Below are 72089 nucleotides of genomic sequence, written 5' to 3' on the forward strand. Positions count from 1 at the left end.
GAATGGAAACTAAAAACAAAACTAATCCAAATAGTATTTATATAAAAATTCAAATAAAAATAAAAAAACATAAATCATATCATATACATGCTTATGTTGATACATGAGCAAGTATGTGTCTAGCAAGTAAACATATACTTCCAAGTCATTATTGGAAGAAATATGATAAAGGATTAAAAGTTCGAATAGGAGATGGATCAATTATTATGCTAGATACAGTAGCAAAAAAATTGAAAATAGAAATCGAAGAAACAAAATTTATAATACCAATTATATATCAAATAGAATCTGGAATGAATATTATAATAGGTAATAACTTTATAAGACAATATCTTCCATTTACTCAATTTGAAGATCACATAACTTTAAACAAAGAATCATCAATGATTTACATTCCCAAAATAAGAACGACATTTCGTGTAGGAAATGAAGGATTTACAAAGAATTTCCACAAACGAAATACAAATTCGATAGAATTAAAAATAGAAAATATTCTAACAATTAATCTTGAAAAAGAGATCATGAAGAAATTTCATGATATTTGTTCTGAAAATCCTCAAGACAAAATTAAGAAACGAAAACAATTTATTGCTTCAATAAAACTTAAAGATCCAAATATTACAATCCGCGAAGCTCCTAGGAGATGCAACATGGATGATGCAAAAATATTTGAGAAAGAAGTTCAAGAATTACTCAAACTCAAGATAATCATTCCAAGTAAGAGTCCTCACTCTTCACCAGCTTTTTATGTTAGCAAGAAAGACACTGACAAGAAAAGAATGGTAATTGATTATCGAAAAATGAATAGTGCAACAATTATGGACGGATATTACATCCCAAACAAAAATGATTTATTATCTTACATAGGAGGAATGCAATATTTCTCCAGTTTAGATTGTAAATCAGGATTCTGGCAAATTCAGCTAGATCTACAAACCCAATTACTTACAGCATTTAGTTGTCCAAAAGAACAATACCAATGGACAGTATTACCTTTCGGACTAAAACAAACACCATGTATTTTTCAAAGATACATGGATGAATCATTCAAACCTTATATAGATTTTTGTTGTGTCTATATAGATGATATATTAATTTACTCAAAAACATTAGATCAACATTATAAAGACCTCATGATAGTTTTAGATATTTGTCATAAAGATGGAATTATACTTTCTGAAAAGAAAGCACAATTTTTTAAAACCAAGATAAATTACTTAGGATTACAAATTGAAAATGGTAAACATTGTTTACAACAACATATACTTAAGAAAATTCATGATTTTTCTAGTAAAATTAAAGATAAAGATCAATTAAGAAGATTCCTATGATTACTTACATATTCTGGAAATTACATTAAGAAATTAGCAGAGATAAGAAAACCTTTACAGATAAAACTTAAGCAATGTTATAAATGAAACTGGTCAAAAGAAGATACTAATTACATAGATACAATTAAGAAGAAAATAATTAGTAATCTCCCTGAATTATATTTTCCATCAAATCATGATATAATAATAATTGAAACGGATGCATCAGATGAATACTGGGGAGCATGTTTAAAAGCATATACAGGAGAAAGAAATTTAGAAAAACTTGCTAAAACAGCTACCAGAAATAGTGAAGAATTATGTAATTATACATCAGGAACTTTTCAAGGTGCACAGTTAAATTATCACTCAAATGAAAAAAAAAATTATTAGCCTTAATTTTTACAATTAGGACTTATGAAATTTATATTATTTCTAAACTATTTTTAGTTAGAACAGATAATATGAATTTAATATATTTCAAAACAAGGAAAATATCAAGAAATGCAGGAAGAAATGCAGCACGATTAATTAGATGGCAGTTGGAATTGAATCATTATCAGTTTGAGATTCAGCATGTCAAAGGAACAGATAATTCATTACCCGGTGCATTAACCAGAGAACTTCACCCAAATTATACTATCCGTAGTAACAGAATAATAAAAGAGATCCTAAGAGATCCAGAAAATGACTTTGAGTCATCCGAACATGCCTTAAAAAGCAAGATGAATATAAATTAATGAAAAGAGATTTATATTCAGAAACATGCATTATTTTATGACTATAAAGTCATCCGAACATGCCTCAGAAAGCATGGGGAATATAAATTGATGAAATGAGATTTATATTCAGATACATAAATTACTCTATGAGTAAAGATTCGGTTCTTGTAAAAAAATCTATAAATGCAATAATACGCATAATAAAATTATCCGAATTACTCACGAAAAGAGTTATTTTACTAACCATTATATATATAAATATGTTTTCTTGTGGAGAATATAATCAAGATGGAGCAACTAAGTCAATTAAAAGAACAATTGATTGACTTACATGAAGAAATCCAAATTCTTCAACTAAAAAAAAAGAATTTGAGTAGAAAAATTTAAAGGATAGAAGAGAAGATGACAACTTCGTCATCATCATCTTCACCAAGAACACCAATCAAAATGGCAACTCCATTTGACAAAATAATGGAGATGAAAGAAAATCAATCAGTGGTCACAGTCAACACTGACAAAGAAAAAGAAAATGGAAAAGAATCGGGGGTCACAGCCAGCACCGAGGAAAAAGAAAAAGAAAAAAAAAGGACGTTCAAAAGCGCCCTCGAAAAAAGAGGAAGAAAGATGGTCAATCTAAGACCACAAAAACCAATTTTTGAAAAAACAAATTTTACAGAGAAATTCAAGAATGAGTTTTTTGAAACATTAAACTATTTAAGAACAGTTAAGACAAATGCAGGTCATTGGCTACAGAATTGTGACACACAACACATATCTAGAGCAAGAACATTGCAAGGCGCTCCAGCACATGAAGTTGCAAGATTCTTCTCAAACGGATTATTAAGTGGATTGGAAGTCAGTCCAAACAATCAAAAAATAGAACTATTTCCATATCAACTGAGAAATAGTATCGTTCAATTCAAGAAAGCAGTCTTTAAAGACGATCCAATATTAACACTAAACATTCATTCAACTCTTCCAGATTGGGATAATGATAAATTCTACCAACCAATGGTATACATCCAGTGTCGGAGGAATAAAGAGAAATTCTTATTCGAAGGATCAAATGAAGAGAAACCAGTCATGGATATCTCAACACTTCCTGAGATAAGAATAAAGACATTAATTGACATGATCTCAAAGACGGGAAAGATTGATGAAAATTCAAAGGTTAAAATAAATTTTGCAACTAGTAAAATTTTATTAACCATTGGACACAAGGAGACAATCCAAAAGAAAGATCAAGCCATGTTAGCTCAATTCGAAGCTCCGATCTATGAAGCAATAGTTGACATGACCAGAGAAACTCAACAAATGCTATGTCAAAGACTAGGAACAATGATTTCCACTCACAGATGTGGACATTGCCAACCAATTCAGACAGAAGAAGCAGCTGTCAAAGAAGACAAACCAATAAAAAAATGGTCCGAAGGTACCAATGATTCAGATAGTGACACAATGTAAAAACAAATGAAATTGTGGACCACACCACATGTGAAAGGCATCCACTCAGATGTAAAATGAGTTGTTTTCTATTATGTAGCGTCGTGTGGTCCCCCTCTTTTCCTTTATTTTAATTATGTACGCGTTTCTCCACGCCTATAAAAGGAGATGTTTGTGCTGTAAATAAGGAAGAAGCGAAGTTTGAGTATCTCTCTCTCTCTTCTTAAGTTTCTTACAATCTAGTTCATACAAGACGTATGAAAACTATCAGAGATTAAGAAACATAAAAATCAGAAACAAAACTAAGCTCTATGGCAAATAACTAAACAAGCAGGGCGTAAGGAGGATAAGGTTGGAAGTCAACCATTGAAGATTCGAGGTGAGAGTAAACCTGAAGATCCACACAGCAAGTACCATCTGATCAGGTGATCTTTAAGGAAAAGCAAGGATTTGGCCTCTGCTCAAAACCAAGATTCAATCAATCAAGGTAACCTTCCTGAACCTCCTGATACCCTTAAATTAAAATTTACGCAAAACTTTATCATGTCTGGAATGACTCTGAAGCAAGAATTACTAATGTTAAATAAAAAGTTTCGAGATTTGAGAAATAAAATTCAAAATCTAGAAAATACAGATCCACTCTACATTCAGATCTATAACGAAATGAATACAATAAATCAACGATTATTCATTGTAGAAACTTATATAATTGTTAGATTTGGTGAACATAATATAAAGGAAATATATGATGATTTATAATTAAAGAAATATTCAAAATATATTAATCATGTCATCATCCTTTATAAAAAATGGAAGGTTAATAATTAAAAACTGGTTTGAAACAGAGAATGATCATGAATATGATACATTTCATGAATATCATATAAATAATTTAATTTAACCATATTCGAATCAGTTTATCAACTAAAAATTGTAATAGTAATGAATGAATGGAACCAAGTTGGAATTAAATCATTTATCTGTTACAAATGAATCAGATCTGTTACAAATGAATCAGATCTATACAAATGAATCAGATTTATCAGATCTATAAACCGATGTGTAAACTAATGAATAAGAAGAATTCCGCAACCAATAAGAATAATTCCGCAACCTGGTATCAGAGCGGTTATTAAAGCAGATTATTAATGCCTGGATTAACTTTAGACATTGAGATTAAAAATTTATTTGACAAAATAATCTTACTAAAAGATTTACATCAAATAAATAAATTATGGAATAGAATAAAAGATCTTCAAACCTTTTATTTCAAAAACCATAAACAAGAACATTTTTCAAGCAACTGGAAAATGATAATTCAAATTTCTGAAAATGATGAAATTGAAGACATAACAATCTGTTATGTATAAAAATAAGCTTTGTTATCGAAACCCGATCAACAAAAACAAAATAGTAAAACTAACAATTTTTACTAAATGGAAAATATATGAAAATACAAAAACAAATATCTTTAATTTATATTCTCAAAATATAAATTTTGATATAAAAAATTGTGAAAATAATTTGAAACATCTCAAGAATTATCAATCTTCAATTGATAATTTTGAAGATTTCTAGAATCTATTAGAACAAATAGATTCAACAAAAAGGTTTTTAACAACTTTAAGAAAATTAAGAAGTTCTATTATCTGTTAAAATGACAGAAGTGACAATTTCAAATCAAAACATTCAGATTGATGAATCTGAAGAACATCAAGAGTATAATTTGAATATTTTATTCAATCAAAGTAAGTTTGCTGAAATACAGAAAACATGATTTTCTAGTTCAAAAACAAATTTAATAAATCAACCTAGAATGTTAAGTAAAATTTCAAATCTTCTTATTCCCAGAAAGAATTTAATTTATTATTCGATACGAACAAAAGAACGATCATGTAAAATAATAACGAACCGAGGTCTAATACACTGAAGTTATTAATAACTCAAGATATTGATACCATCATGGCAAAAGCCAGTGAAAAAGAAAGATCTGAACTAAAATATGTTCATATCGGAGGAATTGAAATAATTGTATCAGCTCACTACCGAGAAGGAATAAATACACTAATTGAAATCACAGTTCGTGACAAAAGAATACGTAATCTTGAGGATTCAATCCTTGGGAAAATTATAGGAAACTTATGTTACAAAAAGATGAAATTTTGTATTTATCCACAATACAATACATCTTTTTTTGATAAAAACATAAATGATGTTTTAACACTAGATTATTATTTTTATAGAAATAATCTTATGTTAACAGAAAACCATCCAATAAATATAAACTATGTTGTCGGTTTAGCAATGAGTAATAATTCTCAAGCAGGAATAATTTCAACAAAACCAACCATTTCTGTTGAAAGAATGTTTGAAAATATTACAAGAATTGAACATCCCCGAAAAGCATTTATTGAAGAAATAGATTCCTGTAAAAAATGGAGTTCAGATGACCTCCAAATGACAAAACATTCTTTTTCAAGCAGATCATTATCATTTGCTAGAAATGATGAAGATATCCTTGAAAAGATTGAAACCATGAATCAAAACATTCTTAAAATTAAACAAGCCATTGTTACTGAATCAACTTCATCGCAATGACATCATTAACAAAATTAGAAAAAGAACTAGGAGAATTAGAAAGTAAAATTGACGAGATCAATCTAACAATACAAGAATTAGAAAAAAATTTCAAAGAATATATTGATTTAGCTACGACTAGATTAATAATAAAACAAGAACGACATAGTAATAAAATATTAAGCTATCTCAAGGAAGTTCTTTCAATATATAAAGGGAAAAGAAAATTGGAAGAAGAACCACAATTCAAAATTGAATCATGGTATAAAAATCCTCTTATTTATGAAAAAACTAAGTATGTAGATGTTTAGTGAAACAGATCAATCTGATTATGAACAAATAAGAATAAATACAGAAGAACTGTATCATTCTCATCAAGAAACAGAACAATATAGAGATATGGATATCTCAGAACCATAATCAGAAGACGATTCTAGACCATGATTAACTCTATGAATGAATGTAGGTAGTGGCAGTGGCACCAAAAATGAAGAATTCGAGTATAATAAGGACCAATATTCTGGAACATATAAAAAAATTAGAGATATTCTCAGAAAATCAAAAACTTCAGGATTTGTAAAACAAAACATTATAGATTTCGGATGTTCTACTGCAAAAAAAGAAAATCAAGGATAGATCATTGAACAAATGAACTACCAGTACAAATTCAACTAACACCATTATTAGATAAAAGTGAGAACATACAAGTATTAACTCATGGAATGATAAAAATGACTTTGGTAGGAGCAGTAAGAACTTGGGCTGAAAACCTAGTAATAACTAACCTAACACAAGAGATGACAGGACATCGATATTTTGAACTATTTGTTGATGCCATGTATCAAGAATTTTTAGGAGTATCAAACAATGATGCTAATCTAGTAGCAAAAGCCATAGAACAAAATAGAGCAATTTTTATCTTGGATAATATAAAATTATGCAATTTATGTTATTTAGAAGAATTTATCTGTGATTACGAAACAAATTATTATCACTTAATAGATGCAGATAAAAAAGAACATTATAAATTAAGTATTTTTAATAAAATACCTAATATACCAATAAATAGTAAAGATGAATTTTTAACTAGCCCTTATGCCAAAACCTTGGGAGGAGCTATTAAATTTATCAAATATATAATAACACAGAAGTGTCATGAAGTAATAATAAATAAAAGAATATCAAAATCTTTCAAACAAAACAATAAACTTTGTTGTGACAAAATGGAATTCACAGTAAAAGAATATGGTTGTAAAACAAACATGTCACACAAACATTTAAAACGACAAAAACAAAATAAATCTAATAAACCTTATAAATCTTTTAATAAGAAATTTATTCCCTATAAAAAAAAGAAATTTAAAAGAAATTTCTTCAGAAAACTTTATAGAAGAAAATTTTATAAAAAGTTTGATAATAAAAAACCACCTTGCCCAAAAGGTAAAGGAAAAAATTGCACATGTTGGTTGTGCAATGAAGAAGGTCATTATGCAAATGAATGTCTAAAACGAAATGAAAATAAAAACAAAGTTAAACTTTTAGAAGAATTATACACTCTTGGATTTTATCCCGTTGAAACAATTGAATGTTAATCAGAAGATGAAAATATTTATTACCTTGATGAATCAAGTGGATCAGATTCTGAATCAGACTCCACACTTGATAATTACGAAATTAATAATGCTTAAAAATAAGACAAGGGCATTTTCGGAAAAAACATATTTAGGTACTAAACTCAAACTTTTGTTTGGCTTGAGTACCTATTTTCAAGTTGCCCTTATTTTAATTTCAAATATATATGTGAATCATTCACCTGATGAAAAGATTATATAATTTGTGTGATATAAAAGAAAGAAATAAAGATTATAATAAGAAAATCGCCCAATTATTTTTTATTTCTTTTTAAAAAAGGATTTTGGGTTGAAAACAGAATAAGATTTTCTTGATAATATATTATTCACTAGCAACCTCTCATTTCAGAGTCCCTCGAGTGGTTCGCCATCACTAATTTGCCACATCACTTCACAAAATCATCCAAAACTTCTATTTTGATCCTACGACCGGTGAGATAAATGTCTGCGCATGCACAAATCGTTCAAAATTTCAATGGCCTAAACGTGTGGCTCTACTCCTACTATTCCTATTTGCACTCTCCAATACATTTTCTTGATGAAATCCCATTATCTTTAACCCAAAAAGTTAATCTTTTGTAACAAATTTAGTGGGTTTTAAACGGTTTATATGCTTGACAGTTTGAAGTTTCGTTTTCTTGAATGTCAATATGTTGGATGCAGTGGCGTGTTGCTACAACCCCAAAGTAAGCTTCTGGTATACATTATGCATAATGACTGGCAAGTGAAAATTTGGGGAAAAGGGCAGAGCAATCACTTGTGATTATCTTGGATTCTAGTTTAATCGGTAGCTGAATCTTGATATGTTTTCGTGCTCTGTCTTCATATATTCATTTTTATTTTAGGTACTAAGGTTAATTTGAAGCATTAAATTGAGGTTTGAGGTCTGAGGATGTCATTCTTGCATAAGTTACTTGTAGATACCAGTGTTTCACTTTAGGCACTAGCTTAATTTAAAGGAATATACTGAGGTGCTACCCGGGCTATGGAATATTTGTGAAATACCATCCATAGTGCCGATGATTGGGCAGGTTTATTGTACTGTCTTCTGCGAAAAATATGGATTTTGATGGTTTTCTGTTAATGATAGTAGAATTTTCAGGTTGGTGGATCTTGCGGGGAATTTATCAAAATTATGTGGTTTGAGCAATATCAAGAAACTCATAATGTGGTTTGAGCTATCAAGAAACTTATGAGTTAATGTTTACTCTATTTTTAATATCAAGGAAATAAAAAAAAAATCTCAATTTTATGTAACACTACCGGGAAATGCTTTTTCTTGATATTTCCTTAATCATTTGGTGTAAAAGATACCATAAACGACAACTTTTGACAGCTCCGAACTGTTTGACATTTCAATTTATATCGATTTTTTTTCCTATGTATTTCTTATCATTGTTTTTGGATGAAGAAAGACAAGCTCAAACTGCTCTGCATCCTTTGTGTAATGCAGGGAAGTGACATCGTTTTCCAGGCCAGTTCAATTAAAAGTATATCTCTTGTCCCACGTCAACGCTCGCAAAATCTCGATGTCTCGTGTTCTTGTAGTCACTTAGCACACAAGCCATTATTTTCAATTCATCACAGGATAAATTATAACCTTCTGTATAAAAAACACAATGTTTTCAAGATTACTCCTGTATCACTTTTTTCTGTTGGATGCGGAGAAGGATTTTGCTTTCCTATATACAGACACATCAAAAAGGTCAAATTCCGGATACACTCATCACTTGATGTTGCCAATGCTGTTGATGTCATCAATGATTTGGGCCTGGACACTCTGACATTCCTAGCTGTGACTGTATTAGTGGTTCCTGCTTTCAAAAAAATCAAAGCTAGTCCTGTAAGTTGACTTTTCAGCTCGAAATCTTGAAATGGTGATTGAGTATCTTAAGACGTTCATGCGTTTCATAAAATATTTTGGTCAAAGTTGAAATGCATCAATTTCTATAGAAAGATACAAAATTTTCAAGGTTGAAATTGATCTAGAATCTATGAGCGACAAAAAACGCCTGTGACATTTTATGAACATGACATGTCTATAACCCTATTGGCTACACTTGGGTGCGTACTTGTGGATTCATACCTTTTATGGAAGCTATCCCATTCCATAATTTAAAGCACGGTCATGATGCTGAATAATAGTTGCCATTTTTTGGTAGTTAGTAGTTTCATAGAGGAAAATAAATTAACAGGGTGCTAATTGTTGTATTTTGTTTCAGATACTAGGTTTCTTCTTCGCAGGGGTTGTGCTCAATCAACTTGGCCTCATAAGAAATCTCACCGATGTTAAAATTCTATCTGAATGGGGGATTCTCTTCTTGGTAAGTTCAATAATATTTTTCCATTATTTTTCCTTATATTAGCGGCTGGTCTGAAAACTATCCCGGTGGCTCATTAAAATAAGAGAAATCATTTATTGTTCATTATTGGCACTGAAGCTCGGTACGGATGTTTGGATCTGTTTCTATAGTAATCCATCTTGTTGTCACGATGTTGCTTTATCGACGAAAACTAAAAATACCAGTGATGTTTCTACCAGATAAAAAATGGTACATCATTTCTACCTTGTCAGTGTAATTAGTCAATTAATGTTGAACAATTTTGTTGGCAGAGAAGCAGTTTAAGATGCTATTATAGTTGTACTTTAATGTGATGTGATTATTGAATTGAGAATGAATTAGGTTGAGCTGTCTGATTGTCCTTTAATCAAAGAGAAAGTTTTCATTCTTGCAGCTCGTTTAGTAGGCTGCCACAACAATCCACCCATTCTCACTTTTACAATTTGATGATTGTGTGTTAAGAAACTTATGAAATATGTCATGCAACTCTGAGAAGTTAGCTTGGGACCTAATGGGCTCAGACAAAAGTTACTTTGACTAGGTGCAAAATACCTGCACCGAAACTTGTAGCAGTTAGATGGTTAAGCTTGAACATTTGTTTCGAGCACAAGGAGGCAACAACAGAGGTTTCAAAGCTGAGAGACACATACAGCTTTTGTTACTTCTAGCTAACAGTGTACAGTTTGTTTGATAAATTTTGGAATTGTATATATAGACTGTTGGTAACATGATTGGAATGTGACAACTGGTTGATTACATTGGAAGGTCACAAATTTTGTTGTATTTGTTTATGAGTATTGAGTTGTGGAGTATTACTAGTAGTCTTATGACTGGTATATGAATTTTTCGTAAAGGTATCATAAAGTTTCATTGTTTTGTTATATTTTGAAGTCAGTTTTCTAAGCTGTTTAGGCTTTTTACTTTGCATTATCAAGTTTGTTATTCCTAGTGAAAAATGTTATCTGATGTTGTCAACTAACAGATGCTTCTTGCAGTTATTTGAGATGGGCTTGGAGCTCTCACTTGATCGCTTGAGAGCTCTTGCGAAGTTTGCGTTTGGCCTGGGGCTAACCCAGGTATGTTTTCACAGCTATTCTAGCTAATCGAGTAATCTAAAGTTAAAAGCAATAACTTGTGTCTTATACTATCATGTGAACTGTTTACTAATAAAAGTGTTGGATAGTGGACAAGAATAAAGTTTTAATATGCTAGATAAATCCATAACTGGCCTCTGTGATGTACAGGGTGTGGAAATATGGTTCTAAACATGCAAATAATTCAAATAATGGACTAGGCTGTAGTTCTTTATTCATTTAAGTAGTGTAACACTTGTTCATGCAAATATATCAGTGTATGTTTGGACTTTCTAGGGAACATCTGAACATGAAAAGGTTATGGACTTCTTGAACTTAAAAGTTCCGAGGCTTAATGTGAATCTTGTGAAAGAGGCTAGACTCCAACCTGCGTATCTGTTTTCCACCTGAATGTTTTAGCTGTGCATCAACTACTGCCCATTTAGGTGCAGGCATTTGATTACTTTCTTTTCAAATATATTAACATATTCATCGTGTCACTGACCTTTCACTTATTAAAGTCTTCCCTGGGGCATATCTGCTTGCACTGTATCATCAATCAGGAACATGTATGCTGCCCAAAGCCCTTTCTCAATCCACAGTTCTACCCACATTTCTGCCCCAGCATATTTTGCCATCATGATGCCCATCGTGTTTTCTTATGTTCTTCTCTTGCAATGGTTGTTATTTTCTTATCCTTGCTGAAGAGCGATAATTCATTTACTGGCCTGGGGTCTGGCTACAATTTGTTTTTGTATCCCCAGTTATGATTCTTCACGCGGATGTGGCTACCATGAAGAGTATACTCACAGACTCACTTAGCTACCAAATGTTCATCCCCAAAGCTCACTTTCTTCTGTGCGACAATGCTTTTCTTTTGACTAATGAAACCTCAATACCATATTTGGGAAATTTTTTTCACATGATCACATCTCACACATCCTAATCCTTTCAGCTGTAATATTGGACAAATGCTAGTAAATTTTTGTATAACTCAGTTTTTTAAATGTTTTTTTTTCTCTATTGAAGGTTTTACTATCAACTCTCGCTTTCACGGCTTTTGAGCTTCCCCCTAATGATGCTGTCGGAACAAGAATTTTGGAGTTTCTGTTTCACTCGAGACCTGACTTGGTAAGAAATTTATCAATCATACTAGCTTATATGAATATCTAATTGGCATTTGGCTCGATGACGTGTAGGAAAAGACGAGAGAAAAATAGAGAGACAAAAACTGAATATTTCCTTCAAGGACAGTGGTACGGATAAATGGGAAAATTAGAGGGCAATTCTAGGACTAATTTTAGGAGCTGTGAGCAATTCTAGAAATATTTTAGGACCATAAAATTAGAATAAATTAGAAAGTTTCTAATATTCCTGATTTATGCCTGTTTCCTAATCTATTAAAAAAAACGATAAAATGGCTAACAATCCTTTAATTGTCTCATGTAACAAATATTTCTTCTTTAGCATCCTCTAGACCTGCCATGTGCAAGGAAGCAGTTCTTTTATATATTTTTGCTTTTGATTCACAGTTTATGGTTTCATTCTTCATAATAGTTTTCAATATGATATATACTACCTAGAAGCCACCATCTATGTTTATGCTGTTCCTATTTTAATATTCCCAGGTGAATTCCTAACTACAGGTGCAACCTGTTACAGTTGTCGTGCAGATTGTGATTACTGATCTGTCAACAGTCGATTATTGTAACCTCATGCGTTGATGTCTTTTCTATGTATTAGACATACAATGGGAGTTGAGCACTGAGATTGCCCGACGTCTTGATTTATTATTATGTCATGTTTTTACTGGTACATTTGTTATTATTTTTTAAGTCACTGGTATTGTCTTCTGTTGGACCTGTAAGAGAGTTGTAAAAAATTGTAGGTCAATATTCGAAGTGTTGATGAAGCTGTGGTAATTGGTGCTGCACTTTCGTTGTCGTCTTCAGCCTTTGTTCTTCAGGTATTTCAGCTTAAATGATTAGAGGAAGGGATCATCTTGTATTCAGCCACTTATACAAGTGCACATTACTCTCTAAAAAAGATGCCAGATTTTTCTCTAATATTTCATGTCCTTTTTAATCTCCATTTTGTACCATCCAATCTAAGCTTTTTAACTTATAAGGTGGTAGGTGCGTGCATGGAACTTTTATTTGAGTATCTTTAGAACGTTTATCATATAAAAAATTATATGACATGCAAACTAATTCAGCATGCAATAATTTGATTCCTGTATAAAAAAGAAATGTTACGAATAGTATGATTATCAAGTCTCGAGGTATCAGTTAGAAATCATTAGTTCATAAAAAATCTGATGATTATAAACGGTTGTATTGGATGTTTAAAATTCTAGATATTCTTTTATAAAGAACAAATTACCTAAGGTATGATTAAAAATACACTAGTACTGGATTAAAATATTAAACCATTAGCACTCATATGTTTGTCAACAATTCCTTGGCTAAAACAATTATTTGTACGCATCACCGTTTTGTCTATCATGTAAACGCAGATACTTTTAATTTTTTATTTTTGATAGTGTGATCTTTAGTACACAATAATCACTAATCAGCTATTTTTAATGCCATTTTGAAACATTTTTCCGGGTTCTAAAGCCTAACACCAAGATGTAATACAATATGTAGAATTATGAAGAAGAAAATAATTTCTTGTATGTTATTACTGATCATAATACATCTTTAAATATACAATGGTGGAAAGTCAAATCCCAATAATTAAGGGATTATAAAAAATAAGAATATTATCCTACCAAAAATATGATATCTATCAAATCAAATCAAATATTACACAATATATATATTATACTAATCTACACTCCCCCTCAAGCTTGTCCATAGATGTTTACAAGACCAAGCTTGCCTACAAGAAACTCATGAGTTTGTTCTGAAAGCCCTTTTGTGAGGATGTCGGCGAGTTGAAGAGTGGTAGGAACATATACTATGCTGATAACTTTACTGTCTAGCTTCTCCTTGATAAAGTGTCGATCCACTTCAACATGTTTAGTTCGATCATGATGCACATGATTGTGGGCGATACTAATGGTGGACTTATTATCACAATAGAGTTGCATTGGGTCTTCACACTTGATTTTTAATTCCTGCATTGCAATCTTTATCCAAATAAGTTCACACACTCCCTGTGCCATAGCCCTGTATTATGCTTCAGCACTGCTTTTTGCCACCACAGATTGTTTTTTACTGCGCCATGTTACCAGATTTCCCCGAACCATAGTACAATAACCGGATGTTGACTTTCAATCAGTAATATAACCTGCCCAATCTGCATCAGTGAATCCTCCCACTCGTCGATCATCATTCTTTGCATATAAAAGACCTCTCCTGGGATTTCGTTTCAAGTACCTCAAAATTCTATATACTACATTCAAATGACCTTGACAAGAGCGTGCGTGCATTGACTTACAAGACTTACGGCGAAGGCAATGCCTGGACGAGTATGGGAGAGATAGATGAGTTTCCCAACAAGACACTGATATCTTCGAGTATCCACTGGTGCACCTTCTAACATTTTTTCTTTCTTCTTCCCTTGTTCAACTGGTGACCGACTCGGTTTGCACCCCAACATCCCTGTTTCTTCCAGCAGATCTAGAGTGTACTTTCTTTGGGAAACAGAGATACCTTTCTTGATTATAGCAATTTCCATCCCGAGAAAGTACTTGAGTGTTAAAAGATCTTTAACCTCAAACTCTTTTTCCATCAGGAGTTTAACATTCTCCATTTCTTGATATCATCTCCTGTAACAATTATGTCATCAACATAAACTACGAGGACAGTTATTTGATTTACCTCAAAATGTTTAACAAAGAGTGTGTGGTCTGCCTGCCCCTGTACATATCCAAACTTCTTTATAGCCTTGGAGAATCTGTCAAACCAAGCACGTGGAGATTGCTTTAGCCCATACAGAGATTTGTTGAGTTTACATACAGTTTTGCTTCCCACAGTTTCTTCAAAGCCCGGGGGTTGACTCATGTAAACTTCTTCCTCGAGTTCACCATTGAGAAAGGAATTCTTTATATCAAGTTGGTATAGAGGCCAATCAAGATTAGCTGCTAATGATAGAATAATACGAACTGTATTGAGCTTAGCTACTGAAGCAAATGTCTCGGTGTAATCAATCCCATATGTCTGAGTAAATCCTCTGGCCACCAACCGTGCTTTGTACCTTTCGATTGATCCATCTGCTTTGTATTTAATGGTGAATACCCACTTACACCCAACTGGATTCTTTTCTCGTGGAAGTTCCAACAACTTCCATGTATTATTTTCTTTTAAGGCTCTTATTTCCTCAAGAACAGTTGTGCGCCATTCAGGTGCAGCAAGGGCCTCATGAACAGTCTTGGGAATCATGACACTTGACAGCTTTGTGTCAGATTCTGTAGATAATATATGATTTGAATTAATTCTGTATTATGGTAGATAAATCCTGCAGATTATGTTATTTGTATGGTGAATATTCTATCCCAGATTTGTAGGGATTTCATTACTAGATTTAGAAGATTAGGCTCTTATTTATATGTTACAATGTAATCAGTTGGAAAAAATAAGAAATATATTATTTTCTACGCTTTGTTTTGGTATCAGAGCCACTTTTCATCCATCTCCAGTAAAATGTCCGATAGTACCGTAACTAGTCCTAAATCTGATGCTGCCACCGTCGAACATATTGCGGCAACAGGGGAGTTACAAAATCTTCATTCTGCTCATAGATTGAATGGAAAAAATTACTTGAAATGGTCCCAACTTGTCAAGACCTTTCTAAAAGGTCGAGGACGGCTGGATCATTTAACAGGTACTGGACCTTCGGAGAAGGATCCCAAATATGCATCTTGGGATGAACAAGATTCCATGGTAATGTCTTGGCTATGGAATTCGATGCTGCCTGAGATTAGTGATACATGCATGTTCCTTGGATCAGCCAAAGAAATTTGGGAGGCCATGCGACAGACTTACTCCAGGGCTAATGATGCAGCCCAGATTTATGAAGTTAAGTCAAAGATCGCAACAACAAAGCAAGGAAATCAGACCACAACAGAGTACGCTAATCTCTTACAAGGACTATGGCAAGAGCTGGATCAATACCAGTGCATTAAGATGACTTGTGCATCAGATGCTACAGTCTTAAAGCAGTTTATTGAAAGGGAACGAACCTATGAATTTTTGGTTGGCCTCAACATGGAGTTCGATGCAGTCAGAGTGCAAATTTTAGGGAAGGCCGATCTGCCTTCCTTAAATGAAACAATCTCGACCATTCGGGCAGAAGAGGGCCGCAGACGGGTGATGCTCGAGACCCGCGGAGAGGAAGGATCTGCACTTGTTGCTAAAACGGTTGGGATAAAGGAATACAAGTTCAACAATCAACACAAAAAATCAAGATTCAACAGTCGTGAATCTCTATATTGCACTTACTGCAAAAAGAATAGTCACACCAAAGATCAGTGTTGGAAGCTACATGGTAGGCCTGATCGAAACATTGATGAAGGAGGAAAGGTACATATGATAAGTGCACCATTAAACAATGAAGGAAGCACACAAAACCTTGCTGCAAGATTAAGTGAGCAGGAGATTAAGGCGTTGAAAAATTTCTTAGGGTCACTTGAGAAACCCTCCTCGTCAGGTACTAGCTCCTTGGCTTTTTCAGGTATCGGTCCTACTTCTTGCTTTGTTAATATCTCTGAAAAGATTTCTCCAAAGTTATGGATAATCGATTCCGGAGCCACTGATCACATGACCTATAATTCCAAATCCTTCTCTACCTATACACCATGCTCTAGCCATAAGAAAATCACCTTAGCTGATGGATCTTTCACTACCATTGCTGGTCAAGGTGATATTTATATAAGCCCATCCCTTGTTCTTAAAAATGTCCTCCATGTTCCAAAGTTGTTTGCAAACTTAATCTCCATTAAGAAACTAACCATGGATTCCAATTGTTGTGTAACCTTCTTCTCTTCCCACTGTGAGTTTCAGGAACTGAAAATGAAGAGGATGATTGGACGTGCTAATGAGAGGAATGGTCTTTTCTATCTAGAAAGTCAAAGTGGAGGAACTAGGGTGGAGAGATCCTTATCCGCATCATTCTTTTCTGAGTCTATTTTGTCAACTAAAAATAAAATTTGGCTTTTTCATCATCGTTTAGGTCATCCTTCCTTTAGGGTCCTTAAGCTAATGTTTCCTTTATGGTTTAAAGAAAATAAATTAGAGTCTTTTCATTGTAATGACTGTGAATTTGCAAAACACAAACGTGTTTCATTTCCAGCAAGCAATAAAAGAACTATTATTCCATTCTCTTTAATTCATAGCGATATATGGGGTCCCTCTAGTGTTCCCAATATCTCTGGTGCCAAGTGGTTTGTGTCTTTTATCGATGACTGCACTCACGTGACGTGGATTTATCTTTTGAAAAATAAATCTGAAGTTAGCACTATTTTTCCAAAATTCTATAATATGATTAAGACGCAATTTGATGAGGGAATTAAAAGATTTAGGTCTGACAATGCCAAAGATTACTTTAATATGTCCCTTTCTTCTTTCTTTCAAAAAGAAGACATTTTGCATGAATCCTCTTGTGTCAATACACCACAACAAAATGGCGTGGCTGAACGAAAGAACGGCCACCTCCTAAATATCACAAGAGCATTACTATTCCACAAAAATGTTCCTAAACAATATTGGGGAGAAGCTGTTCTTACCGCTGCACACCTTATTAATAGACTTCCCACTAGTATTCTTGATTTTAAAACCCCAATAGAAATTCTCACAAAAGTTTTTCCTCATTTTACTGCGTCTAATAATCTTGTTCCTAGAATTTTTGGAAGTGTTGTCTTCGTTCATATACATTCCCAAAATAGAGGAAAACTCGACCCTCGAGCTCTTCGATGTATCTTTATCGGGTACTCCTCTACTCAAAAGGGATATAAGTGCTTTCATCCTTCCACTCGAAAAACTTTTGTTTCCGCTGATGTAACCTTTGTGGAAAATGAGTCTTATTTTCCCTCAAAATTTCCAGAAAACAAAACAGATAGAGATGGAGGGGATATAAGTCTTTCACTTGATCTTCCCTTCGACTCTAGCACACTGCCACTACTACACAGCCCACCATCTATACTTCCTGATCAAACTGCCAAATCAGCTCCACATAGTGATATGATCGCGGATAAGGAACAAGAAACCCAAACACAGCCACTCAAAACCTATTCCAGGAAGAAATTTCCAGCCTCTACAGTAGCACCACCACCTCTGAACTTCGCACGAGTTCCTGCAATTTCCAAGCTACCAGCTGAAAAAAACCAAGCCATAGTCGAGAGTGAACCAATTGTTGAACCTGAACTCTTAATAGATTCTAAGACCTTAGATGATGTTGACCAGGACACGAACTTGCCAATCGCATTAAGAAAAGGAATCAGAACCTGTACTAAACATCCCTTACACCAGTTTATGACCTACCAAAACCTGTCCCAAAGCCATAAAGCCTTATTGACCAATCTTCACAACATATCCATTCCGAGAAATCTATCAGAGGCATTAAGAGACAAGAAGTGGGAGGATGCCATGAAAATAGAAATGGAAGCTCTTGACAGAAACAAAACATGGGAACTGGTTAGATTGCCACACAAGGTTAAACCAGTTGGTTGTCGATGGGTATTCACTGTCAAATATAAATCAGATGGGACAGTTGAACGTTATAAGGCGAGGCTAGTTGCGAAAGGATACACCCAAACATATGGACTCAACTATTGGGAAACCTTTGCACCTGTTGCAAAGATGAACACAGTGCGGATCCTTTTGTCATTAGCAGCAAATTTTGGATGGAATCTGTTACAATTTGATGTTAAGAATGCATTTCTTCATGGTGACCTAGCCGAAGAAGTTTATATGGAGATCCCACCGGGTTTTGAATCTAAAAAAGGGATGGTGTGTAGGCTGAAGAAGGCACTTTATGGCCTTAAACAATCACCAAGGGCTTGGTTTGGAAGACTCACTAAAGCCATGACTACCTTGGGATACAGACAAAGCCAAGGGGATCATTCTTTGTTTGTGAAGCACTCGGCTTCAGGGGGAGTGACTATTCTGCTGGTGTATGTTGATGATATGATAGTATCTGGGAATGATATAGAAGGAATACAGGAACTAAAGCAGCGCCTACTCAAAGAGTTTGATATCAAAGAACTTGGGAAGTTAAAATACTTTCTAGGAATTGAAGTGGCTAACTCACGACATGGAATATTCATTTCCCAACAAAAATACGTGCTGGATTTGTTGAAGGACTCAGGAAAGATAGGCTGCAAGCCGGTGGACACCCCTATTGAAGTCAATCATGGCTTATGTGATGCACCAAATGAGTGGTAGATAAAGGCTCTTATCAGAGGCTGGTTGGGAGGTTAATATATTTAACTCACTTTAGACCAGACATTTCGTATGCTGTAAGTGTAGTTAGCAGATATATGCAAAGTCCAAAAGAAAAACACCTCAAGGCAGTCCACAGGATCTTGCAATATCTTAAGGGCAGCCCAGGAAAAGGCATATTATTCAAAAAAGGGGATGCTATGACTCTTGAAGCCTATACAGACGCCGACTATGCAGGCTCCTTGGATGATCGAAGGTCCACTTCCGGCTATTGCACATTCTTGGGAGGAAACCTAGTGACGTGGAGAAGTAAAAAGCAAAATGTGGTTGCAAGATCAAGCGCAGAATCAGAATTTCGAGCTATGGCTTTAGGAATATGTGAATTGCTATGGTTGAAGATCATTCTTGATGATTTGAGAATTAAGTGGAACTCACCCATGAAGTTATATTGTGACAATAAATCAGCCATTAGTATAGCTCACAATCCAGTGGAACATGACCGTACGAAACACGTTGAAGTCGATAGACACTTCATCAAAGAGAAATTGGAAAGTGGATTAATATGTACTCCATTCGTCTCTTCCAAGGATCAGTTGGCAGATATATTCACAAAGGCACTATCTAGTGGATTGTTCACAGATACTGTTAGCAAGCTTGGAATGGGCGATATCCATTCACCAGCTTGAGGGGGAGTGTCAGATTCTGTAGATAATATATGATTTGAATTAATTCTGTATTATGGTAGATAAATCCTGCAGATTATGTTATTTGTATGGTGAATATTCTATCCCAGATTTGTAGGGATCTCATTACTAGATTTAGAAGATTAGGCTCTTATTTATATGTTACATTGTAATCAGTTGGAAAAAATAAGAAATATATTATTTTCTACGCTTTGTTTCTTTGTAGTAAAGGCACGAAATGAGGAAGATAAAAGTGAATATTTGACAAAATCAGATATGGGATGCTGAGTGCAGGATCTCACACCCTTTCTCATGGCTATAGCTACATCGAGGTCAAGAATGATACCTGTCTTTGGATCTGCCATCGGTTCAGATGCTTGGTTGTGCTTTGGATTTCCAATGTCTTTATTTTGAGATTTGTTTCGTCGGGAGTATACCTGTAATTTTGGTTCTGAAGTTTGGTCAACCCGTGGTGAAGTTTGTTCGACCCTTAGTTCTGTTATTGGGATAGTGTCGATGGGAGTGGTGGTTAGAGTTGCATCAGAAATAGAACTAGTTGTAGTGTCTAAATTTAAATTGTCACCAAGAAGGGGTACGGTGTTCCAAAAGGCTTTATCAGATGTCTCCTCCTGAAGCAAAGTTGGAGAAGAATATGGAGTGTCCTTGAAGAAGGTCACATCTCGAGAAACATAAGATTTTTTGGTTTGTGGACAGTAACAGCGGTACCCTTTCTGAGTTGGAGAGTAACCAACAAAAATGGTTTTTACGGCTCGAGGATCAAGTTTGCCACGATTTTCGGCATGAATATGGACAAAGTCTGTACACCCAAATGTTTTTAATGGAAGAGGAGAGTGGGAAACGTGCGGGAATTGAGACGCAAGGAGTGACAGTGGTGTGGCAAAGTTTAATGGTCGACTAGGTAATCGGTTTATGAGAAAAACAGCTGTGAGGACAGCATCCGCCCAAAGGTATGTAGGAGTATGCATAGCAAACATGAGAGCACGGGCGACTTCTAACAAATGACGATTTTTCCATTTAGAAATTCCATTTTGTTGTGGTGTATCAACACAAGAGCTTTGGTGTATAATCCCATGTTCCAACATATAATTGCCAAGAATGCTATTGAAGTATTCCTTGCCATTATTAGTACGAAACATGCGAATTTGGGTGTGAAACTAAGTTTGTACCATCTTATGGAATTCTTTGAAAATATGGGCAGTGTCTGATTTGTTTTGAAGGAGATAAACCCATGTAACTCGTGTGTGATCATCTATGAAAGTTATAAACCAACGTTTGCCATGAGGTGTACTGATTTTTGAGGGGCCCCATAAGTCGCTGTGGATGAGGGAAAAAGGACTAGATGGAGTGTATGGCTTGGGAGAGTAAGTGACCCGTGTATGTTTTGCTAATTGACACACTTCACAAGACAATGAATCAAGATATTTATTAATAAAAAGAGTTGGAAACAAGCGTTTCAAATAAGCAAAACTAGGGTGACCAAGTCTGAAATGCAACAACATAATGTTCTTAAGGCTAGAATCTGAATCAGAAACAACTGTAGACACTAGAGACTGACTGCAATTCGACGAAACATTCTCAAAGTAGTAAAGACCATTGTGAGTCCTAGCACTGCCAATCGTCTTCCCCAAGGTAGGTCTTGAAATTGACACGAAAGAGAGAAAAACTTAGCAATGTAGTTGCTGTCAAGGGTCAGTTTGCTAATTGAGATCAAGTTGCATGTCAATGCAGGTACGTGAAGAACAGATTTTAGCAGAATATTATTAGATAATCGAACATCACCCATTCCAGCAACACACGACAAGGAACCATCTGCAATTTTCACTGTTGTACGGCTATAACATGGAGTATAAGTGCAAAACAAACGAGAGTCTCCTGTCATATGGTCGGACGCTCCGGAGTCCACAATCCAACAACTTTTAACGCTACAATGAAAACTCGAGTGAGTATTACCAGATTGGGTTAGAGAGCACGACCCAACAGTAGGGCTAGGGGACGGATTAAGGGCAGTTTGGCGGAGAAGACGACAATATTCCTCAATCTGCTCAATTTGTACCTTAGTGAATGGTGTTGCATTTCCAGAAGTGGGCAGCTGCTCTTGGGTGGATTGAATTTGAAGTGCACGACTGTCATTCCTCTTTTTAGGCTGCCAATTCGGTGGTTTTCCATATATTTCCCAGCACTTATCCTTGGTGTGACCAGGACGATTACAGTGATCACACCAGGGACGTTACCCATGACGTTAATTCTGGTTTGAATATTTGTTGGAGACAAGAGCAGAGACTTCAGAAACTGCTGGAGAAAGGTTATGATCATCAGGTAGCATAACTTTGCGATGCATTTCCTCACGCCTTACTTCTGCAAACGCATCTTCAGGTGAGGGAAAGGGATCGCGCGCCACCACATGTCCTCAAACATCATCCAGATTGCTGTTAAGGCCTGCCAGGCTCTGATACACCATGTAGAATTATGAAGAAGAAAATAATTTCTCGTATATTATTTCTGATCATAATACATCTTTAAAATACAATGGTGGAAAGTCAAATCCCAATAATTAAGGGATTATAAAAAATCAGAATATTATCCTACCAAAAATATGCTATCTATCAAGTCAAAACAAATATTACACAATATATATATATTATACTAATCTACACAATCATTTCCTTGAAGTAGTTAGCTTTCTTCTCAAAGAGTCATTGAGCATGCTAATAGTTTTGCACCGTGTGCTAAACCTGATTTTAACTCTCCTCATTTTGAAGACTTTCCATTCATATTTATTTACTTATAATGACAGTGTGTTGGGGACTTTGGACTGTAATACGCTCAAGTTTAATTTTTATGCATTTTAACTCTCCTCATTTTGAATTCGATTGTGTTTCTTTACCAATAATGATGGTGGTGTGTTGGGGACTGTGGACTGTAATATGCTCAAGTTTAATCTGTACATATTTTAGGGGATATGGCTGTATCAGATTGCTTTTCTTCAATATAATTTTTGTCAGTGATTCTGTCTCAGCATCTGTAATATTAGGAAATGAAGATTGTATTCTGATTTTGATACGACAGGAGTACACTTAATTGGTTCATTGGTTGAGTCTTTTAGGATGGTTTAGTACCATCATATATGCCTCTTGGGTCTTAATGACGTTATTCTTACATGTAATATATAGCTTCTCGCAGAGAAGGGGGAACTTCCAACTAAATTTGGCTCAGCGACACTGGGCATACTTTTATTGCAGGTTCTCTATTTCATTTTCTTTATCCCTCTTTTCGTGTATTTTCTAAATATTTCTTATCATGCTCTTGCTTTCCCCTTTTTCCCCTGACCTGGCTGGGTTGGTCTTATACAATTTTTCATAACTTGTGAAGTCTGTCTCCCTTTTTTTGGTAATGCTACGCATGTTTGTAGGACATTGCAGTTGTCCCACTTCTCGTTGTATTACCGGTGTTGGAAAGCCAGGTAGTTTAAACACTTATTCTTTCAAGCATCCTGACGCTGCTACTCAACTTCTACTAGCACTTCAATCAATATGTATAATCTGCAGAATTTCGCGCAAGAAAGTATTTGGCCAATGCTAGCTGAAGCAAGTTTAAAAGCTTTAGGTGGACTCGGTCTGCTTTCTCTAGGAGGAAAGTATTTTCTGAGGCGGGTTTTTGAGGTCTGCATTTGTGTGTTTTGGGGAGAATAAAGTTTCAGATGCGTTTTTGCATATGCTGTGGTTGTTGAATCATGGTAGTTGATTGCAGGTTGTTGCGGAAACAAGAAGTTCAGAAGCTTTTATCGCTCTCTGCTTGCTGACTGTTTCTGGGACATCACTTATAACACAGAAGTTGGGCTTCAGTGACACGGTTTGATTTCGAACCTTTTGTAAACTGATGGATAAGATGATATAACATGGTTGTCAAGTTGAATATTTCAAATTTTGTTTCGGGTATATATGTTAACATTTTGATGGATTCTGAGACGAGGTAGATGTGAATACATTATTTTATTTTGCACCATATTTTTATAAACACTTCTGAACCTTAGTATAGATAGATGTGATTATGATCTTTTGGTCGAGATGTTTGTGTAATTTGGCCCCTAAGCATGAAAAATAGATATAATGTTCATATATTTCATTTGCAGCTAGGAGCTTTTCTTGCTGGGGCCCTTCTAGCAGAAACAAACTTCCGTACACAGATCGAAGCTGACATTAGGCCATTTAGAGGATTGCTTCTTGGGTTATTTTTTGTGACGACTGGGACTTCTATCGACACACAGGTATTTATTTGTCTTGTCAGTTGTCACTAGCTTAACTTTATCATCTCTTACCTGAATTCATCTGTTATGTTCTTGAGCAAAGGATCGTGTAATGGGTTGATTGACAGGGAAATCGGAAGATTCCAGATTCCCCACTCCTTATTTGATTTTCTACCCTTGCAACCAATTGTATAAAATGTGATGAGGCGCGATTTGAGAGAACCTCACAATCTCTTAACACTTTTGTTTGGAAAATATTTGTTAACTTTTAATCAACGCAAGATGAACATAAATACAAAAGAGTCCTAGACCACCAAACCCTAAAGAAGATGTACTTCATATCTGAAAAACAAAACCAATCCTAGATACCAAGTCCTATCACAATTCAAAATAAACTGACAAGTGAAAATCCTAATCCTTGAGCTTGAAACGGCCATCATGGGTGTTGCCTCTGGTAAACTTGGATTCCTGGACTTCCTTGCTTTCCTGGCCCGTTGTGGTGCTCATGACATCACCCACCCTTAGAGTACTATGGTTGACCGCAAACACAAAGGACAAGAAACGCTGCGCGAATAATGAAGCATCTTCCCAAGAAGTTTCATCTGGTGATAAACCGTGCTAATGGATCAACAATTCTGTCATGCCTTTGTGAACACGCTGGTCGAGGATCACCTAAGGAGTATGAAGGGTCTCGCCTGGATGGAGAGAAGGAAGCGTGGGCTCACTGGACTCAGTCCCAAGGAAAGGTCTGAGGAACGAAATATGGAAGTCTGGATGCATTCTGGTGAACTCCAGAAGTTCCCACTTTTAAGCGAATGAACCAACACCTTAAAAAGCCCATAGAACCTGGGAGATAACTTCCGATTAGCTTGGTTGGACAAACTCAGATGGTGGTAACGCTGAAGTTTCAATAAAACCAAATCATCTACATCAAAGTGCAACTCCCGGTGGTAGCTGTCATATTGCACTTTTATATGGTTTTGCGCATGCAACGACCTATCCATTACATCCTGCGGCACCTTATCCTGAAAGAGCAACACATGATCCATAGCCGCGAGGCGAACGATGCCTGTGCAATATGATAACAGTTGAGGTGGCTGTCGGCCGTAGACTAGTTAAGATAGACCCACGCACATGAGGCGATCTCAAAAGGTGAAGCCCGCAGAAGAGTGAAAGCTTGTATTGTAGTAATATTCAGCCCAAGCGAGCCACACCACCTACTTCTTGGGGTAATCACATGTAAAGCACAAACACCATAGAGACATTAACTCTATTAACAGCCTCTGTTTGCCAATCCGATTGTGGCTGGTAGGAAGAACTGAAACAAAGCTGGTACCTTGCAAGTGAAACGACTCCTTCCAAAAAGAACTCATAAAAGTAACATCCCTCTCGCTGACTATGGATTTGGGCAGCCCCTGCAGCTTAAAGGCATTGTCAAAGAACATTCTGGCCCCCGAAACAGCCGTGTAAGGGTGTGAAAGGGCAATAATATGTGCATATTTGGAGAATTGATCAACGAAGACGAAGAGCACATTTTTCCATGAGAAGAGAGAAGACCTTCCACAAAATCCATCGAAATATCCATCAAACCTGATGTGGGACGTGTAGGGGGCAAACAAGGCAAGTGACGATGAAGTCCATCACATGCTGCCGCGTACCTGCCCCGTTGAAATCATGAGTCACCCTCTGTAAAGTCTTTTGACACCCCTCCTGGCATGAATTGTGGATAAAAGCGATAATACGAGGTATCAAAGGTGAAAGCTTTTGCAGAAAATTCAGATTTTTATACAGCATAAGTCCCTCTGTACAAGAGACTGAAAATTTATGTGGTTCAGCCATAAAGGTCTATATCCACGACACAATGTCTAGAGGGTTAACTATATTAATCCTCTCTTAATTTTAAATACATTTGTCACTTAATATCAAATCTGATGCCAAAATATGTTCTTTAATAACTACCTTTACCTTCACCTAATGTTCTTCGCTAATGTTATTTTCACCACGCCTTTGTCCTTTAGAAAGTTGGTAACATGTTTTACAATTGTCCTTGTTTTGTGCAGCTTCTTATCCGAGAATGGCCAAATGTATTTTCTCTCTTGGCGGGGTTGATAACTATCAAGACGTTGATTATAACAGCAATAGGTCCACGAGTTGGACTCACTCTCCAAGAGAGTGTAAGGATAGGTTTGCTTCTTTCCCAGGGAGGTGAATTTGGATTTGTTGTTTTCTCTTTAGCAAACAGGTTTGTGACTTTTCTTGCTTGAGTGCAATGTTCTTTATTTGGGTTTCTTATTACAGGCTGACTTTTATACACTTTCGTAGGCTTGGTGTGCTGCCACTAGAACTGAATAAACTTCTCATAATTGTTGTTGTTCTGTCTATGGCACTGACCCCTCTACTCAATGAAGTAGGAAGAAAGGCAGCTGATTTTATTGGTGAAAAGTTTGAAAATGATAGTGTAAGTCTCTGAAAAGCATTGAATTTATTTTAAAATGTACACCACAATAATTAACATGGTTTAATTAGCTATGGAAGTTAATTTGTACCTAAAATATCTATCTTGTGGTGTAAACATCCACACTGGCACAAAATCTTGATGGACAACACTTGGTGGAATGATTAGCTAAAGGACAGGTCACTTCTTGTGTGTTTCAATAGTGCAATTTTAATAGTGCAATTTTAGGCAATCTACAGGGTGTGACATCCTGATATATCATATATGGATGCTAAAACGGCTTTCTTTTTCTCTTGTTACTTCAATTTCTTAGAAAAGCAAATCTATCCGAAATTTTTAAATATAGTTTTGAGCTATTGACTGAAACGTTATGACAATGCAGAAAACCGATGACTCAGTAAATTTTGATGCCAGCGAACCTATTGTTATAGTTGGATTTGGACAAAAAGCTCAGGTACAGCAGCTTATAAACAATGTGTTTAGCTGAACCGCGTTAGTCGACTTTGATAAACAATTTCTCATGTTCAAGGTTCTTGCCAATTTCTTGTCCACTCCATTGGCTTCTGGGATAGATGGTGATGCAGGATGGCCGTATGTTGCTTTTGATCTTGACCCTACTGTTGTGAAGGTAATTATAGCAAAAATCATATGAGAATGATAAACATCATTTTTTGAAGGAAGCAAAAATGTTATGAGGCTTTAGGTGTAGTGCTTGCTTGTCTAGTTGTGTGTAGCTCACTATTAATCGTGCTGGTAATATGGTCCTGTGGTTATAAAATCTTACAGCCCCCATATCTTCGAGAGAAAAAGATGACCTAGTACATGGTCTTAGTGTCACAACCACCAAAATCAACAAGAATGGAGAGTAGAATATTCAAGGCAGAAGCTGAAATGTAATTGCATGTATAGATAATATTTCTCAGATTTGCCTCTCTACAAGGATTAAACCCCCCCCCCCCCCCCCCCTCCCCTCCCCTAGCAAAAGCTAGTACAACCCCTCAAATATAGAATAGTTGATGCCCTATCTCTAGCCGACTCCCTTTTTTATATAACTAGGAAAAAAACACTTGCTATGCACGTGATATCAGGTTTTTTTTTGTCAATTCAATCAAATATAATGTTAATGTTGGAATATTTGCATTTCACAATTAATATGCAATGAAATTTACTTATACTCCAGTTAAATATGAATAGAAAGATATATTAGTTAATATTGAGTTCTCTGCAATACAATACGATGAAAAAATATTTTGTTATAGAGAAAATTATAAACTACATATAATTTATAATTAAATCATTATGTTTTTAATCAAACTTTATTAAATTAATGCAGTATATTTGTAAATAAATGAACACTAAATAATAAATAATAAATTAAACCAAGTGAAATATTTAGAAGTAAAACAATTATGTCTTATATATTTAATCCAGTTAACTTTTCAATACTATTTATACTACGCCAATGCTTTTGTTATATATAATATAATGTATGAGTGAATAAATCATAAAATCAAAAGACAAATGTTCTCTAAAAGTCAGTTTATATGTTCGTAATATGGTGAGGATATATGGAAAATCATTTATACATTAAATTTTTTTTATCCAACTTAAATCCTAATAACAATTTCAATTAATGGATCCCAGTAATTATATACATAACATGGTAAGAAGATATGTGGAAAATTATTTTTATTAACTTTTCCGTCCAATTTAAATACTAATGATAATTTCAAGTTATGAACTTAATGAATTATAACTATAGAGAGATATGAGTAATAATGGATCCCTATAACTTAAAATGATTATTAGTTATAAGTATTACATTTCATACATTAATTTTTAATTGGTGAAAAAATGAAAGACAACGAACCACTTTTTTAAAATGATAAATTTTAGAATGAGGATATAATAAGAATTTAATATGTTAATTAACATAATTAAAGTTAACAGTTACTAATAATTTAGAATTAAATCTCATTTTGTAATAAAACTTTATTAAACAAATGTAGTATATTTGTAAACAAATGAATACTAAAAAAATAAACAGTAAATTAAACCAAGTGAAATATTTATAAGTAGAACATGCAATTATATATTTAACCCTATTAGCTTTTCAATACCACTTTAATCTACGCCGTTGGTTTTATTATACATAATATAACATATGAGTGAATAAATCATAAAATCAAAAAGACTAACTCTCTCTAAAAGTTAATTTATGCGTAACGTGGTGAGGAGATATAAAGAATTAAATCTTTTATACAATTAAACTTTTTATTCTACTTAAATCCTAATAATAATTTCAACCGATGACCAATTAATTATATACGTAACATGACAAGGAGGTTTGAGGAAAATTAAATCATTTTTACGTAATTCTTTTCTATCTAATTTAAATACTAACAATAATTTTAAGTTATAGACTTATAATCATAGAGATGTATGAGTGAAATCATTATTACTTAAAAGTGATTATAAATTATCAGTATTATTCTTGATACATTTATTTTTTTTATTGGTAGAAAAACGAAAGAGAACGAAAAAATTATTTTAAATGATAAATTTAGAATGAAGATTAAAATAATAATTAAACTTATTAATTAGCATGAAATAATACTTAATTTTTTTATATTTATTTATAATTTTACTTGCGTTAATTAATTTATTTTATTTGTACTTAATACTTAAATCTTTAAAATAAATTATAAGTTAAAAAAGAAGCATTAATTAATTAATTTTATTTGTACTTAACTCTTTAAAATAAATTATAAGTAAAAAAAGAAGTAAGATTTGTATCCACTCAAATTAACATGTCATTAGGTACCAAAAATATGGAGAAAAATGTAAAATGTTATAATATAAAAAAAATATTAAAAAGTAAATTTATTAATATAAATAAAGCAATGATAATTATTGATTGAAGAGAACATAACCTTTAGCTCTGAATAATTATTATTGATTTTCTAATCTTTGTTAAGGGTCTTATGTTTGAATTTTAAATTTATTCAGGTAATGTGGATTACGATTTGACATTTGTTTTTCAATAATTATCTTTGTATTTATATTGATGAATTTAATTTCTATTTCTATTATAAATGTATAATAATGGGCGATATATTCTTAAAAACTATGAATGATTTTTATTAATTGCATGGGCATTGAGTAGAAACAATAATGTAAAATTTAGGGGATATTGAATTTGTGATAATCAATATTGAGAAAAAATATTAAAAATAAATTTATTAATATAAATAAGTCATTGATAATTATTGATTGAAGAGAGAATAACCTTTAGCCACTATTAGAAATATAATACATATGAAAATTATTGTGTATAAAATTATTGGTCACTGATTAGTAAACTAATTAGGTCAAATTTTCTGTTATTTTTACTTAAAAAAATTTGTGCCATTAGTAGTCAATGACCCTTCATTTTTTTTCACCCATCACAAAGTAAAATATTTTACAATATAAAAATATTGTGACTAAATATTGTGTGTGAAATTTTATATTATATATTATACATAATCTATCAATAATTAATTTTGAGATGATAATTGAATATAAATGAAAAATTAAATACACCTTCATTACTCATGATGCAATAAATAACTCTTTAAGGTTTGACTAAAATCTTAATCCCTTTTTTGTCCATGTTTTTTATCTCATTTTCTCATAATTGCCCATACATATTTTTTGATCCATACACAATTTGAGGGACAATTAAAAAATTTTGCCCCATCATTCATACTTTTATAGTAGAAATTTTTCATAATTGCCCATACATATTTTTGGATCCATACACAATTTGAGGCAAAGCTATAAATCACAATGAAAAAACTTTGTCCATCATTCATGCTTTTATAGTAGAGTAGATGTTTTTACCTCATTTTTCCATAATTTGACCATACATATTTTTTTGATCCATACACAATTTGAGGGCAAAGTTATAAATTCACAATGAAAAAACTTTGTCCATCATTCATACTTTTATAGTAGAGATAGATGTTTTTACCTCAATTTTCCATAATTTGCCCATATATTTTTTGATCTATACAAAATTTGAGGGCAAAGTTATAAATTCACAATGAAATTTTTTTGCCATCATTCATACTTTAATAGTAGAGATAAATTGATCCATACACAATTGAAGACAAAATTATAAATTCACAATGAAAAAACTTTGCACATCATCCATACTTTTACAATAGAGAGATAGATAATTCCCCTTTTCTCTTCCCCAAGTCACTGTTTCTAGAACTCTCTACATTAGGCTCAATTTATTTAGGCTCATGACAAACTTGATTCTTGACTAATTAGATCCACTAAACTTAGGTTCCCAACACCTAGCAATAATTTTAACGGAATCATATCTTAGTTGTTATTCTTTTCTTGGGAATTGTTTCAAATTAATACTTGAAAAGTTGATTATGTTAGAATTTTGCAGCATGTTCCCCTGAATCTTAAACATATTTGCTCTTTGTTCAAGACATATCTTATCTTATGATCTGATTAAAAGTTTCTTTTTTGTTTTTACCATAACAGGCATCTAGAAAACTTGGTTTTCCAGTCCTTTATGGTGATGGCTCCCGTCCAGCAGTTTTGCAGTCTGCTGGTATCAGTTGCCCCAAAGCTGTGATGGTCACGTATACAGGGAAGAAGAAAACAACCGAGGCTGTTCAGAGGATTCGTCTCGCCTTCCCTGGGGTAAATCAGTCTGTATTTCAAATCATCCATTTTTATTCTTACTAAAAAAAGGCAACAAATGGGAGTAGGTAGTCCAGATCCGAAATATGTTATATATAAACAAAAGTATTTTACGAAGTGGGAGGGAGATGGGATGATCTTTAATAAGTATTTGGAACTACCAAAGCAACAGAATAGCCAATTTACTTGGTCGTGTGTGGAAGTTGAAAAATCATCCATGTTCTTAATTCCCTGTGGCTTGCTTATTAGTATCTATTGATCGTGAAGATAGGCATGTCAACAGAAATTTACTCGAAGGCTTTACCCAAGCTTATAGGTTTCGTTTAGTATGTTTTTATTCTTTTTACATTGGGCATCACAGGTTCCTATATATGCTTGGGCTCGGGACATGATGCACCTTTTAGATTTGAAGAAAGCGGGTGCAACTGATGCAATTCTTGAAAATGCAGAGGTACCCTTATCTCAATTTTTAACAAGGAAGGTTTTAGAATGATGAAGTGTTCAGACTCTGGTTTTATTGATTTTTGCAGTCAAGCTTACAGCTGGGCTCCAAGCTTTTGAAGGGACTCGGTGTTATGTCTGATGATGTTAGCTTTCTGAGCCAGCTTGTGCGAGATTCGATGGAGTTACAAGCTCAAGACGCATTAGAAAGGACTGATGATCCAAAGGTCATGAAGCCAATGCAGGTACTTAATCACTGGAACACACATCACACCTATCTCGCAGATGCTCAAACTTCTAGAAGAAGTGGTTGTAGCATGATATCAGAACTAGTGTGCAAATCCCTTTTATATTCGGTTGAATTGGTTTTTGGATGATTTTTCTGGGTTTTTTTCGCACAACACTTGCTTGACATCGACGCATATGCCGTAAATATTAAGTTTAGACATGCATTCCCTGGTGGTTTTCAACTAAGGAGCATTTTAAGTGGAAAAGTTTACGGATCATCTCTCATAGCTTGAGCTTTAGGGAAACCTGTTTCTAGAAACACTCCCTAGAATTTTTGAATATTTTCCGCTTGAAAATTTGCAAGGATGGCAGCTTCTGATGTACTAATTACTATTGTGCTATTACTTTTGTATACAAGCTTAATGCACTAATTTTTAACGAGACTTGATTGTTTTTGAAAGATGAGAGTGGTGGACTCAATGGGATCACCTCCCTATTCTAATGAAGATGGACCACGGAGGATTAAACGAGCAAATGAAGACATCACATTGGACTCACCCACGACTACAAATCAATCCTACGACAGCGAGCTTGACTTGAATGATGAAGCTGCTAAAGGCGTCTTGTACTGTGAAATTGATGCAGAAAACAATACACAATCTCACGTCGAAGGAGTCTACATGAAGAATCCAGTAGGTGTCACCAGTGAGGATACTTAGTGGTTTCTGAGGCGTGTCTAAACCTGAAATCATCGATGTTCCCGTTCGAGGTGTGTAATCACTAATCAGTAATGAGGAGGAGGCTGGAAAATACCAAATTTTGCTGATTTCAGTAATTTTTGTAACCAAAATACATCGATAATCCAAGAAAGTATTTTGGTTCTGCTCACCTCTGTATATTACAACTTTTCTGATATCAATTCTTTTGTTTTCGTTGATATACTCGTATATGGGAATCATCCACATGTCAAATATTATTTATCCTGTGGCAGTAGGTCATCCCATCGAGGAAAAAAATTCCAATAAAAGTTATATTTCTTTTTCGTAGTGCCAGTGGAGTAAACCGACATAATCGGTCTATCCACACGACAAATTCAAGAAAATATGTTGCATAACATCTACAATAGAAACTACAAAAACAATCGTATCAGAAAACTTAAGCTTGTATGCAAAGAATTTGACATCGATAGAGAGAAATAATCATATTCATCAGCTAAACAATCAATCACCAGAAACAGTCTTTTGCTTCTTCCATTTGTATGCTGCTTCCAAAATCTTGACGGTCTTTGATTGTTATGTTTCTTCAGGGAAAAGGTATTCGACATACTCCTCGTATGCTGCGGCCGGCTCATCCTTGGTTTTTACATACCTCCACTTCTTGAGTTTCTTTGGGAGCTTGACACGCACCAAATCCACATTCCCAAGCTCACCAAAGCTGCTTTCCATGTCCAACCACTCCTCCAAAAGAACCACTCTTTCCTCTGTCAATTCAGGCGCAGAAGTTCTAAAATAGCTAAGGGCTCTTTTGAAAATAGCTCGTGCAAGCCGAGCACATTCTCTCTTTTGTTCATTCTTGCTTTCATGTGCATTTGAGTCCCGCGAGTCCTTCTCCACAGCAGATGCCTCAAACTTTGCATAACTAATCCACACATTCAAGCGTTTGGTGCGTTTCAAAAGCCTCTCATAAAGGGCTCTAGCTCTTTCATATTCAGACTCTGATATTTCAAAGTCAATGTAAGCCTTCCACAACACTTGTGGCATATCTAGTGCAGGTTGGTTGATCGCTCGCTCGAAAAGTGCTCTGGCTCGCTCTGTTTCGGCCAAGGACCTCTCCAACTCAGCAAATTTGCTCCAGACACAAGAGTTCTCAGGTGACCACTCCAAATACTTGTCATACAGCTTCCGACAACGTTCTATGTTCCCAAGCCGCAGCTCCATCTCAATGTAATTCTTAAATATCTTATCTTTGGGAGCCCTGCCAATCGCTGACCCCAAGATCCGCCGTGCCCGATCAATATCTAACTGACGTATTTCAAACCGCGCGGCCATCAACCAAATCTTCCCAAACGAAAATTTGTCATGAGGAATCGTCTCGAGGCACGATTTATACAACTCTCTGGTGCGATCCACGTTCCGTGCATCAAGCTCTTGGTACAAAACATAACTGATCCACAAGTAGATGTATGGCCGCCAATATCGCTTCTTTTGGACTCGAGGAATGTTTGCTATGGCCCTCTCGTATACATCCTCGATCCTGTTTTGATCTCCTACACTCTCCTCCAACCTAATGTAATCAAACCAAGCGTCGTAATGGCGCGGGTTTTCCCGAACCTCGTCCTCATACTGCAACCTCCTCTGGGAAGAAACAAAGTTTTTGTAGAGGTCCACCGTGGGGCAGAGCTGTTGAGCAGGCATCCACTCCATCCACCGCTCAAAGACCCGCCTCGCGGCAGCCGCATTTCCCAGCATCTCCTCCATGTGGATATAGTCGCGCCACAATCGATTCACTTGTGGCAACAAGAGAGTGGCGCGATCGAAAACATTCCTGGCGTGATTCACAAACTGACCCCTCATCTCGAAATTGGCGTACTCCAACCATAGTTTAGAATCTCGATAATCCACTCCCAAAGCTCGTTCCCAGACGGACCTAGCGCGAGTGAAGTCCTTCTGGGACTCCTCCCACTTGGCATATGTCACCCACACCCCCCGAAATCTTTGGACACGGTCTTCGAATTCCTCGCGTTTGCGGAGGCGGTAATCGCTTAGCTCGGTGTTGTTCTTGATTCGGGTATGTCTGCTGGGTAAGTTTCGGTCCTCTTCCGCCATGGTTTGAAGAAGAAAAATCTGTCCAAGAATGAATTATTTTTTGTAGTAATGCTAAATGGTGAGAAAGTAGAGTGAATCTCAATCTTTAATCCAAATCCAAATCAAAATCAAAATCAAAAGAAAGAATCATAGACCAAATCGAAATCTAAACGAAAAAGGATAAAGATGAATATGTGAATCTGGAGGTGGATCTTTTGCTACCTTCCATGCAAAGTTTCCGTTGTAAATTGGTTCATGGTTTTAATAAGTGGGTCTAGAAAAACTCGTGTGATGGTCAAGTTTTGCAGTGTCTACATAAGACTAGTGTGTTATTGAGTTTCAATATAAGTCTTTTGGATTATAAAGAAATATATATTTATCTTTATTTTATCATCTTCAAAAAAGAAAAAAAGTTTTCTATCACCAAATTCCCAATATTGTGGACACTGGCGGACCTATATGATCCCGAAAAGATGCGACTGCCTCCTCCTAAAATTTTTTTAAAAAATAATAATACATATATAATATCATTTTTAAATACTAATTTAATTGTACAACTTTCCTCTTTAAATGGTGTTTGGGAAAGCTTAAAAGCTCTTTGAAACAATTTATAAGCTGTTTTCAAGCTTTTAAGCTCTCAAATTTTGTTTGACAAATTTTTTTTAAAACAGCTTATAAGCTGTTAAAATAAGTTGTTTGACAGCTTATAAGCAGTTTTTAAAAAAGTAAGAGGGTGTTTGGCAGAGCTTAAAAGCTCTTTCAAACAGCTTATAAGCTGTTTCAAACAGCTTATAAGCTGTTTTAGAGCTTTTAAGCTCTCAAATTTTGTTTGGCAAAATTTTTTAACAACAGCGTATAACTGTTTTTAAAAAAGTAAGGGGGATGTACTTTTTTCAAAAAGATCTTATTTTAATATTCTATCTCTCTAAAATATCCTTGAATATATTCATAAATCTCCATCATATCCTCCACCCATTAAATATTAAATATTATTTTAAAAAAATTTACAAATCACATAAATTTTTCTAAAGTAAAATATTAAAACAATTTTATATTTTAATACTAAAACTATTTTCGTATATGTATAACTCGAAATATTATTTTCATATAATTATACTCTTTTTGGTAATTTTGACAATAAAAAGATCTTATAATACCAAACATATTAAAATCTTTAAGTTGTTTAAAATAAGTTTAGCCAAACACTTTAACAGCTTATTTTTAAAATAAGTTCTAACAGCTTATAAGCTCGTAAAATAGCTTTTAAGCTATAGGAGCTTATAAGCTCTTTTTAATAAGCTTAGAATGTACTTTTTTCAAAAAGATCTTATTTTAATATTTTATCTCTCTAAAATATCATTGACTATTTTCATAAATCTCCATCATATCCTCCACTCATTAAATATTAAATATTATTTTTAAAAAAAAATTACAAATCACATAAATTTTTCTAAAATAAAATATTAAAATAATTTTATATTTTAATATAGGTTTATTCTAAAAATATTTTTTTATATGTATAACTTGAAACATTATTTTCATATAATTATACTTTTTTTGGTAATTTTGACAATAAAAAAATCTTATAATACCAAGCATATCAACAACTTTAAGTTGATTAAAATAAGTTTACCAAAACACTTTAACAGCTTATTTTTAAAATAAGTTCCAACAGCTTATAAGATCTTAAAATAGCTTTTAAGTTCTAGGAGCTTATAAGCTATTTTTAATAAGCTTAGCCAAACACTAATAATAAAGAATCACCTCCATTTTCACTACCATGATCAACTTTGAATAAATAACAATAAATACAGATTTAGAGATCACGACGAGTTACTGAAAGAAGGACCAATCTTCACTATTATCGCGTTGAAAAGTTTTATGAAGTGACAGATTTACAACTTCGAGAGTTAAACAATCGTTTTAACGAGGTGAACACAAATTTGTTGTTATGTTTGATATGTTTTGATCCATAAAATTGTTTTTTACTTATGATGAAGAAAATTTTTTTTTGATTTGCTCAATTTTATCATCTGATTTCTCTATAATAACGTTAGTTCATCTTGAACACCAACTTCACAATTCTATTTTTGACATAAGTAGAAATCAATTCTCGGAGGCTATATAAATTAACGAGATTGCTAATTATTTAATCAAAAAAACATCAATGATATAATTTGATATATTTACTTTTGAAGTTAACATTGTTATTATTAATTGTAACTGCAACTGTAGTGAGCATTTTTTGAATATTCAAAATCATCAAAACATCACTTCATAATCGATTGAGAGATGATATGTAAATAATATTTTGGTATTATATATTGAGTGAGATATATTTGATACAATTGATAATGAATATATTATTTAGTATTTTCATAGAGTGAAATATGAGAGATTGTAAAATATATAAAGTTAATATATGACATTTATTGTACATTTTTCTTTAAGCTATTGAATTCGCCCCATATGATAAAAAATTCTGGGTACACCACTGATTGTGATATCACAAACGGGACTATAGATCCGACAAAGTAGAGCTGTCGAATAATCCTCTGCTGTTATTAGAGAACAAGTTGTTTTGGAACTTACTTGGTTTTGGTGTTGACAAAACTATACAAGATACATATTGAAGTAAACTGCTCTGTCCAATAGCTAAACCGAGTACACAAACTGGACAAGGTAACTAAACTGAGCTAATCAAGCTAAAGTGGATTCAGTTTAGGGAGCTAAACTAATCAGTGTCCCATAGCTAAAACTGTTCCAGCAAGCCAGACTGAAATCACCAAAACTGAACAGTTACTCAACTATCCAAGATCGCATGATCAAGATTGAACTCTTTACACCAGTCTACTTTTATGGATAGAGTTTTCTGTACATAGATGACATCACAAAGCTACAGAGCGCCACAGTGTACCTTCGTGTTAAAAGTACGAGACAACAAATATGAAGAGATAACGACTACTATTTGAATTCAAATTAGAGCTGTTGTAAGAGAACATATAAATAGAGATAAAAGGACGCATAAAGACTGACCTGGCTCCAAGAAGAACTTACAAACATATTCAAGTCATCAAGAGGTAAACATTAAACTGAACACTTTCAGTCTACCAACAGATATTCATTCGAGGGGTGAAAATCTTACATTAAAGAATAAGTCAAAGAGCCAAATAACACAAGCACACACATCAAGCATAATCAGATCAGTGAGGATCATTGTTGTGCTGAGTGTTGAACTTGTAACGAGAGAAATAAGTTGAGGTACTGCAAACCTCATTAAGTAAAGAAACAGTCGCGGACTCTGTTCTTGTAACTAGGAGTTCTGGGATAGGCAGTGGGTAAGTCCTAGTCTTGGATCGGACTCTTGAAAATTACTTGTAATAGTAAAATTCTTCTAGTGGATCCTTTCAAGGTGGAAGAATGGGTGACGTAGGAGTATTCAAATCTCCGAACATCCAAAAACAAACTCTTGTGCATCTTAATTTCACTCAATCACTTTCACCCACTCACCAAGTAATTTGATCATTAGTTCAGAATATATTATTCGGCATCATTTCGCACAATATCTTGTTTGCCGATTAATATCGACACCGAGAAAGAAAAAGCTCAGTTGACCAACCTCAACTAAACATAACGCAGCAGTTTAAGAGGTAATCAAACTAATTCCCTGTCAATCAACATCAAAACATTTTATCTACTCAGTTAATCGATCATAACAATCTGTTATTAGAGAACAACACCTCACACAAAACGCCCTTGCTTTGCGTGCTACCAATTTATTTTTAAAAAAACTTTTTTTGTTTGTTTGTTTTGTTTTTGGTTGTTTGTTGTACAGATGGAACGTACTTTCCTTTTGGCAATAACACTACTTTCTTCTTTTGTTTATCTTAGGTTCGTTTTGTTTTGTTTTTTATTTTTCAAAGGTTTCTTTTTTAAACGTATTCTCAAGATATTAACAAAGTAAAATTCATTTTAATATACGAATTATTTATAATCGACAAATTCATACATTCATATAAAATATTTAAATGATTAAGTTGGTACATCATCAAGCTAAAAAAATAAACTTAAACTTATAATAAAATTGCATATCAATTATTTTTAATAAACCAACCATTTTATTTTTCAAAATTATTTTATCTTATTAATAAAAAAATAAATTTAAATTTATTTAAATTTTATATTATAATAAATAATTTTCTTATTATTTGTATGTTTATAAATAATTAAATATATAATAAAATTACTTTTTTTACTCTATTTGTATTAGAGTATTAAAATTATAAAATCACATTCTTAAATAAATCATATGTACATATAATATATTTTAAAAAACTTATAAAAATATAATAAAATATATATTTATTTATTTTTTAATAGTTTATATACCAAAATTATTTTAATTACATTAACATTAAAAAAATTGTAATACATTTAAAACGCCACTTTATTAGTCTATACATCAAAAATGAAGGAAACAAAAAATTTAAAAACAAAATTCACAGCTAGCTAAACGGTGGCGTTTTGCATGAACAATACCAAGTGCTGTTCTTAGAGAACAGTAGAGGGTCCAGATCCGTTGAATAATAGTTTTGTTAGTCAAACTAATCACGTGAACTTTTCATCAAACCAGAGAATACTGTTAACATATAACAGAACCGAGGCCTGTACTAAGTACAGTTTCCTTAAAACAGATTCATCCCATCCGGTGTGTGCTACGAGGATGACAACGGACGACTGTTTTCCAAAATACAACGGCAGAACCTTGGAGTCACTTAGCACGAAGTTACTACACAGGCGAACTGATTTATCTGAATGGTATCACCCAGAAGCTTTGGAAAGAACAGAAGAGTACGAGTTTCAGTAGTCGAATATGATGTACTTAATGACTTGTACACGACCAGAAATAGCCTATGTAGTAAGCAAATTGAGCAGATTCACGAGTAAACCAGGAGTGCTAAGGTATTTAAGATACACTTGTGATCATGGGATGCATTATACTAGATATCCCACTGTTATTGAAGGATACAATGATGCAAATTGGATATTTCATATGAAAGATTCAAAATCTACAAGTGGATTTGAATTCACTTTAGAAGGTGCAGCAATTGCATGGAAATATTATAAACAAAATGTAATAGCCAGATCCACAATGGATTCTGAGTTTATCGCACTTGATAAGTGTGCTGAAGAGGCTGAATGGTTACGTTTATTCTTAGAAGATGTTCCAGGATGGGTAAACCTATACCGGCTATATGCATTCATTGTGATAGTCAATATGCAATTGGAAGGGCGCAAAAAAATATGTATAATGGTAAGTCTAGATATATATGTCATAGACACAATACCATATCATTCGACAACTACTCTCAACTGGAGTTATCTCTATTGATTATGTCAAGTCAAAGGATAATATAGCAGATCCGTTAACCAAATGGTTAAACAGAGAGTTAGTTGCAATATCTTCATAAGGAATGAGACTGAAGCCAATAGTATAAATTGGTGCGAAGGAAAATCCAACCTACACTAACTGGAGATCCCAAGAACTAAGTTCAATGTGACAACCTAATCGCACTAATTCGGTAGATCACTGTGGGGGTTATCCCCAATTTATTCCCATTGCAGACAGTGAGTGTTGAGGATAAGCATATGAATTTTAATTATTCTGATGGAATCAACATAGAATCACCTTTGTGAAAGAGAAGTGAGACCGCTTTGAAGGAATTGCAAGGATCAATTCTAGACCCTCTCACAGAACCAGACAAGTGTTCATGGCCAAAACGAACACGATCATGAGAAATAAATTGTATCAGGGAGATTCTTGTGTGAAGTATATTCTAATTTACACAAACGGATGTACAGTTCAAATACATCGTGTCTACTGTCAACCAGTGAATTACTATGCTTTCACAAGGAAAGGTTCAAAGGGTAACTCCTACCTATCCTATGCATGATTCAACTGTTGAAATTTATCACGTATATCTTCGTTTATCTTTCAATTTCCATTCATGTGGGGGATTGTTGGACTAATTTATATTGGACTATGGGTTTTTTCATTCATGTGAATGGAAATTGGGTAAATGTATAAATGGGCTTGTTAAAGTGGATGGTTAATTGTGGAATAAATGAGTATCTCACATTGAAAAATAAGCAAGGCATGGATGAGCTTATATAGTGTTATATTTTATTAAGATGTCAGAATTATTGGTCAATAGGCTCTCTCTCGCGCGCGCCTGCGCAGATGGGGGTACAAATCAACGATTTGTACTAAAAAAGGCGTGACTTGTGTGCAAGCGTACGAGCGTGACCTGGGTGCGTCGAATGTCGGAACGATCAAGGCAAAAGTGTCGGCCTAGAGTTGGATACGTTTTGCTAATTTTTTATATCAATTTTCACCCTCCATGTGCTCGGATGTCCCTATACATTTATTTTTCCCAGTTGCTCTGATGACACATTTATTTTTGCCAGTTGCTTTTATGGCTTCCACCCCACATGTTTGGCATTTTATGGGAACTATCGGTAGCAACTATTATAGAAGACTCATGGTCTTCTATAAAAAACGACAATCTCTCCAAATCCTTTCTTCAAGCTCAAAAAGTTTCAACTTCTGTAAATGCGGTTTTCTCTGCCCCTCCCTTCTACGCACGCTCTCTTCGCCTTCTCGACAGTGCCCTTCTTTTTCCACTACTCCCGCGGCTGATATCTATACGCTCCTGTACGTTTCTAAGTTCCTGCCGCACCTGCTCATTCCAGAGCTTCTGTGTGATCCTACTTCCAATGACTCAAGATTATTATAATTGGGAGATACTCTCACCCCGATTCTTTGATAGATGTTGACTTGTATCTATTGGGGTTCAAGATAATGTAGAGTCATCCTTATTGAATTTCTCAAGTATTTTTTTCTACATAATGTGACTGAATTAGAACCATCCCTTCTGATGTTCTATGGATTTTAATTCCAAGGATGACATCGGCTAAGCCTAAATCTTTAATGTCGAATTTTGAATTCAACAATTTCTTAGTGGATTTAATCATCTCATCATTGCTTATGATAAGCATGTCATCTACGTAAAGAAATAGAATTACATAGCCACTTTCAGTGTTCTTAACGTATACACATTTGTCACACTCATTGATTTTGAATCCATTTTCAAGTATGACTTTGTCAAATTTTTTGTGCCATTGTTTTGGTGCTTGTTTTAACACATACATAGACTTCACTAATTTACAAACTTTATTTTCTTGCCCAGGTGCTGAAAATCCTCAGGTTGTTCCATGTAAATTTCTTCTTTTAAATCTCCATTTAGAAAGACAGTCTTTACATCATTTGCTCTACTTCAATATTCCGCAAGGCGGTAATTGCAAGTAACACTCAGAGTGAAGTTATTCTCGTTACTAGAGAATAAGTGTCAAAGTAATCAAGCCCTTCACGTTGACGGTAACCCTTGATTACCAATCTGGCTTTATACTTTTCTATCGTTCCATTTGATTTAATATTTCGTTTAAAAATCCATTTATAACCTTATGGTTTTCTTCCGGGTGGAAGATCCACTAGTTCCCATGTATGATTTTGCAAAATTGGTTTTTTTTTCGGAATTTATAGCCTCCTTGCATTGAGGTCCTTCAGATTAATTCACAGCTTCTTTGAAGCTTTGAGGTTCACTTTCCAACATGAAAGTGATGAAATTTGGACCAAATGATTTCTTAGTTCTAGCTCTCTTGCTACGTCTAGTTTCAACCTCGTTGTTAACCTTTTGTTCCATTGTCTCGTGATATCTTTTAGATGAACTTGGTTCTTCCTTAGATTTGCAAGGGAACATATGTTCAAAAAACGAGGCATTCCTCGATTCCATTATCGTATTATTATGAATATCAGGTAATTGAGATTCATATACAAGAAAACGATAAGCGCTACTATTGTGTGCATATCCAATGAAAACGCAATCAACAGTTTTAGGTCCAATCTTTACCTTTGTCGGAGTAGGTACAACTACTTTAGCAAGACACCCCCACACTCGCAAATATTTATAGAAAGGTGTTCTTCCTTTCCATAATTCATATGAGCTTTTATCTTGCTTCTTTCAGGTTACCTTATTTAAAAGGTAATTAGCTGTTAGAACAACTTCCCCCACATATCTATGGTAAAACATAACTCAATAACAGTGCATTCATAATTTTTTTCAAAGTGCGATTTTTCCTCTCTGCAACGCCATTTTGCTGAGGAGATTAAGGTGCAGTTCTTTCGTGTCTTATGCCATGTTGAGTACAAAACTCAGCAAATGGTGATTCATATTCACCTCCACAATCACTTCTTAACACCTTAATTTTCTTGCTAAGTTGGTTTTCAACTTCACTTTTATAGTGGACAAATTTTTCAATGGCTTCATCTTTACTTTTAAGAAGATACACATAACAATATTTCGTGATATCATCAACAAAAGTAATGAAATATTTATTTCTACCACATGTTGGAACTGCTTTTAAATCACATATATCAGTGTGAATTAAATCAAGGAGTTCATTAATTTCTTTCAACTGTTTGAAAAGATGATCTTGTTAGCTTTGCCTCAACACAATTTTTGCATTTTAGTTGTGTATTGATTTAGAATGTTGGAATAATCTTTAAGTTAATTAATCTATGAATCATATCATAATTAACATGTCCTAGTCTACCATACCACAAATTGAAAGACTCAAGAAAGTAAGCAGAAGATTTCATTTTATTAATAACGGGCTTAATAGTCATTACATTAAGCTTGAACAAACCATTGCTTGCATAACCTTTTCCAACAAACATTCCATTCTTATACAACAACCTTATCTAACTCGAAGACAATGCGAAAACCATGATTGCTTAAAAGCGATTTGGAGACCAAATTCTTTCGAACCTCCGGTACATAAAACACATTGTTGAGAGTCGGCTCTTTTCCAGAAGTCATCTTCATGATCACTTTCTTTTGTCCCTTGATATCTGAGGTAGCAGAGTTCCCCATGAATAGTTTTTCACCATTCTCTGATTCATCAAGAGTATCAAATTTTTTTTTGTCATAGAAAACATGACGGGTGGCACCAGTGTCAATCCACCACTCCTTTAGATTTGATCCAAACAGATTCACTTCAAAAATTAAAGCGAAGAGGTCTATGTTTGAAACCTCCTTAGATATATCCTCCATGAGATTTACTTCACGGTTTCTTTTAGGCTTTTTGCATTCCGAAGACTTGTGGCCTGGACCGCCACAATTTTAGCACTTTCCAAGAAACTTTTTTTTGAACACATCTTTCTTTGGGCTCAACTTGGAGCCTCCACCAGCAAATCTCTTTACCTTTGAGCATTTCTTTTGCTAAAAAATATCAGCTTTAGCAGCATTTCGAGAATACAATCGTCTTTCAGAACTCTTATTTTCTTCCTCGATACGAAGTCGAACAATGAGCTCTTCAACATTCATCTCCTTTTGTTTGTGCTTCAAATATTTCTTGAAATCATTCAAAGCCGGAGGCAAAATTTTCAATAATAGCTGCACTTGGAAGGTTTCACTTAGTACCATGCCCTCCACGTGTATATCATGTAATATCACTTGGAGTTACTGAACCTGGCTGATAGCTGATTTAGAGTTGGTCATCTTGTAGTCCAAGAATCTACCAACAATGAACTTCTTAGCTCGACATCTTCAGTTTTTTATTTTCGATCCAAAGACTCCCACAATTCCCGAACCGTATTTTTCCCACTATACACATTGTACAGTGAATCAGACAAACCATTCATTATATAATTTCTACACAAGAAATCTGAATGGTGCCATTGTGAATACCCCAATATTCAACAGCCTTAAATGATCGATTATATCAATAATCAAATGCACAATAATTTGGATATGAAAAGGTCACATGTAATAGACATTTTAATGGGTTTTATGGCCATAAAATGCTGATTATGTCCATTGATGTGTGGCCTTTCAGCTCACCTTGAAGAATATAAGTAGCCCTCTCAATTGTGAAGGAAATCACATCCAAAAAAGAATTTCTAAGTCCATTGACCAGATATTTTTCGCCACACAAAAAAACTTCTGAATCCAATCCCCACAATTCACAATATATATTTTTATGTTTTTCATATTCTTCCAAAATTTCAACCCAATCCAACGGTTAGATTTGTGTAAAACGCCTTCTCAAGAATACTGCACAGATTTATGCGAGAGGAGAGCAGATTCTGGTTTTTGCCCAGAAACCAACCTATATCACAACCAAATTCAATCCCCACTGTTCGGAACTTGTTTCTCCCCTATGTAAACATGTTGTACAAATTTCATCATGGTCCAACGGTTCAACGTGTCGCAAATTCTTCTGCAAGGTGACTGATTTTCAAGCATATGCAAATCCGAAAAATCATTTTTGCTATCCTATTCTCGAGCAAGAAGTCCATCAGATTTATTTCCCTTTTCTGATCAATTTCGAAGCACATCAGTAGCTGAATTTATGTCCAAGAATCGATCAAAGATCCGTTGGCCAAGGCCGAGTAGATACTACAACTTTTGAGCATCGAATTCTGCACAAGATCGAGAATTTTAAAGTCTTTACGTTCGATCATTCCAGAAAGTTTCAGTCACATTTGATTCAAGAAAAACAAGTAAGTGAGCTTTTATACTTCTTTTGTGTGATATAAGTCTCCACACTTATATTCATTCTTGAGTGAGTTAATTTATCAAATAAATTACATATACTTTTGAAAATTCAATCGGCATAATACGTATATTCATTTCACTTTGATATGCTATTTTTTGTCTATTACGTATTTTATTTGAAAGATTTAAGAGTTATTTGGAAGTATTTGAGATGCACTGTTAAGAATCGATTTAGAAATGGTTAAAGAATTTCCGATGATTTCATTTGATATGGCCCTGATGCGGTGCGTTATAATAACCGTTCTTTTGGACTCGTCCCTTAGAGGAGTAAAATATAGGGAACTGATCAGTAAACCATGGAAAATGAGATAATTATCAGTGAAAAGTTTGGTTCGTATTTGTGTCGGATTCAACATGTTTAATTTGTTTCTAGATTATGATATGTACATAAGTATATTTTGGTGTTAATCATGTCCGATCGGCCCCCACTTGCTGAGTGTTTTCCAAAACATTCACCCCTTACTTCCATCCTCAGATAATGAAGAAGACCGGCTAGAAGAGGATCATGAACAACAACTATTTTGGGATTGGTGATTAACTTGAGACACAAAGATTCAAGAATTTATTTCAGTTTTATTTCTTACGTTATCGCTTCCGCACTTATGTTTTCTCTGTAAAAATAGTTATGGTTTATGAAATAGACTGGTTTTTGGCAAGATTTGTACTACGAGACTTTTTGTTTCAATGTTAAATTGTTAAACAACGCCGATGTAAAATATGCCCGATTTTGGGGCATGACAGCCATGCATCAATAGCACTAGTAGTCTGCGCATCTCCCTCAATAGGTTTGGGAGCATCCTCAAAGAGGAACTTTGCTAGATTCAAGGTGGTAAGATAGAATATTATCTTTTGTTGCCACTTTTTGAAATTCAAGCCATCGAATATCTCCGGCATGTCAGCATGGCTTAGAGTCATCGTAGCAGCAGGAGCTGCGGCACCAGGAAGAGTTACCTTTGGAACATTCGAGTGAGTTATAAGAATCCATATATGAACTTGATTCACGTAACCGAATGACGAAGAAGATCTGTTTTAAGTTTATTATTCAAACTAATCACGTGAACTTTTCATCAAACCAGAGAACACTGTTAACATATAACAGAAACGAGGCCTGTACTAAGTACAGTTTCCTTAAAACAAATTTGTCCCCTCCGGTGTGTGCTACGAGGATGACAACGGACGAATATTTTCCAGGATACAACGGCAGAATTTTGGAGTCACTTAGCACGAAGTTACTACACAGGCGAACTGATTTATCTGAATGGTATCACACAGAAGCTTTGGAAAGAACAGAAGAGTACGAGTTTCAGTAGCCTAAAGGATCACGCGAAGCTCCGGAATGAGCAGGTGCGGCAGGAACTTAGAAACGTACAGGAGCGTACAGAGCTCAGCCGCGAGAGTAGTGGCAAAAGAAGCGCACTGTCGAGAAGGTGAAGAGAGTGAGCACATAAGGGAGGGGCAGAGAAAACCGCATTTACAGAAGTTGAAACTTTTTGAGCTTGAAGAAAGGATTTGGAGAGATTGTCGTTTTTTATAGAAGACCATGAGTCTTCTATAATAGCTGCTACCAAAAGTTTCCATAAGATGCCAAACATGTGGGATGGAAGACATAAAAGCAGCTGGGCAAAATAAATGTGCCATCAGAGCAACTGGGCGTAATAAATGTAGAGGGACATCCGAGCACATGGAGGGTTGAAATTGATAGAAAAAATTAGCAAATTGTGGACAACTCCAGGCCGACACTTTTGCCTTGATCAGTCAGATATTTTACGCACTCAGGTTGCGCTCTTACGCTTGCACACAAGTAAAGTATTTTCCAGTGCAAATCGGGCTCTTGTTTGTACCCCTTCTGCGCAGGCGCACACGACAAAGAGCCTTTTGACCAATCGTTCTTACACCTTCATAAAATGTAATACTATATACATTAACCCATGCCTTGCTTATTTTTAAATGCAGGATACTTATTTATTCCAAAATTAAACTTAACAATCCCATTTATACATTTACCCAATTTCCATTAACATGAATGAAAAAACCCATAGTCCAATTTAAATTAGTCCAACAAGTTTTCTCGTTCCTCCGCTCACTAATGAAAACTATAGTACTTGGTGTCTTCCCGTTCCAAGAATGAATTTTACTTGGTAATGCTAAAATTTAAATATATAAATTTGAAATATTAATTTCTATAAATCTAATTTTGGGTGAATGAGAAATTAATTTTTGTTTGATGGTTAATTAAATGTCTAATAAAAAAAATATAGAGATGTGTTATGAAGAGTCATAACTCTTCAAATTAAAATTTATGGATAAAAAGAATTGTCTTTTTATTGTGTCCAATCATCCCAATGTTATAACCATTCATGAAAGGACATACAACTTTTCGATATATAAAACCTCCATGTTATGCAGAATGATTTTTTAAGAGATCTCTAAATAAATGCATATTACATAAAAACACTACCAAATCCATATTATTAAGTCAATTTTAGTTTAGCTCTCAAATGAGGTAAAAAAAACATCTTGAATTTCGATGTAGTTTGTAATTTGGAGTGTTTCTGTTATAAAACGAGTCGTGTTTTAAGATACGATTGTCATATTACATAAACACCAAGTGTATGAAAAATTCATTGTAAAGTGATATATTTTAACTCTAACCTCGACTTTACATTGTAATCTTTCGTCTAACATTTGTCAATTTTTTTCTTAGACAGTGATTTTTTGCTAGACGTTAAATCTTACTACCTTTAAGGAATTCCAAAATTTTTCTTCCCATTCACCAACAACAATGGTCAATGCCCATTTCAATATTTTATTTTTAAAACTTTACAGTAAAATATTTTTTATTTAAAAAAATAAAATACTCATTAATGTGTTAATAATTACTTAGTTTTTTATTCAACATATAATTTCCATCAAAGATAGCATTTTTTAAAAAAAGAGTTACGTAACATAATCATCATAAATTTTTATATTTTTAAAATATAAATTTTGATAAAATAGTATCATGAATATATATATATATATATATATATATATATATATTAAAACTATTATAAATATTTAAATCTAGACTATTTTTACATTATTATTAAATATAAAATATAATTTGAACTTAATAATAACCCACAGTATATAAAATTAAATGATTTTTTAAGAAATCGATAATTGATAAGGTTTCAGTATTATATTTCAATAATATTAGAATAAAATATTTAATATATATAATTTTATCGTATTAGAACTAAAATTTTGAAATATTTCGTAAAAACTAAATTTGATGAGAAGGTGATGTCAAAACCAAGTAACATACTCATTATGATAGAACAAATTTATGAGTTTAGATCAAATAACATCCAGTTGATCTTGTCAAGTCGAACAAAGAAATTATAATCTATCTTTTGTAAGCTTGGTAATGACTTTCATCTGGATTATGATATAACCCTTTGTATCCTCTGCTTCGGTCTTGACCACTAGAAGGTCCTCTGCCATCTGGATTTCATGGTCTTTTGGGTGGAGGAGAAGACTTTCCGGATGAGGAAGCTTCTTTTTCCCTCTTTTTGGCATCACCAGAATGTTGGAGAAACTCCATAATCTCTGCGATCGAGTTGTGTGCCAAAGGTAGACCGCATTTCTTGAAATTGATCTTGCATAGTATTCTGGACTCGATTGATGTGACAAATGGTTTCTGCATTTCTTCTGACTTGAAGATTATGCAAGTGTTGATGGAGGATGTTTAACCTGCAATCTTTTCCAATACATTTTGCTTGAATTCATCAAAATCATCTGGAGTAAGAGCTTTATCCATTGTGAAAAACAGAGATAGCAGCAGTCAGTTTTTCAAGAGCAGAAGTGATCAAATCTAGTTGTTGAGGAATCAATGATGTTTTATGAACTGTAGAAGTATCTTCAAAAGTTGGTAACTCCAGATCAATTGTATGTACACTGATGTCTTGTATAGCATCTTGAGATGGAACATAAACATCTTCAACAATTTCAACTTGATCTTGATGAGATGATGAAGGTGATAGAGCACCTTCCTCAATTGGAGTATCTTCTTGAGGGATTGTAAGAGGATTTGGCACAACTACCAATGCAAGATCATTCACGGCAACTTCTTCAAATGGATAATGTGCATTTTGTGGCACAAGAGATGGTATGACTTGAATAATTACATGCGTTGGATCTGACGTAGGAAAAGCAATGTTATCAATGGACTTCAACATCTCATTTGTAAACGTAAGTGGCAGTTCAGGCAATTGATCTGAATGATGATCAGATTGATCTTGCTGAGAGTTCATCATCCCTGACTGTTCTTCAAAAGGAGTATTGTCTTGATTGAAAATATCATGTTGTTCTGAGAATGCATTAGTTTGATCTGGAACAGGATCAACCAAAATTTTCTATGTGCGCCCAAGATCATACATGCAATGTCACAAAATCATCAGGAATCCAAAGACACTATCATGATCAACAAACACCTATTGCCGTGAAATGATCAAGCAAACAGGAACTTCATCAATTACTTTTCTATGCTACACCAGTCTAACATGCGTGCTTAAAATGATTCACGATTCAACCAACAACTTTATATGTACAATCAAAAGCAAAATTTTCAGAAAAAACAATTTTAACAACTCTATCATCATAGGCCAACAATCACCATTCTACTTATTAACACAACACAAACACAAAACATAATGATATCCATGATTATGAACTATATGCAATGAACGAAACCAAATGAATGCAAAAAACAATGATGAACGAAACAAAAAATAATAAAACAACACCTTGACCGCTTAAATCGATGTGATAAAAATCTACTGGCAAGCGTACCAGGTCAAGTAATAGTAAAGTGGACAAAGGTCCAGATGCCGAACCCACAGGGACTATATGTATGAGTACCAAAATATGATTATTCTTACTTAATCTAAACTGACCAATAAAAGTGACAAAATTTCAGATTTATAACTAAAAGTAATTAAATTGCAACTAAAGTTCAATTAAAAACGCAGCAGGATTTTTGGATTAAATTCAAATAGGAGAAAAACTCGATCAAGGACACACGTAGGTACTAGACAGAACATGTAATATGTAGTCGATTCAGGACTCAGATTTAATCTTAGATTACGGAAATTCTCCTACTTAGTTCAAAGGTCTATTTCTAGAACAATTAAACATGTTCAAATATTGACGGATTAATTTTTCGTAATTCTAATCAAATTCAAACGCATGAAGAACTATGAGAATTTAGTTTTCACCTAAACCGCACACTGAAACCGAATTTTATTTCTAGTCGATTTTACCATGTGTTGATGATTAAAGTGATAAAAATCAATCCCCCCTCTGTCGACTTAGGACCGATTAACATGCAAGCAAACAGTTGATCTGCTATTCACAAGACAAATATAAATCTAACAATCAATAAAATAAAATCAAGTCTGAAAAATCCCAAATAAACATCCACATTTTCTACATAAATTTGTCCGGCCCAATCACGTGGATTTGATCAAAAAGAAAGAACTACGCCATAAAAGAAATCATGATCCAAACAAAGTTTTTAATCATGAACTAAAAATAATAAGAAGAAAAAAAGAAAGAAAAGAGAAATCTTCTCTCCTAAGCCTGTAGCCGCCTCTCTTCTATGATATAACATTTCTGGAACTCTTATTTTGACGATAGAAAGCTTACTTAAACGTGCAAAGATATGCAAAAGATAATATCCTTCCCGAACAAGATTTTCTAATTTTAAAAAGTCTTCCCGTGCGTCTCGCTCGAGCGACGACAAAGTGTGCTCGAGCGAGAAACTCTCTGCTTCGAAGATTTATTGGCCCGTCTTTCTCGCTCGAGCGAGCACAAAGTGCGCTCGAGCGAGCGATGATCTGCTTGTAAATTCAACACAACAAAACTGATGCGCAGCTGCACCTCTTGTAGCGCTATCGCGCAGCTCCAACAAATCATGCGCTGCTCCATTGCGCGATAGCGCTAACTCTAGCGACCTTCCCATGTGCAATCACACTTGTCCAATCTCCCAACAACACATCATCATTCTCTCTTCAGCATCGCAATCACGCTTCCTTTTGTTTCTTCAGGTTCTGCGCAGAAACGCATCTTTCTTGCTTATGTCACACAACTGCAATCTTAGCTTCTTGTCCGCATCCGCACAGCTCCTCATCTTCACGTAAAATGCAGCTGCTCAACTCCAAAAGTGCAGAATCGCATCGCAGATTTGCTCCTCGTTATAGCTTCACGCACAGATGCACTGATCTAAGGCACAACAACACATCTTCTATTCCTCTGATTCATGCACAGATTTGCTAGTTCACAAACTCAGCTCTTCCATCTAAAAAAAACAGCTTATCTTCTTTACCAAAAGTACCGAATTTCCGTCGTTTTCTGTAAATAAACCAAGGGAATGATGTGAAGCTAAAATGCACGAAAAAACAAATAAAATAACATGAACGCATGCATAATAAACATAAAAATATCACAATATAATGCATACAAAATGCACTCATCAACACCCCCATACTTAACTCTTGCTCGCCCTCGAGCAAGACATGCAAAAACAAAATGCAAAAAACGACATAAGTAATTATGAATCATGAACAACACCTCCGATGTAGTGACTCGCGCCGTGATCACCTACTAATCAGAACTTAAGCATGCAATTAGTCAATAAAATAATCTTAATCAGAGTAACTGCGGAATTAAAGTAAGTCAAATACCAGGTAAGCAAAACCTAGTGGTCAACCCTGCTATTCAACCTTGGTCACAACCTAACCTCCCTGTCTCCGGGAGAACGACCTGCAACTGCCCCATGGAATAGGACATCCAGCCAACAGAAAATAACTGGAAGTGAGCCTAACATGCTCAGTACGAGAGTATGAGTATAAGGTGTTATGTGTGCATGTATGCAAGTGAACTGGGTACCAAGACTCTCAGGTCAAGAAAAAAGCTCATAGACTGGACTCAAGGTATATAGCACGCTGCACCGTCACATCAGAAGGTGGCTCATATACCCAGTGGATAATGGTAACCTGATACTAGTACATGTGTCCAACCATCACGGTGACCTGACACAAGACTTACGTATCCAACCATCCACAAACTCGTAGGGTGAGCGCCCTACTACATGATACCTCTAAGGTAAAAGCTCAATATGCTCATGTATGCATCATACAGTCATGACATGCTGTATATAAAGTCATAAAAAAACATGCAATCACATAATCCATGCAAACACATAATACATGCATACTCAATCTGGATATCTCGAATAATACTTCCGTACTTTACTAAGGCAGATCCTAGATGCTTTCCCTCTAGGTCCAAGCCTACCATGCAACACTACAACATAAATAACCATGCATTACCTAGCATGCCAAACATCACCTACTAGGCTCTAAAAGCCTTAATTAAACTATAGCCTACTCCCTATTTACTATAGGGAACCAAAGCCATACCTTCGTCCGTCGTCAGCCCGCTGATGATGCATGCCCCAGAGCCTGGGCATAGCCTAGCTACGACCCCTAGACGCCTCGCCAGAGCTCCGCCGCCTCGCTGCTACTGCGGACACTGTCCGCTATATATAAAAATACTATTTCCTACTCCAACTCTTAAAGAAAGAGTCCCGAAGCCCTTAAAATAGAGCCATTACCGGGAGAGGAGAGGAAATTTCATATTCCAAATGAGAGCCTCGGACCCCTTTTTATAGGCTTGGGTTCGGACAATCCGAACTGGGTTCGGAGGCTCCGAACCGGGCATGATTTCCACGTGTAGAGTGCATTTTTGACACCTCAATATGGCGGGATTTCGGAGGGTCCGAACTGCCACTTGTCCGAGCCACTTTTGACACATGTTCTGCACTGAGTTCGGAGGGCCCGAAGTGGTTTGGAGGGCCCGAAATGGTCTGGGTGCTCCGAACTGTTTTGGTCCTTCTGAACTCATTTTTGGACCCCCGGGACCTACCCTACCATTTTCGGACGTTTCGGATCTGATTTTCCACTTATTTTCACCAAATAAAGACTCCTTAAACATGTTTTGACACTTTTAAAATTATATGTCATTTTCTAACATGTTTAAAGTAAATTAATCTTGTAAAATGGAACCGGGCTACTACATTCTCCCCCTACTTAAAATATTTCGTCCTCGAACAATCTTAAGTACTGATTGCAGTAAAATACTGAATAAACATATTTTATTCAAACTGATTCATTTTACAAGTTACAATCTAAAAATATGACAATTCAGAATAACTTTGGATAATCTGTACGCATACGACTCTCAAGTTCCCAAATGGCTTCCTCAGTGCCTCGGCGCTGCCACAGAACTAGAACAATAGAAATGGTTTTGTTGCGTATCACTTTGTCCTTATGACCTATGATACGCAAAGGTCTCTCCACGTAGGTCAAATCTGAGTCCAACTGTACCTCAGATGGCTGTAAGATATGAGACTCATTTGCCACATACCGTCGCAACAGTGAAACATGAAACACGTCGTGGATACTTGACAAATACGGCGGTAACGCCAACCTGTAAGCCAGATCTCCAACACTTTCCAGAATCTCAAATGGACCAATGTACCTAGGAGATAGCTTACCCTTGAAACCGAATCTCAAAATCCTTTGATATGGCGAGACTTTTAAGAATACTTTCTCACCCACCTCAAACTGCAAAGGTCTGCGCTTATCATTTGCATAGCTAGCCTGTCGTTCCTGTGCAACCTTAATTCTCTTCTTGATTTGCCCAAAAATATCAACAGTCTATTGGACTAACTCTGGTCCCTCTATCTGTAGCTCCCCCACTTCTTTCCAGAACAGTGGAGTACAACACCATCGCCCATACAACGCCTCAAACGGAGTCATCCCAATACTGCGATGGTAACTATTGTTGTACGCGAACTCAATCAATGGCAACTGATCTTGCCATGCTGGACCAAAATCCATAGAACATACTTGCAAAATGTCTTCAAGAGTATGGATCGTGCGCTCTGACTGTCCGTCAGTCTCTGGGTGATATGCTGTACTCAAGCTAAGAGTAGTACCCATAGCGCGCTGAAAACTCCCCCAAAACCTGGAAGTAAACCTGGGGTCTCGATCACTGACAATGCTCACAGGACCTTCGTGAAATCGAATAATCTCCTGGATGTACAACCGTGCCATCCTGTCAAAACTGTAGTCCCAATTATAAGGAATGAAATGTGTTGACTTTGTGAGTCGATCCACCACAATCCAGATAGCATCACAATTCCTCGAGCTCACCGGTAAATGGGTCACGAAGTCCATCATGATCAACTCCCATTTCCACTCAGGAATGGATAAACTGTGAAGCAATCCTCCAGGTCGTTGGTGTTTTTCCTTGACCTACTGATACACCAAACATCTAGAAGCATACTGATACACATTTTTCTTCAATCCTTTCCACCAGAAAAAGAATCTCGTACGCAAATATTTGTACACCGAAAGGATTCTCATACTTTATGACTAACACTTTTCATAACACCTGTGACAACGTCGTTGTCCACAATTTTTGATTTCCTGAACCCCTCAGGTTCTCTTCTTGGAAATATCAATACAAATATTCTTATTGACTCAAAATTCGATTAGTACAATATCTAGTACTAATATAATGACATCTTTCTCATAACTTGAGATAATATGAGAATACTGATTATCCTGTCACAGATAACAATTCCTTGCTGAATTCAGACTTACGTTATTAGATGAACAAAACTGTTTCATCATTATTTGGCAAAGTCCTTAAATCAAAACAATCTAGCTAACCCCTGATTCAATTTCATTGAATCAGACTTATAAATGACCTAACACATCCAATAGACATCCCGAAAAATTGGTGATAACAATCCCGCTGGATCTGATAACCTTAGATCTCAGCTGTTATCCTTTTTCCATGCTAAAAACTTGATGCTATCATGTTAGTATTCATTAAAATTCAAACGCTTGCTAGATCAATTTCTGACACTGAAATCCAAGAATTACTGCAAATCATTCCGAGAACTGAATATCTGAGTACTATACTCATCTTATCAGTCTACCAAAAAGTGAACAATTTCAATCGTTCTTTATGCAAAAGAATATTTAGCTCCCCCATCACGGGGTTATAACATCTGTACCTACCTCAGACAAATAGTTTCAAATAGTCATTGGGCACCAAACTTGCACCAATTTAACTGACCATTTCAAAACATACATGAACATCTAAGTGCTCAACTTTCACTATCCAAGTGAATTCTCATACTGACGAATCCATGCTGTAACTTAGCAGGCTCATGACATCTGTCAATAGAATCGAGTATCTTTTCAAGGTTATCAAATTGACACCAAATTATACTTTAACGTAACTGTCACAATGATCATAGTTTACGTCTCTCAGTATAAGTCATCCCAGTGTCCTGATAAAACTTATCTTTGCTTGATAACCCTTCAAAAAAATTCCAATTCTTATAGGGAAACTTACCTAAGTAAACTCATCACTTAGAATTTCCTGTTCATCTCGTAATCAAGATCCTGATGACTAATATACCTCTGATAGAATCAGACAATACTGGTAAAACCTCCTGGTTCTCCCCCAGTATCACATGCGAGAACTACCCGTTCAGAATATTCACTTGTCAAGGAATCCTTTCCAAGACTATTCTGTCCATGAAAACCAAAGTCTGTATCTCTGATGAAGTCAGATGATAACTCAAATCCCTTGAAACTAATCCAGTACCAAGTATAATTCTATAAGACTCAAATAAATCCTAAATATTCTCCTGATAGTTATACCTATTTCTATGACTGTACATACAACGAGACTGAGATAAGTCTTCCTATAATGCCAAACTGGAACAAAAGAATCCTTCCAGAATACACCGGCATAAGGTCGCACTTACTATACCATCTTGAAACTCGACAGTCAAGAGCACCCTGGCATAACTCAACCTTGAGTCTCTGATATTACGAAATTTTCCTATATGGACCAAAATAATTGGTCAAGGAAAATTCTCTGTAGAGGCACAACTCAAATCCCGAGTCTGCAAGCATCTGATAATTAAATCCTATTGAATATCAATTCAACTAATCTCCTGGATTAAATCCCGAAATCACAAATCAAGATTAAAACTTGTCTACTCAGAACAATTACTTGTCAAGGAAAAATCCATTCCAAGACTGTTCTGTCAACAGAACATCTTTATCTCAAACAGCCGTTAACTAAACCTTGATACCAAACCTGGTATCTGTCCTATCCAAAGTTATACCCTGTTGTGATTGTTGCCAAATTTCCAGACTGAGTAACCTTCCCTATATAGTCCCTGGAGTACAAGGCCTCCAAAACAACCTCTGAAGTATGAAAACTTCCAGAGTAATACCGACTAAGGGTCGTGCTTTCTCACGTCTAGTCCTGATTACAGTACACAACTCTTGGTATTCCTTAGTCTGTCATTATGATGAAAATCCATCATCACTAGGTAACAACCTAAAAAGATCAAAACAACCAATTGCTCTGAGGAAACCCGCCTAGAACAAACACTCATGCCCCCTGATGAATCACATCATCTCTGGGAAACACTTGGCTTACTAGAATATTCTAGGTAAAACATCTAGAACTATTCATTGAAAACATGCAAAATTTCCAAGTACTCATTTAAACAATGATCAATCTTTTATTCAAAATAACCAAGTTAATCTCAAAGATTACAACACTTGAACCACAAATCCAGGTTCTAATACAATCTTTATTACAATCCCATGTAATACATAACTTAATCAAAAGATTACACTGAAAGATGTACAATACAACAATAACTGAGTACATCAAATACTAAAATCTTTAATACATCTGATTACAACTGAAATACTGTTTTTTTTAAATTCCTGCGGAAGTCTTTCATTCCGTCTACTGATCTTGAACATGAAGTTTCCTGTCTGCTACTCATGTCAGCAGAACTTCTTCATCTCAAGATCTAAAAGATAAAATCTTGCTAATCTACCGGATCCTTCCAATATTGTTGGGTTCCTAATCTGGTAGATGAGACAAGATTTCCCTGACAATCTCTCCAACTACAAGTGAAGAGTCTTCCGGGGTGGCTTCCTTGGTCGACTCAGAATGGATGACTACATATCACACATTCCATTCAACCCTGAGAAGCACCTGGCATTGAAAACTGGATCTTCTCTTCCAGCTCCATCCTGCTGGGATCCACATAATACGATCCTCTGCTGCCAACCTTGGCAATGACGATCTTGGAAAAGCCTAGACATCCTGCTATTCTAATTCCTGATACTGCTATCGATATTGAATCCAACTTGCAATCCTACAAAGGATAACCCAAAATCATTACTATGTCCCAAAGAATCTTATTGCATGCTATGATACCATAAATGTAGTGACCCGCACCATGATCACCTACTAATAAGAACTTAAGGATGCAATTAGTCAATAAAATAATCTTAATCAGAGTAACTGCGGAATTAAAGTAAGTCAAATACCAGGTAAGCAAAACCTAGTGGTCAACCTTGCTATCCAGCCTTGGTCACAACCTAACCTCCCTGTCTCCGGGAGAACTACCTGCAACTGCCCCATGGAATAGGACATCCAGCCAACAGAAAGTAACCGGAAGTGAGCCTAACATGCTCAGTACGAGAGTATGAGTATACGGTGTTATGTGTGCATGTATGCAAGTGAACTGGGTACCAAGACTCTCAGGTCAAGAAACAAGCTCATAGACTGGGCCCAGGGTATATAGCACGCTGCGCCGTCGCATCAGGAGGTGGCTCATATACCCAGTGGATAATGGTGACCTGATACTAGTACATGTGTCCAACCATCACGGTGACCTGACACAAGACTTACGTATCCAACCATCTACAAACTCGTAGGGTGAGCGCCCTACTACAGGATACCTCTAAGGTAAAAGCTCAATATGCTCATGTATGCATCATACAGTCATGACATGCTGTATATAAAGGAATAAAAAAAACATGCAATCACATAATCCATGCAAACACATAATACATGCATACTAAATCTGGATATATCGAATAATACTTCCGTACCTTACTAAGGCAGATCCTAGATGCTTTCCCTCTAGGTCCAAGCCTACCATGCAACACTACAACATAAATAACCATGGATTACCTATCATGCCAAACATCACCTACTAGGCTCTAAAAGCCTTAATTAAACTATAGCCTACTCCCTATTTACTATAGGGAACCAAAGCCATAACTTCGTCCGTCGTCAGCCCGTTGATGACGCATGCCCCAGAGCCTGGGCATAGCCTAGCTATGACCCCTAGACGCCTCGCCAGAGCTCCGTCGCCTGGCTGCTACTGCGGACACTGTCTGCTATATATAAAAATACTATTTCCTACTCCAACTCTTAAAGAAAGAGTCCCGAAGCCCTTAAAATAGAGCCATTACTGGGAGAGGAGAGGAAATTTCACATTCCAAATGAGAGCCTCGGACCCCTTTTTATAGGCTTGGGTTCGGACGATCCGAAATGGGCATGATTTCCACGTGTAGAGTGCATTTTTGACACCTCAATCTGGCGGGAGTTCGGACGGTCCGAACTGGGTTCGGAGGGCGGAAACTGCCACTTGTCCGAGCCACTTTTGACACATGTTCTGCACTGAGTTCGGAGGGCCCAAACTCGGGTTCGTAGGGCCCAAAGTGGTCCGGGTGCTCCGAACTGTTTGGTCCTTCTGAACTCATTTTTGGACCCCTGAGACCTATCCTACCATTTTCGGACGTTCCGGATCTGATTTTCCACTTATTTTCACCAAATAAGGACTCCTTAAACATGTTTTGACACTTTTAAAATTATATGTCATTTTTTAACATGTTTAAAGTCAATTAATCTTGTAAAGTGGAACCGGGCAACTACATCCGATAAGTTTCAACTTCAAAAACTTAAAACCTCAAATACTTGTGAATGTTCACAATATACTGTCAGTTTAACGTAAACGTGTGTGTGTGCCATGTCATTCCAGTTTCGCGCAACTTCTAAAGAATCTGTCCTAAGAATGCTTAGCGACCTATGATAATTCAGTTCAAGTGTCACACTCCAGCACTTTTTCATCCCAACCATCCCAAAGAAAAACATGTACTTTCTTGAGATTAATTACGTACCTCTGGATTTTGCACCAGGTTTTTCTTAAGCCCCAATAATTATCCGCAAACTTAGCTATAACTATGATAGGATTAAAATTTCAATCCCCTCGGCTATAGCCCGGATGGAGCTACAATCCCATTAAGCCCGAAAACTTAACTATGGAAGAATGATTAAAATTTCAATCATTTTCCAAGCCCAAATTGAATTGCTACTTTAAAATTTTCAAATTCTTAACCCCATTGAATTCACATACTTAGCTACGAACAAAGGATTAGGATTTCAATCGTTTTCTCGTAACCCGGATGGAGTTAACTTGTTATTATTCAAAACATTTTGTCAAAATTTTCTAGGTGCGCCCAAGATCATACATGCAATGTCAAAAAATCATCAGGAATACAAAGACACTATCATGATCAACAAACACCTATTGCCATGCAATGGTCAAGAAAACACGAACTTAATCAATTACTTCGCTTCACTACACCAGTCTAACATGCGTGCTTAAAATAATTCACGATTCAACCAACAACTTCTCATGTATAATCAAAAGCAACATTTTCAGAAAATCAATTTTAACAACTCTATAATCATAGGCCAACAATCATCATTCTATTTATTCACACAAAACATAATAATATGCATGATTACGAACTATATGCAATGAACGAAACCAAATGAATGTAAAACACAATGATGAACGAAACAAAACATAATCAAACAACACCCCCATACTTATCCAAAGCATTGCCCTCAATGCTCTAGAAACACAAACAGTATGCACAACAAATAACAAATGCAAGACGAACAACAAAAATAGAATAAAACTGAAAACTAAAACACCCCTGGTTAATTCGCTGGCATCTCCATCATTATCTTCCTCTCCACACTCGACATCGACATCTTTTGAGGTGACAGTAGCAGACTGGGTGAATCGTCATTCAGGGAAAACTGGCATGGGAAAGAACAAAAATAAAATTAAGATAAAAACGAAACTAAACAAAACGAAACTAAAACTCAAGGTAAGAACACTGGGTTGCCTCCCATTCAGCGCTAAATTTATAGTCTATAGCCCGACTATATTCCTCTTTAGTTTCATGGCGGATCATCCATTAACGTGGGAGGATTCTTGGCACTTTGCTCAAAAAAATTCATAAGCTTGCGTTCGTCAGATTGGTCAACCTGCAAATATGCACCAGCCCTTTCATGAGTTACATCAATAAAATACACATCATAGCAAGATGGTGAAATTGTAACATCATTAGCCGACTTAAGCATAGTAAACATGACTTGCACATCATTATGTCTAAACACCAATTCTCCCTTTTCAACATCAACCAATGCTCTACTAATGGCTAAAAATGAACGCCCTAAAATCAGAGGCACCTCACAATCCTCATCCATGTCAAGAATAACAAAATCAATAAGATAAATAAACTTATCTTCCTTGACTAGGACATTCTCAACTATTCCCCTTGGGTATTTAATAGATCCATCAGCAAATTTAAGAGAAATATTAACTGGTTCAATGTTTCTTATACCCACTTTCTTAGCAAGTACATAAGGCATCAAATTTATGATTGACCCTAAATCACACAAAATATTATCAAATGATAAACTTCCAATATGACAAGGTATGGAGAAACTCCCTGGATTTTGAGACTTGGTTGGAAGCTTATTCTGCAGCATCGCCGAACATTCCTCATTAATTGTGACTTGCGTTATATCATTCAACTTCCTCTTGTTTTTCAGCAAGTTCTTCAGAAATTTTGCATAGTTCGACATCTGAGCTAATGAATCTGCAAAAGGTATGTTAATATGCAGTTTCTTGAAAATTTCAAGAAAATTTTTAAAGTGATGATCAAATAATAATTGCTTAGCTCGCTGAGGGAAAGGTAAAGTATAAATATTAATATCAGTATTAACTTCAAATTTTGAGATTTTACCTTTCTTACCTGCCTTTGAGGAATTTTCAGCACGGGCAACTTTCTTGGAATCTGAATTTTTCGGCCCCTCCATAGTCTTCTCTTCGTCCCTCTGTTGCTCAGGTTTTTCAGATTGTGTTTGAGTCACGACCATGATAGCATTCTCGCCTCTGAGATTTGGTTCAGTGTTACTCGGCAAAGCTCCAGTAGGACGAGTAGACAGTTGGGTTGCTATCTGAGCCATCTGTGTGGCGCCTAAAATCCAATTTACTAAATTACATGCATTAATTTAATTAATATTATGATTATTATTTTTACGTTTAATTGATTTAAATTATTTATTCGAAATTATATTTTATTATTTGTTCAAATGATTTTATTTTACTAACTATTTAATTAATATTTTTAATTGTTTCAGTTTATTTGTCAAAATGAATTTTAATATGCAATTTAATTGTTTTAATATTTTAAAGGTTTAAGCTTGCATAATTAAATGATTTTAATTAATTGTTTAGTTTATTTTTTTAAATGATTTTAACTGTTTAGCTTATTTGTTTAAATATTTTCGAGTGTCCAACTTATTTATTTTTAAATAGCCTTAGTTTAGCGGTTAGTTATTTTAAATTATTTTAAATGCCTAGCTTATTTATTTAAATCCTTTTTAATTTTCCAACTCATTTTAAAAACTTTTATTTTTTCTTATGTATTTATTTAAATTGCTTTTAAACATTAGTCTAGCCTGTTTAAATTATTTTAATCGCTCTGCTTATTCAAATATTTTATTCGTTGTTGTGACATCAGAATATTTAAAGTGTTTAAATTATAGGATTTTCGAGCTTGTGCATTTTATAAGTGAAATTAAATTCATTATCATAAGTTGCTAGGTTGGGAGTAGCATTTTTAAAAAAAAATGTGTTTCACTTTTTCCCTACACACTTAAACTTAAATTCAACCCTAGCCCCCAATCTACACACACAACTCACGCCTAAACACACACATTACACGACATTTTCTTTCTCTCCATTTCTCTCTAATCGATCGATTTCTTCATTCCCTCACACAAATCCCTCGGCATCTTCATCTTCCTTATCAATTCCCGTCGCCGACCGACGCCAGCACCTCCGGCCAGCCATCAGGCCGTAGCAGCACCACCCTAGGCTAGCTGTTCGAGTTGCCCTGCATTTATCCTTCAGCTCGGTTTCAAGCCATTCGAGCTTCCCATTTCGTTTCTTCTCAAGTCTAGGCAAGGATATGGTTCTTTCTCTTCCCCATGTAGTTTGTATATTTTGTGCCCTGCATTCCTTGGAATTCTCGAAAATGTATATGTATATATAAGGGTGCCCTGTTTCGGTTCATAGTTTGGCCGAGAAGTTCTGTTTTTTTATTTATTTATTTATTATTTTATGCTTGAGTTATTATATGTGCTTGATGAGGTTTGAAATGAGCATTCCTTGTTGCATTCAAAATTTTCAGAAATGATCTTGCCTTGTTGGTGTTGAAATCTCAGAAATTTAATTATGGCTTATGGTTTGAAATTGTGATGTTTTATTGTGTTGATTTGGATGGTGAATTAGGGAACTACCATGGGTGAAACGTATTTCACATGGTAGTGTCTAGAATGGTTTTGGGTGGCATGTAGGAATGGGTTGAGGGACACTCGAATTTGAAGAGAAGAGGGCTCAATTTTGATGGTTGTTTGGGGGCTGTTGTCGAACTGTTTTAGGCTCGAGGAGGGGCTGGTTTAGTGGTGTGAGTGAGCCTAAGTGTTGGTCACGATCCTAGTTTGTTGGCTCGGGACATGGGAGTCTTATAGCTGAGTTTTGATGGGGTATAGGAAATGGGTCTTGAACAGAATTTTGTCTAGTGTTTGGGCTGCCATGAAACTGATTTTTAAAGCAGGGTTAAACTCAGGTTTTGGTAAAAGGCTCGGGTTTAGAAATATTTTAGGATGATAGAAAAAAGTTCGGTTCAAGAGGAAATGAATTCGATTAAGTTTAGATGGAGTTCTAGGCATATGAATAAGAGAGGTGCAGAATTTTAAAGTTCTATGTTGCTGTCTGGAAACGTATGGCTAAGGAAGAGTTAATCTCATGTTTTGGTAAAGGGCTTGGGACTGGAAATTTTCTTAGATGTCGGGGTTAGGTCGGTTCAAGCGGGAATTAATTCGGTTAAGATTCGGTCGAGTTCTAGACATATAAAGGAAGGTGTACAGAATTTTTAAAGTTATAGGAGGTGGCTGTCCAGAAATGGGATTTTTATAGAATGACGAAATAGGAATATTACATCGAGGATGATTTCCTGGCTTAGTTCTAAGTGTCATGGAGCCATGGTTTCAAGCGGAATCCTTTTTGATTAAGATTCGAGCAAGTTACAAATTTTACAGGCAAACCGCTCGAATTTGTCTTAAGCGCTAAATCATGGTTTAGTTTCCCATCCTTTGGTTTGTCTCCTAAATCACCATCCCGATCATCCATGTGTGAGTCATTTGCATGATTATTGTTCAAATATTCACATGTACGTCATATTTACATATGCATGCTAAGTCTCATATTCATGAAGGAAGGAAAATATTTTGAACGAAGTGAGATGATTGTGAATACATTTATTCATGTGTAATGTGTGGGGCTGGAGACGTTTAGCTTCCCTTACCAACTATTCATGTGTATTGCGTGGGGCTGAGAGAAATCTTGGTTTCCCTTACCAACCATAGGGCAAGACGGGTTGGGTGTTATCCAGACCTCCTTGCGGCATAGTGCACTGCAGCCATGATCATGATCGAAATCACAGAGTCACAATCAAGGATCTAAGTTCACAGTTACAGATTCAGATACAGTTTATGCAGTTTTATTGATTATAAATGACTTAGCCATGCATATGTTATATTCATGTTCTCTCATTTTAGAAGTACATTTTATTCAAATTAAGGGCACAAAGTATTTTATTATCAAGCTATTTTTAATCTGCGTGTGCTTGTATTTACGTAGTACTCGTTATCCCCCCCATATTCTTTCTCAGTCTTTTAGACTCACTACATTTATTTGTTTTCAGGTGAAGAGTATTTCTTTGAGATCAAGGGGCAAGACTATCGAGTGGACGACGACGCGGGCACGACACATTCCTCCGACCTATGCTAGTCTTCTGCAGAAGTTTTATTTTATCAGTTTAAAGTCTTTTATTTTGTTGTTTGGATAAATGTCATCACAAGGATTTATTGATCGTCTTTGGGCGTGTAAACATCAAAGTGTTATTTATTTTGGATGGTTGAATTTTCAAATCTTTTTATCTAGTTCTCGTTCCTTTCTCGGTTTAGTTTATTTAGTATTGTTGGTCGTATTTTTAATTGATGTCTGTGTCAGGCGGGTTTGACTATAAATAGATAGGTCATGCCGAAAAAAATTTCTTAAAATCCGCATTTTATTTTATTATTATTTAAAGTAGAGTTAGGGTCGTTTCAATCTGAGTCTCCAACTTCTTCATCATAGCTTCCTGATTCTGTATCCGAGCTTCTGTACCAGCCACGTACTTCATCATTATCTCCTCAAAGCTTGGCTTTTGAACCTCTTTCTTAGGTTGAATCTGCCAGTTCTTATTGTAGGTGTTGTTGTATGAGTTGTATGGCTGTCGTCCTCGATTTCCTGCAAAATTGCCGCCTCCACCTCAAACAACTGTTGTTCTTCTTGCAGATTCCCTTGTACTTGATTCACTGGAGCTGCTTTCATAAGTGCCACTTGGTGTGTCAGAGCGTCAATCTTTTCATTTAGGGCCATTAAATCATCGACCTCTAGAACTCCAGCCTTCTTCTCTTTCTTCACATCCAGCCACCCAATATTACTCTCTGCCATATTACCAATGATCTCCCATGCATCTGCCGGTGTTTTCCTGAATAGGCTTCCATTAGCAACAGCGTCCAGCATAGATTGAACCGACCGATCGACTCCGTTATATAATGTCTGAGTCTGCTGGCTTTGAGAGAGATTATGTTGAGGACACATCCTCAACAACTTCTTGAATCTAGTCCATGCTGCATGAAGAGATTTCCCCCCCTTTTGCTTGAATGAGATAATGTCTGATAACAATTTCGCCATCTTCGTAGGAGGGAAGTACTTGTTCAAAAAAGTTTGAACAAGTTGGGTCCACGTAGTGATAGAACCCGCAGGCAATTCATACAGCCATTCAGCAGCTTCGCCTTGTAAAGAGAATGAGAATAACCGCAGTCGCACTGCATCAGATGTTACCCCATTAAACTTGAACGTGTCGTAGATCGACAGATAACGCTCCAGATGAGCGTAAGGATCCTCCACAGAAGTGCCTCCAAAACGTGCTTGAAACTTGATCATCTGAATAATAGAGGGCTTCAGCTCGAAAGTGTTCGCCTCAACAGCCAGGCGAACTATGCTAGATCCATAACCTTCAACTGGCGGACAGATTAAATCAAGAACTGTACGATTGTCCGCCATCTCTTCCTCGATTTCTGATTCAAGTTCTAAATTAATAGCTCTTCTAGCCTTCCGAATTCTACTCAGTGTGCGCTCGATCTCCCAATCAAGTGGTAGAAAATCTTTGGTGCGTCTTTTGCTATGCATGCACAAGCAGAAAGTACAAAATCAAATACAAAGAAAAAGTTCAGAATTTAAAAAACAAAAAGAAAAATAAAAGTCTAGTTTCAAGTGAAATAAAAATTCTGATATCACTAACAGTCCCCGACAATGGCGCCAAAAACTTGACCGATTAAATCGATGAGATAAAAATCTACTGGCAAGCATACCAGTTCAAGTAATAGTAAAGTGGACAAATTTTCAGATGTCGAACCCACAGGGACTGTATATGTATGAGTACCAAAATATGATTATTCCTCATGACCAATAAAGTGATGAAATTTCAGAATTATAACTAAAAGAAATTAAATTGCACCTAAAGTTCAATTAAAAACGCAGCAGGAATTTTTGGATTAAATTCAAATAGGAGAAAAACTCAATCAAGGGCTCACATAGGTACCGGACAAAACATGTAACATGTAGTCGATTCAGGACTCAAATTTAAGCTTAGATTACGGGAATTCTCCTAATTTGTTCAAAGGTCTATTTTTAGAACAATTAAACCGATTCAAATATTGACGGATTAATTTTTCGTAATTCTAATCAAATTCAAACACATGAAGAATTGTGAGAATTCAGTTTACACCTAAACCGCACACTGAAACCGAATTCTATTTCTAGTCGGTTTACCATGTGTTGATTATTAAAGTGATCAAAATCAATCCCTCATCTGTCGACTTAGGACCGATTAACATGCAAACAAAGAGTTGATTCACAAAACAAATATAAATATAACAATCAATAAAATAAAATCAAGTCTGAAAAATACCAAATAAATGTTTATCCACGTTTTCTACATAAATTTGTCCGAACCAATCACGTGGCCTTTATCAAAAAGAAAGAACTACTCCATAAACAAAATAATGATTCAAACAAATTTTTTAATCATGAACTAAAAATAATAAGAAGAAAAGAAGAAAGAAAAGATAAATATTTTTTCCCAAGCCTGTAGCCGCCTCTCTTCTATGATAGAACACGTCTGTAACCCTTATTTTGACGATAGAAAGCTTATTTAAACGTCCAAAGATATGCAAAATATAATATCCTTCCCGAGCAAGAGTTTCCAATTTTAAACAGTCTTTCCGTGCGGCTCGCTCGAGCGACAACAAAGTGCGCTCGAGCGAGCAACTCTCTGCTCCTAGGATTTCTTGGCCCGTATTTCTCGCTCGAGCGAGCACAAAGTGCGCTCGAGCGAGCAATGATCTGCTCGTAAATTCAACACAGCACAACCAATGCGCAGCTACTCCTCTTGTAGCACTATCGCAAAGCTCCAACAAATCCTGCGCCATTCCCATGCGCTGCTCCATTACGCGATAGCTCAAACTCTAATGACCTTCCCATGCTCAATCGCGCTTGTCCAATCTCCCAACAGCACATCATCATGCACTCTTCAGCATCGCAATCGTGCTTCCTTTTGTTTCTTAAGGTTCTGCGTAGAAACTCCTCTTTCTTGCGCATGGCAGAGAGCTGCACTTTTATCTTTCTGTCCGCAGCCGCACAACTCCTCATCTTCACGTAAAATGCAGCTGCTCAACTCCAAAAGTGCAGAATCGCATCGCGCAGATTTGATCCTCGTTATAGCTTCACGCACAGATTCACTGATCTAAGGCACACCAACACATATTCTATTCTTCTGATTCATGCACAGATTTGCTGGTTCACAAACTCAGATCGTCCATCTAATAAACAACAACTTATCTTCTTCACCAAAAATACCGAATTTCCTTCATTTTCTGTAAATAAACCAAGGGAATGATGTGAAGCTAAAATGCACGAAAACACAAATAAAATAACATGAACGCATGCATAATAAACATAAAAATATCACAATATAATGCATACAAAATACACTCATCAACATCCTCATACTTAACTCTTGCTCGCCCTCCAGCAAGACATGCAAAAACAATATGAAAACAACGACATAAGCAAGAATGAATCATGAACAACATAACCTCCGATAAGTATCAACTTCAAGAACTAAAAACCTCAAATACTTATGATTGTTCACAATATACTGTCAGTTTAACGTAAACGTGTGTGTGTGCCATGTCATTCCAGTTTTGCGCAACTTCAAATGAATATGTCCTAAGAATGCTTAGCGACCTATGATAATTCAGTGAAAATATCGCACTCCAGAATTCTTTCATCCCAATCATCCCAAACAAAAACATGTACTTTCTTGAGATTAATTATGTACCTCCGGATTTTGCACCTGGTTTTTCGTAAGCCCCAATAATTACCCGCAAACTTAGCTATAACTATGATAGAATTAAAATTTCAATCCCCTCGTCTATAGCCCGGATGGAGCTACAATCCCATTAAGCCCTCAAACTTAGCTACAAAAGAATGATTAAAATTTCAATCATTTTTCAAGCCCGGATGGAATTGATATTTTAAAATTTTCAAATTCTTAACTCCATAGGATCCGCATACTTTGCTACGAACAAATGATTAGGATTTCAATCGCTTGCTCGTAACGCGGATGGAGTTAACTTATTATTATTCAAAAAAAATTTTCAAAAATTTTATAGGTGCGCCCAAGATCATACATGCAATGTCATAAAATCATCAAGAATCCAAAGAAACTATCATCATCAACAAACACCTATTGACGTGCAATGGTCAAGCAAACACGAAATTCATCAATTACTTCGCTACACTACACCAGTCTAACATGCGTGATTAAAATGATTCACGATTGAACCAACAACTTCTCATGTTCAATCAAAAGAAACATTTTTAGAAAAACAATTTTGACAACTCCATCATCATAGGCCAACAATCATCATTCTACTTATTCACACAACACAAACACAAAACATAATGATATGCATGATTACAAACTATATGCAATGAAAGAAACCAAATGAATGCAAAACACAATGATGAACGAAATAAAACATAATCAAACAAAACCCCCCATAATTATCCAAAGAATTTCCCTCAATGCTCTAGAAACACAAACAGTATGCACAACAAAGAACAAATGCAAGACGAACAATAAAAACAAAATTAAACTGAAAAATGAAACTCCTATGGTTAATTCGCTGGCATCTTCATCATTATATTCCTCTCCACACTCGACAGCGACATCTTTTGAGGTGACAATAGCAGACTGGGTGAACCGGAATTCACGGCAAACTGGCATGAGAAAGAACAAAAATAAAATAAAGATAAAAACGAAACTAAACAAAAAGAAACTAAAAATCAAGGTAAGAACACTTAGTTGCCTCCCAGTCAGCGCTAAATTAATAGTCTATAGCCCGAATATATTTCTTTTTAGTTTCATGGCGGATCCACTGTCGTGGGAGGATTCTTGGCACTTTTCTCAAAAAATTTCATAAGTCTGCGTTCGTCAGATTGGTCAACCTGCAAATATGTACCAGCACTTTCATGAATTACATCAATAAAATTCACATAGCAATATGGTGAAATTGGAACATAATTAGCCGACTTAAGCATAGTAAACACAACTTGCTCATCATTCATTCTTAACACCAATTCTCCCTTTTCAACATCAACCAACACTCTACTCATCGCTTAAAATGGATGCCCTAAAATCAGAGGCACCTCACAATCCTCATCCATGTCAAGAATAACAAAATCAACGGGATAAATAAACTTATCTATCTTGACTAGGACATTCTCAACTACCCCCCTTGGATATTTAATAGATCCATCAGCAAATTTAAGAGAAATATTCACTAGTTCAATGTTTCTTATACCCTGTTTTTTAGCAAGTACATAAGACATCAAATTGATGATCGACCCTAAATCACGCAAAACATTATCAAATGATAAACTTCCAATATGACAAGGTATGGAGAAATTCCATGGATCTTGAGATTTGGTTGAAAGCTTATTATGCAGCACCACCAATATTCCTCATTAATTGTGACTTGCGTTATATCATTCAACTTCCTCTTGTTTTTCAGCAACTCCTTCAAAAATTTTGCATAGTTCGGCATCTGAGCTAATGAATCTGCAAAATGTATGTTAATATGCAGTTTCTTGAAAATTTCAAGAAACTTTTTAAAGTGATGATCAAATAATAATTGCTTAGCTCGCTGAGGGAAAGGTAAAGTAGAAATATTAACATCAGTATTAAATTCAAATTTTGAGAATTTACCTTTATTACCTGCCTTTGAGGAATTTTCAGCACGCACATCTTTCTTGGAATATGAATTTTTCGGCCCCTCCGTAGTCTTCTCTTCGTCCTCTATTGCTCAGATTTTCAGATTGTGCTTGAGTCACAACCATGATAGCATTCATGCCTCTGGGATTTTGTTCGGTGTTACTCGGAAAATCTCCAGTAGGACGAGTAGACAGTTGGGTTGCTATCTTAGCCATCCGAGTCTCCAAATTCTGCAGCATAGCTTCCTGATTCTGTAGCCGAGCTTCTGTACGAGCCACGTACTTCATCATTATCTTCTCAAAGCTCGGCTTCTGCACCTCTTGCTTAGGTTGACTCTGCCAGTTATGATTATAGGTGTTGTTGTATGAGTTGTATGGCTGTCGTCCTTGATTTCCTGCAAAATTAGCCGCTTCAACTTCAAACGACTGTTGTTCTTCTTGCAGATTCCCTTGTACTTGAGTCGTTGGCACTACTTTCATAAGTTCCACTTGGTGTGTCAGAGCGCCAATCTTTGCATTCAGATCCATGAAAGCATCGACCTCTAGAACTCCATTCTTCTTCTCCTTCTTCACATCCGGTCACCCAATATTAATCTCTGCCATATTTCCAATGATCTCCCATGCATTTGTCGGTGTTTTCCTGAATAAGCTTCCATTAGCAGCAACATCCAACATGAATCAAACAGACTGATCAGCCCCATTGTAGAAAGTCTGAGTCTGCTGGCTCTGAGTAAGATTATATTGAGGATATATTCTCAAAATTTTTTAAATGTGGTCCATGCCGCATGAAGAGATTCTCTCTCCTTTTTCTTGAATGAGATGATGTCAGAGAATAATCTTTCCATCTTCGTAGAAGGAAAATACTTGTTCAAAAACGTTTGAAAAAGTTGGGTCCACGTAATGATACAACCCGCAGGCAAATCATCCAGCCATTCCATTAGCTTTGCCTTGTAAAGAGAATGGGAATAACCGCAGTCGCACTGCATCAGATGTTACCCCATTAAACTTGAACGTGTCGCAGATTGACAGAAAACGCTCCAGATGAGCGTAAGGATCCTCCACAGAAGTGCCTCCAAAACGTGCTTGAAACTGGATCATCTGAATAATAGAGGGCTTCAGCTCGAAAGTTTTCACCTCAACAGCCGGGCAAACTATGCTAGATACATAACCTTCAACTAGCGAACAGATTAAATCAAGAACTGTACGATTGTCTGCCATATCTTCCTCGGTTTTTGATTCAAGTTCTAAATTAATAGCTCTTATAACTTCCGAATTCTACTCAGTATGCGCTCGATCTCTAAATCAAGTGGTAGAAGATCTTTGGTGCATCTTTTGCTATGCATGCACAAGCAGAAAGTACCTGAAAATCAAAGACAAAGCAAAAGTTCAGAATTTAAAAACCAAAAATAAAAATAAAAGTTTAGTCTCAAGTGAAATAAAAATTCTGATATCACTAATAATTCCCAAAAACGGCTCCAAAAACTTGACCGCTTAAATCGGTGGGATAAAATTCACTGGCAAGCGTACCAGGTCAAGTAATAGTAAAGTGGACAAAGGTTCAGATGTCGAACCCACAT

The 72089-nt window shown here is 35.4% G+C and overlaps 2 protein-coding genes across 2 annotated transcripts; one reads left to right on the top strand and one right to left on the bottom strand.

The window, feature by feature from the left end:
• Positions 1-8043: 8043 nt before the first annotated feature.
• Positions 8044-33271, top strand: LOC140863497 (K(+) efflux antiporter 3, chloroplastic). Its single transcript, XM_073266961.1, has 19 exons — positions 8044-8369; positions 9137-9526; positions 9906-10007; positions 11021-11101; positions 12128-12229; positions 12987-13064; positions 23357-23425; positions 23596-23646; positions 23732-23845; positions 23934-24035; positions 24316-24450; positions 26490-26671; positions 26752-26887; positions 27267-27338; positions 27414-27512; positions 31430-31591; positions 31953-32042; positions 32122-32277; positions 32722-33271. Exons 1-19 carry the CDS (start codon positions 8334-8336, stop codon positions 32977-32979), a joined length of 2415 nt encoding a protein of 804 aa, XP_073123062.1. The 5' UTR covers positions 8044-8333; the 3' UTR covers positions 32980-33271.
• A 155-nt stretch (positions 33272-33426) lies between these two features.
• Positions 33427-35136, bottom strand: LOC140866691 (uncharacterized). Its single transcript, XM_073271725.1, has one exon. The coding sequence runs from the start codon at positions 35083-35085 to the stop codon at positions 33553-33555; it is 1533 nt and encodes a 510-aa protein (XP_073127826.1). The 5' UTR covers positions 35086-35136; the 3' UTR covers positions 33427-33552.
• Between the last annotated feature and the right edge of the window lie 36953 nt (positions 35137-72089).

Source organism: Henckelia pumila, chromosome 4 (genome assembly GCF_033568475.1).
Source record: "Henckelia pumila isolate YLH828 chromosome 4, ASM3356847v2, whole genome shotgun sequence".
Lineage (NCBI taxonomy): Eukaryota > Viridiplantae > Streptophyta > Magnoliopsida > Lamiales > Gesneriaceae > Henckelia > Henckelia pumila.

Coding starts and splice junctions, on each gene's coding strand:
- LOC140863497 (XM_073266961.1), top strand. CDS start 8,334: ATGTTGGATGCAGTGGCGTGTTGCTACAACCCCAAA. Junction 13,065..23,356: donor CTTCAGCCTTTGTTCTTCAG/GTATTTCAGCTT, acceptor TGTAATATATAG/CTTCTCGCAGAGAAGGGGGA. Junction 24,036..24,315: donor AGTTGGGCTTCAGTGACACG/GTTTGATTTCGA, acceptor TTTCATTTGCAG/CTAGGAGCTTTTCTTGCTGG.
- LOC140866691 (XM_073271725.1), bottom strand. CDS start 35,085: ATGGCGGAAGAGGACCGAAACTTACCCAGCAGACATACCCGAATCAAG.